General features: G+C 36.8%; 1 protein-coding gene across 1 annotated transcript; it reads right to left on the bottom strand.

Moving 5' to 3' along the window:
- Positions 1–49,649: 49,649 nt before the first annotated feature.
- On the bottom strand, positions 49,650–59,056 carry DSEL (dermatan sulfate epimerase like). The gene has a single exon (XM_085052464.1). It carries the CDS (start codon positions 58,090–58,092, stop codon positions 54,442–54,444), a length of 3,651 nt encoding a protein of 1,216 aa, XP_084908590.1. The 5' UTR covers positions 58,093–59,056; the 3' UTR covers positions 49,650–54,441.
- Between the last annotated feature and the right edge of the window lie 13,033 nt (positions 59,057–72,089).

Here is a 72,089-nt window from a genome sequence, read left to right as displayed (position 1 = left end):
GCCAAATACTACACATTTGCAATCTGTCTAACACTGAAGAGAACTTAATAGGACCATTCATTGAACCATTTGTTTTTCATTTTAATGTAACTTTTTTTTTTTTTTTTAACTGGAAAAATAATTTTTAGATAAAATTCACAGTTTGAAAATTAAAAAAAAATAAAATAAAAAATGGAAAATATTTGGAGTTTTTTTGATCCCAAAGAGAAAAACATGCTGAAATGCTTTCCTTTTCAAGGAAAATATGTGGAATTTCACTGCTGGTCTTCAAAATATGGTAACATGTCATTTTATTTGTCTGTAAAAGAAACAAAATATTAGAGTACAGCTTGAAAGCACTTTACTTAAAGTCTCTTCAGGGAAGCAATATAATTCATCACTAGATATGTGCAGGGAATGTAGACACAGGTCAAGATTAAGAAGGACATAGCCATAAAACCAGAATGAAAGATACTTGTCTAATTTATGTCAAAGGCCCAACACAACAACTTTGAATGCATGTGGGAGGACAAAAATAATACATACAGAGAGCTCAAGGCTCCTTATGATGTTTCTTAATATAAATTTGTGGAGGAGTTAGACAGATGTGTAGTGTATTGAAACTCTAAGGACTTGTCAGTGCCACACCTCCTAGAAGACCCTCAGTTAGAAATGTTCTAAACCATCTTTTTACGTGATTGTTCTAAAAAACAGTACACTCAAAACATTCAGTGAAAAGCTGATATTGAAGATGAAGTTTCTCTGCTCTGGCAGCTGTTAATGGAAGAATACTTTTTATTTTCCTTTTCTACCTTCTACAGACATTTTCCCCTGCCAAGGTGGATGTGCTGGTAATTATTTGTACTGGTTCCAACTCAGCTGACAGAGAGGCAGCACTTATCAGTTTGCACACTATAAATGCTTGTCAAACCTATGAAAAACAACTAAGGCACTAACACAGTTTTGACAAACTCCCAAAAATACCTCTGCCTTCTCCACAGTCATTTTGTACATCTTACAAATAGAAGGCCAAAACCTGAAACAGCTGAAGTGTTGGTCAAAACCTGAAACAACCGAATGATCTCCCTCTTTGTTTCTATCTAAATACTTTTAACTTGAAGTAACTATAGTTTGGACTTTTCTCTAAATATGAATGATTTTCTCTTATTATTGTTGAGCTTTTAAATAAATACAATAGATTACTAATAGCTTACTAAATATAATCTGCTTTAATGTACAAAAAACATTTTATCCTATATTTGATAATATTTCAGATATGAAAAAATTAAATAATTTCTATTTTTATATTGCAAACACCCATCTGGGAAAAAAAGGCAAAATGGATATGAAGTAGCAGGTCTCTTTTCCATTTGTTTCCATACAGCAAATTGCAATATTCTTAATTTCAAAGTATACTTAGTATGTGGAGGAGACAAATCTTTCTAAATTATAAAATTCCTGTGTGCATAACCAAGCAGCACTGAACTCTGCTCTGACAGCTTCCCAATACAGATTTGAGAAGGTGGTGATATCCCATACATAGGCAAGGGACTACAGTAAATTTAACCTTCTCTTGAAAAAAATTTTGCTCATCAGTAATGATTTGAGTCCTGTAGTACCATAGGCAATGACATTTTATAATCCTAACCATAATTCTTTGAAAATCCTTCCTAAAAGCAAAAAGGTGTTGATTATACCTTTTTCTTCCCCCAGTGTTGATTATATTCTTTTGAAGTTATTAGGCTGCAGATTTCTGCAACACCTACAACACACCATATTTCAAGTACAAAATAATACTTGCCTCTACTATAGTTCAAGTACAAAATAATATCAGTGTGTCAAAACATGCAATAATATACTGAAGGATTTTACTTTTAAAGAGGACATACAGTGAACAAGCCTGTACACTTTTCTTGTACAGAGTCAGTTTTTGTTTTTGCAAGCAGGCTTTCAAGTTATCTTCTCAAAACTATTCTTTTTATTTCCCTCCATCTTAGCTTCACAGGAGTGTTCTTTCTTTGTCTCACACATATTTACATCTCTACTTTCCTATCACTTCCCCGCCTATATCTGACTGCACATTCATTGATGGTGATTTTGACAAATAATAGTGACAGGCCATTCAACATCATCTGCAAGAAGCACAAGACATAGGACACATTTTCCCCCAGTAAAATAATTAACAATATAATGGTTTTATCTTTAAAATCCCCAATTGCCAGACTATTGAAAAAAGTTAGGGAAGATTAAGTATCAGTTTTAATTAATTTTCACTTTATTAAAATGCTCAGACTTAAAAATATGCAGAACTCTGTTGGCCTCTGTAAGGGAATACATGAAGGCTTGGTCCTCCTCCTGAAGATCTTAGTCTTAATGAAAACTTAATATTTAAAGACAATTAATGATTAAGCTGTCTGCCAAAAGGCTCTCTAAGAATCACTTAATATTTAAATCCACCTAAATACCCAGAATAGAAGGACTGGTTGAAAGCTGCCACATGCAGCCACTCTATTCCTGTCCTTTAGCTTCAACCAATTGAATATATACATGCCAGCCCAGCTCTCCCCACGCCACCCCCCTTCACAGCTTGTTGCCTATTTCTTTAGGAATTAATATTGCATTAAAATAAAGGTTAGCACCATAGGGTGTTAATGGCATTGTATTTCTATTCACAACACTAAGTGTAATTTGAATCATCAATAGAAGAAACAGAAGGAACAGAAGGAATGACCTTTCCTGAAATGTGCTGCAGGAAGAGAAATGTCAATAAAAAGCAAACAGTGTTTTGCATATCCCCTTACAAACAGCCAATTCCTGTCTATGCAGTTAAGAGAGTAGGCTTTTTCTGAGCCATCAGCTTGGCACAAGGGATCACTTGACAACGTGGGAGTGAAATAAGAGCTCGCACATCCCATGCAGTGTCCTGCTGCTCAGCTTCAGCAATCAAATATACATGAAGCTCTTTGCTCCAAAATGGCAACAAGTTTAGGACCAGCAGATTAGAGAAATCAATGACTTTATCTTGTGTTATCCTGTACCCTCTAAAATTCCAAGAACATCAAGCAAACAAATACATGACCATAATACAAATGCTGTAAAAGGACCATAACACCAAAAATATTCAAGACCTGAAGAAACAAACACTATTAAATGTGAATATTTTTGTAAAACTATATTGCTTCTGAATAAGGCATCAGAGTTGCTTGTTCTTCTTAAACTGTTATAAATCTTGGGGAAAGCTCTTCTGAATTATTTTCAAATTCCCCAAAATTCCTGTAGTTTTCTGTAGTAAACTTAATCCCTGTCACTTCATGTGACAGAAACAAAAAACAAAACAACCAACAAAAAAAACCAAACAAAGCCAACTATTTAGAAAGCCAACAAAAGGCACCGCCAAATAAACATGAATCTTCAAGCATAAATGTAATAGGCGAAGTCAATAATTTAAGAACATAAACATTCTGCAAGAGAGAATGCTTTTTGAAAGCAGTTGCTTCTGAAATCAGTTTTCAAAGTTGCACTACAGATCGATCTCTCTCCCATGCAGTTCATACACCTGCAGGAAAGAACTCCAACAAGATCCACCCTAAGCATTTTAAATCTGTGTTCTTCATCCTCTAAGTGTCCTCTTTACCCCCTACCAAAAATTACCACAATCTGGAAAGAAGTGGAGCAAATGAAGTGACCACACATGTTGGAGAGATAAAAACCCGTCATGAGACAGTTATTTGACAAGATGTGGGTTAAATATCGTCCTCACTTTCCAGTCTTTTTAACCAACCTGTCAGTAACCCTCAGGATTCTCCTCTGCACTTTGCTTCAGCCATGTTAATCCATGACATGCTCAGTATGGACTGGCCCCACCTTCTGAATGCCTACCAGAACTGGGGCTCATGGGTCATCAGTTAAAGCATTTAACATAGCATGAGTTTACATCAGGACAACAAAAGTCTCTGTAACATCTGGGGGACAGCAATTAGGGAACCTGGAAAAACAAATCACTCCTATTTCTACAAACATAATCAGTTTAACCCTTATTCTGGATATCTTGCTCCCCTTCCACTCTTGCTTTGTTCAGGAAGCACATTTCACGTGAACCAAACCACTTGATAAAAACCCGTTGTTTGTGCCCCAAAACAAGGACAGCTTTCTGGAGGAATTGAGGATAAAGATACATTGTAATTTTTACTTTCCCCCCACAAAAGTGATTATCAGTAGTGCTTACAGGAGAAAATAACTACCTGGCTGGAATCCACTTAGTAAGAGCAATTCTGAATTACCCTCTGGGGAACAACTTGATCAGTTTTATTCATACTTTCCAGATAGTTTTAATTCACTTTAAAAGTTCATCTGGAAAAAAAAAAAACAAAAACCAAAAATAATACCCAGAGGTAAAAAAAAAAATTAAAAGGGGGGTGGGGTGGAGGAAAAAGATGTAAAAGCAGACTATTAATGGAACTCTCATTGAAGCCTTAATTAAGAGAAGGCACTTGATCACTCTGTAATCACTGCCTCAAATTAAATGTCTCAAGTGCAATAACTAAAATATAATGGGACAATTCAAAGCAATAGAATGGAGCAACCTACCATTTTTCTGGCTTATTCTTGGTTCCTCTAGATCTCCTTTCATAAGTATGATTAAAAATGCATATATATATTGCTTGGAGGTAACCTCTTCCCATGAGTTCAATCACGAGAACAACAGAAGTGACAATTCTAAGGTACTTCTTGGATTAAGAATCTCCTACGGGTTCAACATTTGTATAGGCAGAGTAACAAGATCTCTGAAGCTTTGAATAATTAGCCTTTTTGCAAGGAAAACGAGACCCCTTTCCTTCACATCAGGGTAACCTTGAAGAAAGTTTGTTGAAGTTAAGTTTCCACTAATTAAAAAGAAGGAGAAATAAGGGAGATGAAAGGGGGGGAAAGGGACATTTTATAGTGCAACATTGTAAAGGCACAATAGGAAAAAAAGGAGAAGTTTTTAAGCAGTACACAGATGAAATGAAACAGCAATATAGTATATCAAAAAACAGATTAAAAAATAAAATGTTCTTAATTTAAATTTTTATTGCCAATCAAGTTAAGATACCCTTGTATGCAGGGGACATAAAAACTACATGTTTAAGCAAGTTTTTAATTCCTTCTCCCGGGTTCATATTCTTGTAGCAAATTTAGTACTAGGGTTTGGGACTTTTTTTTTATTTTTGACAAGCACAGAAGCAATACCTGGGTGGATTATAAAGGAAACAGAAACAATGTAGAAAGATATTTCATTAGCAGTATACCTTGCTGTAAATTAAAAGCCTACAGGCAAGCACATATGTCACATCAGGTATGGGACAGAGAGACTTATTAAATGCCCAAAGCATGTTTTTGACAAGAACTGAGGCAAAATTCAGAAAATTAAATGCAGGAAGTTCCAATATATTCAAAATATCACTCAATTTCTAAAAGACTTATTATATATATGGCATGAAAAATAAATAATAAGGAATAGATTTATGTACTAGCAAAAAAACCCAAAAAAACCAAAAACAATAGAAGTGAAAAAAAAAAGAAAAAAAATTATAAGGAAAAGCAGATCTTTCTTCCAGTGTGGTAGTGGGACTCTGGTTTGCTGTACTGTAGGTTTTATTTAACCTGAATTTGCTACATCCTGCTGCTTTTAGAAAGAGAAAATTATTTGTTTCCAACTGGGTATCTTTCAGCAGGCTGATTCTTTACTTTTTACAAGCATAAAACCCAACCAAACAGAAAGTGCTACCTTTAGAATCATAAATGTCAGCATGAAAAAGAGAACACAATCAATTAAAAAATACAATAAAAGAGATAAATACAAATTCTCAAGGATCTTACCAGATTTCTTCTGGCCAAAGTGAGGGATTATATTCCCTGTGCATTTAAGGAAAGTTAAAGGACTTGATGGATTTGTAGGCCTTTCTGATTATACCGATCCGGTTGAAACTTAAGTCTCTGTTGAGTCCTCATTTAAAGTTCCTGGGATCATAGTGCCCAAGAAAGTGCTGCCTGTAATAGCTGAAACCTGGAAGAAAGCTGCAGCTCTCTGAGTGCCTGCACAGTCCATGTCCCAGGTGAGAAGAAGGTCACCTAGTTCTTTCTGGAAAGAATTTTCCCCATTGTTAGCAAGGTTACCCAAGAAATCGTCTCCTGGAACCCACAACAGAGCTGAAAACCCTGCAGAGGCTGAGCTCTGCTCTGCAGCTCCTGGGTTAATATCTGAATACCTTTCACTGAACTTATGCCATGCTGAACTCAAATACAGTGTGACAAATGGGCAAAGAAATTCATACTGTAATTACACCAGTTAAGCAATTTTTATAATTGCTTATAGCTCTATGATTGTTTATTTATTCCTCTGCCAGCTTAGAAGTATTAACAGTTTAAATGAGATGTAAGTGAAAGTTGAATCAATTACTGACAAAACTTGCTAAAAATGACACAGAAGTCAGACATGTTAACAACTATGCATTAATTATCTTTATAAGTTTGGGTAGCAATTAATATATTACACATTATTTAAATTGGAGAGCAATATGTGGCATCACTGGACCTGAAGAGCATCTCTAAACAAGGGGCAGCCATGGGCCTGAATATTAATTTATGGGACTGTGCCTTATTTAGCACATTTTTAATTTCACATGTGGTTTACACTGAATTCCAAAAATTGCAATTAAAAAACACCAAAAATTTTAATTTCATGGGCTGATATTTTTGCTGTGGTGGCTCCACATGAGCTTATAAAAATAGAAGAGTCTTAAGTGGGATATAGGGCAGTAATGTAACAGAAAGTTCAGTTCATCAGCTTGTATTTAATATTAGGGTAGAAATCCATCAACTCAACTGTGAGGGCAAAATATTTCATATCTCTAAGGTATATAAGAGTCAAGTGCAACCCCTGGCAAAGATACAGCAATAAGAACTGTACAGAGGTTATTCAGAATTACAACAGGGCAATATGCCACCTTTTCTGGTCCGTCTTCTAATACACATGGGGACAAGATTTCAACTTGGATTTTTATTTATGTATTTTTATATTATCAGGTATAAGTGGAAATAAGGGATCACTTTGCAGTCTGCCAGTGGAGGAAAAAGCATGTAATTTTCTTTCAAAAATGCTAATCATTGTCAAAGCCTTGCTGACTTCCCAAAAGAATTACATGCATTTACCTTTGGTTTCAGCTGGCACTCAGCACCTTAAAGAACTGTGTCCTTTACCAAAACAATTGGCAGATTTAATTTTTTCCTTTACACCACATACATGGAAGAGCTAAAGGCACAATGTGATATATGGGTTTCATTTTGGAGAAAGTTTTCTTTGTGGAATTCTTGAAATGAAAAGCTCTAGCTCTTTTCTAACACTTTATTATTCCTTTATGATAGTGGCACAGATGCTGTTTCTTGAAAATACATTTTCTCACAGGCAAGACATCAGTAGATTGGCAGGGGTGCCTCGTTCTTGTGTTGGCCGGGTTCAAGAAGCAAAGCATTTAATGTGGATTCTACTTAGTTTTTTGGAACAGCTTCTTCTAAAAAATAACACAAAGGTTGATGAAAGTAAGTCAGCTTACTTGTGAGTGCCATAAAAAATTTCTTTGAAACAAACCACAACAGATCAATTCTCAGAGGGCTGTTTGCACTGGCAGAGCACAAAATCTCAGCTTCACAAAATTATTTTCTAAGATAAAAAAAAAAAAGACACAAACTCTTCACATTTCAATCACATAATAAAGTTAGAAAGGCCCAATATACAACATATTTTTAATACAGGTAATTTTTTTCTTAAAGTGATATGTATCATATACAATAGCATAATTGTTTCTTTCAAGAAAAGTGCTGTCACTCAAAACAATGTGCTCAATTTCTTAACATTAACCACAGATTAAATTAATAAAAACTATTCTAATTTCACCTAAGTTCAAGTGTTAACTAGTTAAGCAGGTAATGAAATGGAATGGAGATTTATCGAGACGCTTTTGGGAGAGGATTATTTTATATTGGTCTCAAACAAAAATTTCCCTCACATTTCCTTTCCTTTTTGTGGGCTTAGATGGGTTTGTAAAGGAAAGGAGCTTTGATGCAGTCTGACCTCTCACTGAGATTCTGGAGAGCACAGGATAGAGGTTGCAACCTATGCAAACATGCATTGGTATGACTCAAGCTTTTTTTCTTATTGCAGCAGGTAAGGCCAGTGCAGAATATGAGACCAGCTAGATAGCTGGGAAAATCCACCATCCTTGCTGGTTGTTAACAAAGGTGATACCTGAAAAGGAAATGTGGAGTTGCTCCTGCGCCGTTAACCAGGAAGTGATGGAGGAGATGCAAACTCTTAAATTGTTATGGAACAAAGAACATTTGTCCACAACCAAAATGTAAATAGCATGTTTGATTCCATAATCCAAAGCTAAAAAATTCTGTTTTCACATTTTTATCTCTCTCCTATCATAGAAGAAATTAATAATTTTAACTTTCAAGTAATCTTTATAATGACTAAATTAATATTTTTTAGACTTTATGGATTTGCTCTCTGAGAAACTATATAGCAAGCAAAATATTTTGTGTGTCCCAAAATATTACTTCTTTACAAAAAAGAGACAAAAAAATGTTATATTCCATTTCAACCTTAAAATTATTTCAGGTTGCTATTGGACTCTAAAGGCTCTTTGTTCCTCTTCTCTTTTAGAGACTCTTTGTACTTCTTGTAGAAAGCTAAACATAAACTCACCAGCAAAACTCAAATGCTGTTTCATGTATTAGAGATGACTGAAACTGACTGATTTTTTAAAAAATTCTTGACTTAAAGTTCCAAAGTAAACTTTAAAAGAATGTTGTATCCCTCCAGCTCAGTGCAGTTTGAATCTCAGTCACCATTTTCCTTTGATAGTCTTTGTAAGTTGCAGGCACAGCCTCAAGCAAAGACAACTGAAAAAAAGGAAGGATATAAGGATGTATTTTTCATGCCAATAAGCAAAGGAGAAATTTAAACTCAAGTGCCTGTCGTGCAAGAAATATAATAATAATGACAAACACAGTAATTACAAATATAAAAATTAAAATACAAGGTAATTTAATAAATTATATATTACTCTAGTTTCATAAGTTAAATAATATAATTTTTATATTCTGTACTGCATAGAGAAATAAATGCTATTTAATTTTCTTATAAGTATAATGCAAATTTTAACCAATGCTGTGTCATGATCCCACTTAGTGAAGCACTTCAGGGATTTTTTCCCTCTTACAGAAAACTGCAGAGGTTTTCTACTCAAAATCTGACCCATTCCAGCCTTGTTTAATTTGTAAATACTGAACAGTGAGAGTTAGTTGCCTGTCTCAGAGAAGGATTAGCAAATATCTGAAAACAAAAATCCTGTGTTAAGATATTGTTCTGATTGAACCCCTTGAAGTGATAAAAATATGGAAATGCTAAAGATCTGAAGTCTCAAGGGCAACTTTTACTCAAATGTGTTATATGTACATAGCAATATGTTTTCTACTTAAAACCATAACAGGAAGGAAAAGCTTTAAGATCTTTTCTTCTCTTGTGGGCAAGAAGACCTAAAATGATTAAGACTTATATTTCAGATTGTGCACACAAATGACAGAACATAACATTTTAAAAGCCTGATTCACATTTCACTGATGCTTTGTAAGACTTATCCAGCCAACTGAAAAAATACTGATGGTACTGACAGCTCTTCAGAAATTCTCAAAGACATCTGTTCACTGATGGGATCTGTAGTCTTACAAAAGAGAAATCTGAAGTGATGCCAACTGGAAAATATTCCCTTGAGCCTTAGAAATGCTTAATGTTTGGCTTGAACTTCAAGTTAGTTTCCTTCCTTCCTTCCTTCCTTCCTTCCTTCCTTCCTTCCTTCCTTCCTTCCTTCCTTCCTTCCTTCCTTCCTTCCTTCCTTCCTTCCTTCCTTCCTTCCTTCCTCCCTCCCTCCCTCCCTCCCTCCCTCCCTCCCTCCCTCCTTTTTTTTCTTTTTTTTTTTTTAGATTTTCTCTTACATTCCTCCATTTTTATTACCAATTTCATTTTGGTCCATTTGTTGTGTTCCATTAAAAATTATAATAACCACTCAGCTTTGCATTTCTGGCACTAGAGAACCCACAGCTGCAAACCTCTGCAAAACACTCAAAGACATGGAAAACTGGGGCTTGATAAGGCTGGTTTTATGTTTAACAGAGTTCAAAGAAATAGTCTCTGATGTGTAACGGGTACCATATATAGTAAATTTGGATGTAATTAGAAGCTGCAGACCAATGAAGAAAGCAAAAAATTTATAAATGTATGTTAAAAAACATATAAAAATATATAAAGTAAATCCCAGAGTAGGAAAAAGAAGAAATCCACATAAATATCATATTCCTCCTGGCAAAGGACTTGCATGCTGACAATTAGCTGCTAATGTTGGCATTCATCACTGGCACCAGAGTGAAGCCACTGAGAGGAGCAGGGGAAGGGTGAATATAACTGCAAGAAATAGGGTAGGTTCACATAACTTATTTTAAACCATATGATTATACTTTCTTTTCCTAGGAGAAACAGATTTGGACTAATAATGTTTAGACTCTTAAGATATTAGTTGTATTAGCAATTAATTCTTGTGTTTATTTATACATAAGGTGTGATTTCTCTGACTAGGAACAAGATTTGAATGTTACATGAAAAAATTGTTGTGTAAAATTTAGGGGTAACTATCTGTAATATTTTTTAATGTCAGCTTGACAGAAAATAGATAAAAATTAAAAAACAGACACCAAAACCTAATTTAAAGGATTAATCCCTCATTTTGAATGGGTTAAATGATGTTTACCATCTGAAGTAAAATGAGGAAATAATGACTAGGCTGAATTGTGATTGCCAGCTCATCTCTCCAGTTTTTTGGGGTTTTTTTTTTTTGGTTTTGCAGAATGTTTGGATAATAAGGATGTGAACATCAGAAATATTTAGGAATTAATGTATTTTCAGTAATTACTATGATAGCATTTATCCAGCAAAAGAGAAATATATTCCTCTGTCTTCTCTATGTAGTGATAAGAATGCCTTATCTCCACATTTTGTCTCACAGCTCTGTCAGCTCTAACATTATCCATCTCTGAGAATGCAGGTCTGTGATCAGAGATCCCCTTCCCTGTGCAGACTTGTATAGAAATCATAGGAGGACTCAACCTTCCACTACTTTTAAAGGATCAAATCTGCCCTTGAGGCAATCCTGAGGTATTCTGGGAAGGTATGCATCCTGATTTTAGCTGAGATTAAGTTAATTTTCTCCCCGGTACCTGCTAAAGTGCTGCGTTAGTTATTTAGCATATATAGAGAGAGAATAATGCAGATGACACGCTGATGTTTTGGTGGTTGCTCAGTGGTGCTTACTCTAAATAAATAAAGCTTTTTTCGCTGTCTCATGCTCTGCCACTGAGCAGGTGCACAAGAAGCTGAAGGAAAGAACAGCTAGGCCAGCTGGCCTGCACTGGCCAAAAGGATATTCCACACCACAGAATGTCATGCTCAGTCTATACACTGGGGAGAGTTGACCAGGAGCTGCTGATGCTGTTTCAGGGAGCAACTAGGTATTGGTCAGTGGGTGGTGAGCACTTGTGTTTAACTTGTTTTTCTTGGGGTTTACTGCTCTCTCCTTCTCTTCTCTCCTTTTCATTACAGCTATTATTAGTAGTGGTAATGTATTTTCTTTTTTTTTTTTGGTTTAATTATTAAACTGGTTTTATCTCAACTTATGATGTTTTACATTTTCTTTACAATTCTCCACCCTCCACTGGAAGACCAGGGGGATCTGATAAGTGGGTGGCTTAGGAATCCTTATTTGCCAGCTGGGTTTAAACAGTATGCAATAGCAGATTTTGCTTTGTTTTTGTTGTTTGGTTTGCTGAGCAAACACATTGGTTTGCTGTCCTTTCCTCAAATCCAAAATAATTGCATCAAAAATGTATTCATAATCCTGAGTGCAGCCTTTTTCACTCAGCAAAATCATCCCTAAAGCCAAACCAGTGGGCAAGTAAGGACATAAATGTCTTTATAGAGATTGGACAGATCAAAGACTTACACAGGAGAAGTCCCAGGTTTTATTTTCCAATTTTGTCTTTCAAAGTAAACGTTGTGTGCGCTGAGGACTTTCTTTCCATGAAGTACACATGCCTGACACTGCATAGGAAATAGTGAATGAATTTTTGGTTTTGCTTTTCTTGGCTTGTTCAGATTTGCTTTACCTTTTTTGCTTGACCAGTCAAAAGAAGTGATTATCCCACTGTATTCAGGACTGGTACAGTCTCTTCTTTAGCAGTGCTTGCTGTTCTGAGGCACACCATTTTGGAAGGATGTGAAGGTCCTTGAATGCATCCAGTGGAGAGCAACAAAGCAGGTGAAAGGGCTGGAAGTCAGGAACTGTGAGGAGTGGCTAGGGACTTTAGGCTTGTCTAATTTGGAGAAAAGGGGGCTCAAGGAAGACTTCATTTCGCTCTGCAGCTTCTTGAGGAGAGGAACTGGGGAGGGAGATTCTCAGATCTTCCTGGGATACAGTGGTAGGATACATGGGAATGGTTCTTTACTACTTTTGGAGGGTGGTCAAACACTGGAACAAACTTCCTAGAACAGTGGTTGATGCCCCAAGTCCCAGACTTACATTTCCATCCCAATAATTGTATTACTGTTCTCAGCCTCTGGTAGCTTGTGATCATAAAGTTAGTATTTTATAACGAGCAGATTTTTCAATTTTTTTTACTGACTTCTGAAACAGAACATGCAAGGATCAATAGAAAGTTAAGCCTTATAGTTGCTTCCTGATAGGTTAGCATCATGGGGCTAAGAAGATGGCATATATCATTAGTGACAGATTCAGTTACAGATTTGTATCACTGGCAGAGTGATGTAACCCTCATTACAAAAGAACATTGTTTAATTGATCCATTTGCTCCCAGCAGTCCTGTGGCTTTTTTTCCCTTACAACATAAAGGCCAAATTGCAGTTCAGCTTCAATCAAGTGAAAACATTTTATTGCAGAAGGAATAAGAAATACTCTCTGCACAATTTAATTACCATGGTTTGAATATGAGAAAATCATTAGACAATTAATGTTACAAAAGCTGCCAGAGGACATTTTAAATAATAGTTAAATTAGTGCAGAGAAACCATGAAAAGCCTTTTTTTTAATGTACTGGCCCCCAACCTTTTCTTAGTTCTCAAATAATTCTTTAATTTTGCTGAAGTTAATATGAATACACTTCATAGAATTTAAACAAAATGCCTGTAGCTTCTAAATGGCTTTAAATAGGCAATCATTTTAGGAAGGGGAGCTAATAACTTTTCCTTCACCACAGGGAATCCTGTGGGAGAAAAACAAAACATTTTTATTTACAAAAGGCTAATGTAAAGAAACAAAAAATACTCAAAGTGCATCCTCTGTAACTGACCAGAAGCCAAACTGAGAACAAGTTATTCCAAAGGTCTAATTTGGTATTGGCAAGAATAAAGTGGTTGCTGCTGTGGCTTATTTCTCACCACTTATGTTTCAAGTAACAGAATCTTTTGGCTTAAAGACTGAATCTCTTTAAGCACTTAATTTTTTTGCATCAAGCTCTACCCTACTGCCTCTCCCCAGAACAAAAAAAACCCTGGAGCCTTCCCTTGCTAGAAAGTAATTAATTTCCTCTCCTCTGCAAATCATGCCAAATCTAGCACTGAACAGAATGTATAAGAATTTATTGAAGAGCTTGGTTACGGTTCTGTACCTTCCATTTTTAAGAAACCAAACTTCTTGACCTCTGCAATGTCTGTTTCTTTAGTAACTGCTCTTAATTTTATTTGGCACACCAGAAGACCATTGTGATACAAACACAATATTTTTTATTTGCCTTCCTTTCTTTTCCTTTTTTTCCTTTTCCTTTTCCCATTTTTTTTTTGTTAGACACCTGATTGAATCGAGACGTGAAAGTACAGAATTGTGTTTTACTAGTGTGGTATTGAATGGCACTAAATGTAAATTACAGAGATGACATTTCTCTGTTTCAGCAACCTGCCAAGAATACATACTCATGTTTTCAAAGTGCATCCTGTTCTTAGTGTTCATTTAAGATTACTGCTTGTCTGCCTTTGCAAATGCCTGAATAAGTGTACAGTTAAACCAAAACATGGCAGAAAAGTATGGCAATGTTTTCCTGCTTAAGTGAAAAAAATAATGGTAATGAAATCTGCATAAAATGTAGTATTCATAGACATTTAGATGCGGGTTTTAAAAGATGAGCTTCATTTAGAAGAGGCTCTGGCAACTTTTGAAAGCTATAGATCTTCTGATGCTGAAAGATACTGTTTTTCTGAAAGACCTTAGGATTTTAAAACAGTATGTTTTAAAACAATACTTCTTGCATTACTGCATTTTTATATGTTTATATAATTTTGGTATATTTATATAATACCTGATGAAAAACATCCAACAATTTAGAATCAAGACAGTAAATTAATAAAAAAAGCCTCAATAACAATAAGCAATTTGAAGTACAAGACAAATTCAAAACCATATAGAAACTTGTCAGACTTAATTCACAGATAAAAAAATTAAATAATAATAAGTCATGAAACATGAAGACCATTACCTTAGATTTTTTCCTGTTGACTTCATAATGAAGATCAAGAAATCAACATGAGATTACAATTCTGTGTTTTTTCCTTGCCTTTACTGAGACTTTGACTTTTTAAACACAGATGCATCCAGATTCAGCAGTATTAATTTTTAAAAGGAAACATACAGAAACAAACAAAATATTTAACTCTTATTTATGAGAAAAAGAATCCCCATGATCCCCAGATAATGCTTGCACAGTTTTTAATTTCTGTCCAGATCTTTAGGAAAGGCTGTGTGTGCACATATGTACATTTCCAGATCTGATGTGGATGAAATTTTAAAATATTGACCAGTGCTACTCTAATAACAGTTAATATAAAAGTTTAATTATTTTTTTTAGTAATATGCATCATGTGTGTCACAGAAAGAGATCAGAAGTCATAGGAATATTTAGCATTAGTATTATAAGTAACTTGCAATAAAAGCTAACCCTGCAAGCAATGTTTTTCTGATTCAAGACACCACAATGGAGATTAGTCCAGAAATGAACCTTCACCTTGCATAGGAGCCACAAAGACTGGCAAGTATTTTCAGACTGAAATTTTACTTGGACTTAGTAATGTGTTGGTTTGGTTTTTTTTTAGTTAGTTCAAAATATGTTGATGCCATTTACTGCCTGTTCTACTTAAGAGCTTTAGGATGGTGGAGGATAAATCTTCTTTTCCCTTGTTCTTTAAAGGCTTTGCTGAGGAAAAGCTATCTAGGACTTACACAGAAAACTAATTAATATTTCAACATTGGGTTCTTCAAAGGAAAGAACTGCATAAAAAGTGCATTATTCATTGCTGATTTTGGCGGCATGATGTCACTTGAGGTTCCCAAAGTAGGAAACACAGAGAGATAAAGAGAATACAGTTAAAGACAAAATAGTACTCCACTAATAATTATGTTTGCATGTTTTGTCCCTTTAAAGAATACTGATTTACTTTTCCTATTTTATGTAAAATCTGGTTCAACTCAACACATTAGTTTCAAATCACTCTCTAAATGGGTGCCTGCTTGTGTTTGGGATTAATATGCTTTCCCACCAATGATGGCTTTTTTCTGCATGTGTGATTTTTTTCTTTACCTATTCTTGGTTTCAGTACTTTCTCTTCTATAAAACCACACCTTTCACTTTTATGGTAGAGAAGGCAATATAAAAAAAGTGATCTGCCCAAAGTGCAGGCATTTTGATTTATTTTATCTAGATTAATATAGTTCCTTGTTGTGTTCAATACCAAGCAATACATAGCTTAGATCAATTAATGTTTATTAAGTATTAATATAAAAATATGAAAACAGATGCCAGACTGGTCTGAGAATAGCAAATCACGTGTAGTATATTTAAGCAGATTTGTTTCATTAGGTCCTCTGATCTTCTTTTGGAAGTAGAACAAACGTAATTTTTTCACTAACAGTCTAGTTTTAGAAATGTGGTAGATTTGATTACTCAATATCTCTACAAAATGCCTTTAGACATAGCTACTGCATATGCCTAATTAACCCTCACATTCACAGAAGTTATTGATATTTTCAACTCCTCACTTTTTTATATGTTTGGATTTTTTTTTTCAAACATCTTAACTAGTCTAAGTGAAACAAAAAGGGCAAGTAAATTCTGGTATCACTGAAGAACAGTGCATAACAAACCTTATTCTTCAGGCCGCAGTTAACAAGTTTTTGTGTTGTTTTTCCATTTTTCTAAATACTTGAGGTTTGCTTATGTCTTAACTGCTTCTCCCTCAGCCTTAGAGAATTACCCTTTAAGAGTAAGCATGGGGTTTTTTGCTGATTAAAGTTAGAATTTTCTGTAAAGAAATGTCATCCTCTTAGGAGTTCCACACTGGTTTCTTTATATTTCATCTTATGGGAAGTCACTTGTTACAAAATCTAGCATGGAAGGTGGAATTCTAATGACTGCAGATAGGTGCCCTTAGACACAAGCTGATTGTTATTGTAATGATTTTCAACAAAATAAAAATATTTGGGAATCTTTGAATTTGGGTCATAAATGCAAACTCATTGGGTAATGTAGTTGAAAGATGAGGTCTTCCTACTGACACAAATATTACATATGGAATAAACAAAATTCATTGAACATTTTCCTAGTGCATTTTTGAGATTGTACAACACTCTAGTCCTAAGTTGTCATTACCCTAATATTTGAGAATTTAATATTTTGCAATAGCATTGTCAAACTTCCTAGATAGGAGAGCTATATACTCCTCCATATTACCAGAAGAGTACTGAAAAGAAAGAGACCTTTCTCAACATACAACTGTAAATTCATTGCAGACCATATTATTGCCTCACAGATGCCAATGTAATTCCCCATTTTAAGCATTCATCTATTTTGGGTGAGTATTTAGGCAGCCTGAACACTATTTTATCCAAATTAAATTTAGTTTTGCTTTAGATGTACTCCTTTAGAGAGTGGGAAGATCACTTCTCATTATATTCTCAGACACACTGAAGACATAAGTCCTTTTTATGGACTTTTTGTTTCAGAACTTACCTTAATTTATACAGCTTTAGTCTTATATAGCTTTAATCAGGGCTTTTGGGCTCCAACTCTGTTTTGTTTTGTATAGACATAATAACAGTGCAATGTTATGCAGAGAACAGAAAATAAATCTGTAATACTGATATATATATCAGTATAAAACAGTGAAGTACTAAAACTGACCACAGACAAAGAGATACAATTGGGGTTTAAATCAATACAATTTTGTTCAAATACAGCCTTCAGATCTTTCTTCAACAGTGCTTCGGAGGGTTTAACACAAATGTAATTATGGATAAAGGCTCTTTAATTCACTATTAATTATATGAATAATATTCCTTGTACTTGTCATTCTCAGCTTATTGCCCATAAAAAGCTTTAAGTGAGTCAATATAAAAATCACAGTCAGCTTGCTGATACTGCCCATTGTAAGCAATTAATTTATTTCAGGGAACAAGCTATTTCCGCTTCCAGGTTCTTCTATTTTACTAGTAATCAGAGGTGGTTCTAAAGAATCATCTCCACACCACCAGCAGTAAATGAAAGGGGGAAACAGATGTGTTCATTTCCTCTGGAGCCTTGTTATCTACTATCCATAGCCTCCATCTACAAGAATATTGCTGCAACTAGAGGTTTCAGAAATCCATAGAAAAAAATCAAACTCTAGCTTTGGGATAATGCTGTTGATTTCAGTCATGTGCATGAGGCATGAGGCTGGCAAGGGGCTTCCACAAAAATTGAAGTTTTGGTAAACTTTTAAGACAGACTGCATATATAGGGGTACTTCAGTACTGCTGTGAGCTTGCTAGAGACGTGGTGTCTTAGTCTTAATTTCCAAGGCTGCACATTCTGAGTACCTCAGCTGAAGTGCACATTCCCCCTAGTGACTCGTTCCATGAGTAGAAAATATTCTCAGTTCTCAGAAAAACCACAAAACCACCGAGAAAACCCCATTTAATCTGGGCCAGATAGAAGAGTGGTGTACAAACTTACAAACTCACAGGAATGTTAGGAATTTGAAGGGAGTCACTTGTCAGTGCAAAGTTATAATTCCAAATCTTGCTGATAGTAGATCTTCATTCTCCTCAGAGGATATGTTTATGATTCAAAGTGGACCTTGTACTACTAGTAAACATTAAAAGAAGCTGTGAGCAGCTTCTCTAACCTCTGAAGTGTGCTCAGGGAGCAACTAAATCCTGCCCCATGAGTAATGGGACAACTTTCAGGCTTTCTAGCACTGATTTGGGCTTTCATAGCAAGTAATATCTGTTTCAGGAAGTTTATCAGTTTCAGGAGGTTTTGTGTGCATCAGATGACAACTGCACACAGAGTATAAAGCCGTGTCCCAGGAATTCTTCACTGCTTGTCTGCCTTTGGAGCCACTTGTGAAGTGGCACTCATGTCTCTGAATAAATACATCTGAATGTGACCATCCATGACCTAGTAAATCTTCTGACTTAGATGTGGAGGACCAGCTTACGTCTTGATGTTCAGTAATTAATTATTTCTTAAGAAGTCTCTGTTAGGCATTTAGCCTGTTTCTGGCATAAGAACCTATTCAGAGAAATTAATACAATCCTTTAATTTACTTAATTACATTATTTTTTCTTAAAATATAAATTTTAAAAATTCTACTGATATTGTTTTGTCTCTGTAAATGAAATTATCTAGAAAGGTAGAAAGAAATGACTGTTGTGAGTTTCAGCTCCTTCCTGGAAATATAAACTGTGAAGAACAGGGAGAAAACAATACTTTACACCTGACAGCTCCGATTATGGTGCCCTACAGAGCTTAACTGCCTACTTCAAATCTTCCCACACATTTTATTAAGGAACAGTGGGGTGATAAATACTCTGAGATGTTGTCTTGTTTTTATAAATACTCTATGCACATAGTTCAGTTTATGGAAAAAATAAAGCCACAATAATTTAAGCCCTTTTCTATCTTACAACAGCAAAAGGGCTTTTGAAACTGCTAATTTTTTTTATCCTCTGAAATACAGTAAAATATCAAACTGTATTGACTTGGGATGGGGGTTATCATTTTGATATTTGGTTTGGCCTGATATATCCGATTTTTTCTAAAATGTTATTATTAATATTTATTTTTAAAACTTCTGAAAAAATAAAGAATTTAAAGCAGAAAGGGCACCAAACATTTGGACAGCATAATAATAAACTAAGTGCTGTTACACTAAGAGCTCAGCCTTACAATAATATTTCAATACACTTGTGAGCTCTGATGAACTACATTGCAACAGCAGAGTAACAGTAGATTCCTTCTCATATTTGAGTCTGCAGCCATTCACCAAAAAATGCTGTAATTCACCCAGGTGATGGGAGCACCACACAATGTCACAGTGTGATATCAAACTTACCCATAAATCAATAGAGAAGACCATCATTATAAATACTCCTGATAAACTAAGAAATATCATTTCCAGTAAAAATGACCAGAAAATACTCCAATGTTTTTAAAACTTTATAAAGAATTTCTACAATAAACGACAACAGTGTTAAAGGGATTCTTGTCTATAAGATCTAAGCAGAGTAAAGGCAGTTTAGTAACATCTATCAAGGGTATTTTAAAGAAGGTATATACTGATAGCAAAAGGATAGAAGACATGAATGATTCTGTATATTATCTTTGAAGGCAAATTGTTCCTTACAAATTAATGAAGTTTCCAAATGAGGGCTGCTGAAGAAATCACTATGAAACCAGCTGTATTTACTCTCCTTTGCTGCTTACCTGAACTTTAAATCCCTACTTCCAGAGGACTGACATCTCTATTAATTTTTCAACTTACTGCTTGGTAATTTTTCACTCAGTTTCCATTTTTTCTTCATCAATAATAAAAATTAAAATAGGTGGTATTCATTAATAAAAAACATAAATAAACAATTCAATTTTTAAATACTGCCCTTCAGAACTTAGGTTATTTTCCTTCTTGCCATTCCCGGGGAAGAAGAACCGCTATGTAAAAGATATATCACTGGTCTGACTATGAAAGGGAGCACTAATCACCAACTTACTGCATGACCCTGAGCAAGGCAATTTACTGCAATGCCTATTTCCTTTCCTTTGACTACACATCTAATAATTTCATATAGGAAACAAATTTGTGAGAGGAATTTTTTTTACTGGAAATATGTTCAGTGCTGAGAATAACAAGCACCAGTTTTCACTTAAGCAGCTGCATATTATAAATAAATGTGCGTGTATGTGTGTGTGCACATATTCACATGCCCTTTTTTTTGTATATCCACCTAATACTCTCTAATATCTCTTTCTGTTTCTCTATATATCTTAGATGATATATATATAAAATATACTCTTATAGTGTCAAAATATTATAATGTATAGTTAATTTAGCGCAAGTAACTGTGTATTAAGCCTTGCCCCTAGCTGATCACAGACAGCACAGGAAAGACCATATCTGTGCTTTCAGATATTTTATTTTCCACTGCCTTGGTATAGAAAATATAATACAACATTGACAAAATCAACAATATGCAAAATAAAATTCTGCAAAAGCTTATGAAAGATGCTTTCTAGAAATTATACACAGAATCATGGAAAGGCTTGAGTTGGAAAGGACCTTTAAAGATCATTTAGTTTCAACCCCCTGCCATGGTCAGAGATACCTTCCACTAGACCACATTGCTCAGAGCTATATCCAGCTTTGAACATTTCCAGGGTTGGGGCATCCACAACTTCTCTGGGCAAACTGTCCCAGTGCCTCATCACCCTGATAGTAATGAATTTCTTCCTACTACCAAATCTAAGCTTACCTCTTTCAGTATGAATCCTTTCCCCCTTGTCCTGCCACTACATGGCCTTGCAAACAGTCCCTCTCCATATTTCTTGCAGGATTCATCAGTCCCATGTCTTCTTTACATACATAAAGAAGTGTGCAGGACTCTTCATCAGTCATGGTCAAATCAAAATAAATGTTCCAACTCCAAAGGTCATGACAAAATTTGCCCTTTGTGCTAGTAGATAACTACTTAGAATGATTGTCTTCTGTCAAGCAGGTGCTAATATTTGTTCAAAGAATTAGAGAATGCTGCTAAGGAAACGTCATGGTTCTCCGCATGATCACCAACACTGTCATTATTAGTTGGCAAATCTTTAATATGAAATATAGACAATAAATTATTTGGTTTGTGTTTTCAGCTCTTCTTTTACCCCCTATGAATTTTCCATTGTCAGCTGTATTTTCTATCTCCCAGGTAGAAAAATTAATATTTATTATTCTAATTACCTGGAAAAAGTCACCAAGTCCTCCAAAACTGATGTTCTTTACAACAAACTTCAGTTTTTATTGCAGAATTCCTATTCTCTTAGATTTTCATTTTGCAGATGCTCTCTAAACTTATTTCTTCTAAGCTGACTTCTAATACAAGTAATTTGTGCATTTTTTCTCTCAATATCTATATATCTAAGCAATATGGTCTAAGGAGATCACAGCAGAATAATAAAATTAACAAAATACTCTTTGAAACTTAATACAGTTCAATTAAATCCATTAGAAAGAGATTTTCAGACATTTTTTCAATGTGATATTCTTTCCTACTGACATACAAGTCACTGAAAAAATATGGTTTTCAAATTATGGATTGTCAAAGAAGTGATAACTTAGCTTTCCATATTTATGTTCTCCTAGTGAATGCCATATAAATTATGATTCATTTTCTAGTCAAAAGAAAGCTTTTTTGACCAGCTGTACTTTTGGGATCTGAAAGGCAGATTACTTTCTTTCAAAAAAACAGAGTAGAGTCAGAAATTTCCTGTGAATTTGTGAATGAATAGTTGTAAATTTGCCAAATTCTCCCAGCAGATTTTACAGCTTCTTTTTTATTTCTTTTTTCTAATATGTAATATGTAAGACATAAAATTGAAGAATGCATAATATATGTGCATGTACACAAATTTAAAAAGAATTGAAAAGGTCTTTAATTTTGAGGACTGTTTGATTGCTTTTATTATTTTTTGGCAGTTATTTTATTGTTTTTACCTTCTGCCTCCTTAGGAATGGGACTGGGAGTTTCTTTCTTATTCATGTGTCAAAATGTCTTTTAGATCTTATGTATTGTTTTTCTAAAATAAAGACAGAAATCTACATTGATGTGGAAATGCTATTTTTTTCTTAAATCAACTAATATGAATTTATGCTAAGATTCTGTGTGGTTTTCTATAGAAACTGCTTTTCTAGAAATAGCAGACAGAATCAGAAGTGTACAGAGCAATATATCTAGATTTGCAACAAAATAAAACCAAATATTTAAAGGGCAAAGGCAGGGTCAAGATAAGGGCAATCAAATCTCTTACATTATTTCAAAAACTCACATTACCCACTGTTCAATGAGTCAAATGATTGTGGGCCTGTTTGTGACTTACATTAATGAAAAATGGACTGCAGTGTTTCTTATCTCAGACGCATTGCATTGATGTAAATGGTAATGCAGAGCCATGATCTGATCAGCAGTGATTGCGCCACGGGTTCACATGGAACTAAGGCTCTAAAAATTATAGATGTTCTGTAAATACCATCAGGCTGGGATTTCTTTGGGAAATGATCTCTGCTTTCCATATGGTATACTTGTGAAAGAATATAAAACTAAAATGTTCAACAGGAAAGAAAAAGTTTTTTCCTTTCCTCCTTTTAGCATTCCCTAATTTATGAAGCTTACAACATGAGCCATGTGTCTCTGCCACAGTCAAATATGAAGTCACTCCTTTGACTTCTCATGAATTGCTATCATTAACTAAGAACTGAGGGAAGAAAAGAACCCATATTCTTCCAAGTTACCAGTAAAATAATATTTCTGGAAATTCAAAAATTGAATCATAAAGTCCTTTTTAAATATATCTACGCAGTAGGAGGCTAGAAAACAAGATGACAAGATATTGACAAAGCGTCCTACATAAGTACTCCAAATTGCACCCCTCAAAGAACTCTAAACTGCAGTAGGAAACCAGATTGATAGTGTTATCTCCACATTTCAGTTTTTCCAATTAATTTCCAAAATTAACTCAACAATCCATCATCACTGATCCAGGCCTTATCGAAGAAGAATAAAAATGATACCCTTTTAATCAGGCACTATGAGGAATCACCTGGGTATCACATGCACTTGGTACTGAGCAGCCCAGTCCCTTTATCTGCCTTGTTCTCTGCATATGAGACTGTTGGCCATTGGAAAATCTGGCCTTCCATCATCTGACCTTTGCCAGAATCTCTTTGGCCAAAAGCATACACCCAACAACCCAGCTGCTGTGTGGAATGTATGTCTCTTGAGAACCTGAATGTCACACATAGTAAACATCTGCCACTCTGAGTAGATACAGAAGGAATAACTTTTTCAACATTTGCAAACTTTTAAGTCAAGGAGCTTTCAAATTCTTTGTACACAAAGCCATTAGTTCAGGAATTGGATAGATAGGACATTGCATGGGAAAAAAATTCTCAGAGTAGAAATTCTTAATCTTTTCTCTATCGACAAAGACTAAGATAAATGTTAGATCTCCCTTTCATGTCTCTTCATGCTTACTTTCTCCATCAAGATGGAGACTATCCCTGGAATCTAGAGCTTGAACATTCAGGAGTGTCGAGGGTCACATAACCACCAGCAGCGGCTTCTCTACACTGTATCAGGCATTTTTTTTCTTCCCTGAAAGTTCTACCTGTGATAACAGATGCAGCAACATGCAGCATTTTCTCTGCTTTTCTCAGCAATGGCATGACTGACGTATTTTATAATCCTACTGTACAGAGTAGCAGATGGTGCCTACCCTTTCTCATCCTGTACAAGACTTGGTATTTCTTCTCTGTCAGTCATTAAGCCAGGTTTTTAATTTTTTTTCCTGTCTGTACAAGCCATGAAATTCATACAGCAGTAGTTATTTCTCTTGCCAATCTCATGTCTCTTGAGGTCCAGACTTAACAAAAGTTCTGAACTCTTGGTGAAGCTTTTATGTCAAATGTAGCAAGCCCGAAATGATCACTGAATAACACTATTCTTTAGAAAGGCTGACTCTCAAAGTGTGTGAAATTTAAAGGAGGAGGCATGCCATAGCAATTCAAGCAAAGATTAATCACTCTCCTTGCCACTAAGAGCAAAGGTATCAATTAGTAGAAGGCCTGCTAACACTGCAGAGAAACCTCAGAAAATGTGTGCACAGTCATCCACCTTTTCTGCTCCACCTCGACATGAGATGACAGTCACATAGCACATGAAAGCAAGAAAATCCTCAAACTAGTGCACCATAACTCAATAAAATATGGTTATTTGGGTTCAAAATGAAGTTCAAACAGTTATGCTCAGTGCAACGTTTCTTCCCAGCTCTGTGCACATGAAAAATGTGATCAAACATCTGTATCTTCCTGTGTGATTCTGTCCTCTGTTTTTCAGGGGTATACAGCCTCACTGACTCATTCACTCATGACAAATGTAATGAAATTTGCCAGGGACCTTTATCAAGAAACTACACTTACCATATGAGAACTGAGGCAGAAATGGATATCTCAAAAAGTGAAAGTAGGCAGGAGTAGAAAAGTCTAATCATTCATGCCTTAACATGCCCATCCACTCTGAATGAGACAAAGCTGAGGAACCTGTGCAGAATCTCTAATTTTCTGGGATATTCCAGTGCTGATTTACTGAGCTACAGATCTAACTTACAGCATTTAGCTTTAGCAGCAGTAGTTTCTACTCTTCCCTTTTGCTGTATTTCTTATGGTCGTTTTTAGAAAACAGGTGCTGTAAAATCTCTAAATTTAGAAGTAAAAGCATTATCCTCAAATACACATCAATTTCTTGATGAAGACTAAGTCCTGCTTGTCATTTTGATCCCTATTATTCTTATATTCTTACATGCCAGTAACAGCCTTACACCATGCACACAGTATTAAAAATAATATTCCATGACAACAATGAACACCACATTAGTCATCAGTGAAAAAGTCATTCAAAGTCATGCATATCTTGTAATTTTATACTATCTCACTGTTGAGGAGTGGACAATGAAGAACTGCATGATGGACTGCTGCAACAAAGAACTGGATTTATTTAGTTTCTGTTAGTTATAATATTGAGAAATAGTGCAAATATTAAATTTACATTAAATAAAATTGATTCATTAAAATACTAAAATTAGAACTATGAAAGAGGGATTGTTATGAAGTGAAAAAAAGGCTAGCACCATTAAATATGTTCCTTCATTGTTCCTTTTTTTTTCTTTTTGTAAACTACTAGCATAATGTAGAACTTAAAAAATACACAAGTAATGGATGTTACATCAGTGCTGCTTCAAGAGGATGTCTTCAATTTTCCTGGATTTTAAGTTGGCTATAAGAAATTAAAGTTATGAAACAGTGAACTTGTGCTTCAGGGCTGAGGGTTGATCGGCAATTGCAAATGAAGCAACTGTTAGGGGAGGGTACATCTCTAATCTTTGAAGGATATAACTGGAAGGCATTCAAAGATCTGTGCACTGAAGATAGCTGTTAGTGCAGAAGGAAATGAGACTGGAAGAAGTGTTTCCATCCAAATCTTTTCTGATTAATAAATGTGGTTTTGATAGGGTGATTTTCTGTGGAAACAGTTTGCCTTTCTTGAAACAGTTTTCTCAGCAGAAACCTAGGATCTAACTTGAAGAAAAGCTGGGTTTGAAAAGTTCTCCACTTCTCTGCTGGAAAAAAATTAAGAGTTCTTGCAACGAAAAGGAGAAAAGTAATTTAGAGCAGCATTAAAAAATCAGCCTTTTCACAAACACCCACTAACATCCAAACATATAATGTTGTTTAAAATATGTTGTCTATCCAAATCATACTACGTGCAAAAATGACAAAGTAAACAAGCAAGAGGAATTCAAAAGCACATTGTTTTTGCAGGGGAGGTTTGAAAGAAAAAAATGCAATAAAGGAATTTTCTTTCACACTGGGTAAACAGAAAGGTAGGACTAAGTAAAGAACACACTCGCTGAGTGAAGTGCTCCATCCTGCCTTCAAAACATATTAGTATCCAGTCGATAATAAGAACTGCATAACCTGCATCAGTTTTGTGATGGCACTTAGCTGATGTCAGTGTAGGTTCATATTTCAGAGGAAGTTCAGTTGCCAATAAGCTGTTTGCCTTGAACAAAAAACTGGTGGGGGGTGAGGTGTGCAAGGTTGTAAGCCAGTTTTTTTGGTTTAGCTTTATTTTTTTTTGGTTCTTCTGGCCGTGTGCAGTGTGTGCTCTATTTTATAACTAAGCAATGAAGCACAAGCTGTATGGCAGCTATTCTTGAGGGAGTTTGCCTGAAAGAAGTTGCCCAAATATCACACTTCAGTGCACCTGCACTGTATGCTGCCTCAGAACAGGGAAGCAGGGAGAGAATATTGTGCATGAGACTAGAAGAAGAAAAGCTGAGATCTGAGCAGTAAATGTCACCAAAATTCATTTGACGTGTTCGGATTTACTAGCATGAAAACAACATCAGTGCTCTGCTGTCAGCAAAAATGATGCTCTGCAAGTATTTGCTGGTCACATGGCAAGAGTTTCTCTTGCTACATTTTTGTGCAGGAGATTTGCTCTTTCTCACTTTCAATTTGACATTTTACAGGGATTAGGACCATAAGTCGGAAAAAAAAGGTATATAATGCATTGTTTTCTCCCTGTGCCTGACTGCTGCTAATCTTAAGTCAACAAATGTCAGATTTCAATTTTACTGAATTACTGCATCACAAAATGTAAAAATCAATCTTTCTAAGTTTTATTTTTGTAATTCTTTCATGTACAATGAATGGAGAAAAAATCTTTTTGCTATACCTGCCTGACACCTGCTTACAATCGTAATTTTGAACATCTGAAGCAATCAGAATTGTCAAGATATAGTGGTTACATAAAGGTTTGGTTTTCATGGCAATTTTCTTATTTTTTTTTAAGGAAGATGCCCTATTGTGACTCCAAGCATTTTCTCTTTATAGAAAAGGCTCCTCTGGAAACTGACCATATATCACTGAAAGGAATAAAAGTCCTAGAAAATATTTTAATATACTGGAACTTTCTCATGGACACTAATGTGAACACGAATAAAAACCAACTACTTCAAAGACGTATGAATTATTGAAAAATTATTCTAATAGTAAAAGTATAAGAAAACCTCAATCCTTTGCAAATTAAGATTTTGTATTAGAATTTACTGTTAAGTACTTTTTACCTTCCACACTTGGTAGGTGTAATCCTGTATAAAGAGGAAAGATTTACTGAATCAAAATAAACATTATTTAAGTACATCATTATTCAACACAATCTGACCAAAAACGTTAAGAAGATTTCACACTTAACACCACTATTTAATTGTGCTTATAATGTTGCTTTCCTAATTAATGTGGATTAAGTTGTTACCAATTCTTTGTAAAATGTTTGTTTTGAGAATTTTTCCTGCAAACCTTCCCAGGTTTTCTGGAGCTAAAGCTCTGTGCAATGTCTGATGGACTTCAAGATCTCTGAACCATGCTGATTTTATATTTTCTTTTATTTTTCTTAAACCCAGCAGTGTAATTACAATGTTAGTATAGGAGAAACAGTTGAAATGTCAAAATCAATCCCCAGAATGTATTTTGAAAGTCTTTAAAAAAACATGTGTCTTTTCAACTGAGTTTGCAAGGAGATAAATCAGTGTTGAATACCTCTCAAAGCAAAGTAAAACAAAACAGTAATTAGTACTGGAAGAGCAGAGTGAACTTTAGGCACAGACAAAGTGGGTGGCTGCTTCAGACAAGAGATGAGAAAACAGCAATAGCCATGGTACAAACATCTGTATTGGCAGCAAACTTAGAAATAAACAGGTCTGCTGCTGCCACTGCGGAGGCTGAGGTAAGGGTTAGGCTGTGATCCAGAGCACCAACTCCCAGCCTCTCTCAAGCCAGCAGACCCAGCTGAGACAGCATCCTTATCCCTTTCTATCTTTTCCAGGGCAGCAGGAGCAACAAAGACATCATTCTCCAAGTTTGCCCTTGCTCTCTAGGCAGCTGTACCATTTCTCTCTCTTTCCTATTTCAAGAAAAATCCAGGTCCAAACTAGCTTCCACTTCTCACTTTCATGTCTGGAAAACTACATTCTCACGTACGCTGTGGAGAAGCATCGAGTGAAGGGTTTAAGGTGTTTATACTTGAGCCACTTCAGACAGATTCTGAAATTGTGCTTTCTCTGGGTAAGCACATAGGAACCTTTCATATTAACACCTAGTAGAATCTGTCACCAAACATACATCAGCACAATATTTATTGATTAGCTAGGTATGAAATAAAGCTAAGGAGGTTAGCCAGAATTTGTATGCTATAAAATTTCAGTGGATTTTTCGGTTCACACTTGGTTGGCCAATGTGACTTGCATTTTAAGCTAGAACCTTGTACAACAATTCCAGGGCTTGGTCTAAGTGTTTGGAAGACCATGTAATAGAGTTTCACACAGCAGATCAATACCTGCTTCTTTTTTGAAACAAACTCCACTAGCTCTCACTGGATAATGAGACTTGGAACTCTTTTCCACCTCCTGATTGAAAGCCCATGGAATTCTGAATAAATAGTCTTGTTGAATACTAAGATCTCTAGACTGGACCTCAAATGATGAAACATGACGAAGTTGATCTAAAGAGCAATAATCAGAGTTTCTCTGAAGAAGGATTCATATGACCAAGTTCTACTTTTTCCAGGTCAGGATGATGAACTCCACAAAACCAGCGCATCTGTGTTTGAAAACATTTGCCTGCAGCTACTGCATTTCTTACTTGTAGTAAAAGGTTTTCCATGAAAAAGAAATATGGAGGGAACACTCTAAATTTGACAGAAGCATGAGGTTATGAAATAATTTTGTCTTGTATTGTATAACATTAAAATAATTCTAAGAAATTCTCTACTGAAAAATAAAACATTTCATTCGGAAATGTTCTGATAGTTCCATTTTGACTGTATCAGAATATCTTTTCCTAAAGTCTTAAAAGTTAGGAAACTGACATGCTTCTAAAAATATTTGCCTTCCAAAACAGACAGGGAATAGTGAGCTTTTATACCTCACACAATGTATGACACAGCAGTTCTGCTAACAGTCCTATTTTTTATTACTATTATTCTTTTACCTAAATCATTACTGTGAAGATGAATTACCAGCTAAAGTGATATACCTTATGCCATCACAAACTCCTCTCTTGATTTACATTTATCTGCAAGTTCTTCCTTACACTAGATATGAACCAGCTTCCAATGGCAAGCATTCTGAATCAATAGACAGAGGACATAATCTCCTTCTCTCTTGTTTGTAGCATTTGCTTACATAGAATCACAGAAGCATTAAGGTTGGAAAAGACCTCCAAGATCATCAAAATGTGAGCTCCAAGACTCTGAATTTCCTTGATGAACAAAAGCCATATTATTGCCAAAGCATTTTTAATGCTATTTATCTGGAGGATAACTTGCTGATGCTGAAATAAAACTAACCTTTTTTAACAGCTACTCCTCAATAATGAATGAAAGCGTATTAAACACCAGAGCAGCAATGTAAGAATTCTGGACTTGAACCCACAGGTGGTGATTACTGGTCTTTTGACCTGCATATATTTTTTATAAAATAACAACAATATTTTATTGTTTAGATTTTTCCTGCAAGGATAGGTGTGTGTGTGAAGGGACTCACACAGTTGTTTTGTTTTGTTTTTAAATGAGTGAGGAAAGAATACTGAAATTCTATGGTATGAGGGAGGAACAATCTGTAGAGGCTAATATGGAAGTGATACAAATATATCCAGTTAAATCATCAAAGGAAATTTATTTTAGTAACATGGCTGTTATCATGTAATTTCAAACAACTAGACAGCAAAACACATTTACCTATCATAAGGATTTAGTCTTCTGTATGAGATGCTGACCTAGAAAGCACAGAAGAAATGACAACACTGTTCAATATACAATCACTTTTTTCTCCAATAAGTGTCTTGATTTCAGTCTTCATTTGCTCAATAGTATTAAAAGTTAATTGCTGTAAGAACACCCTTTTTAAGGTTCTGTGTCTGCATGCATATATGTGTCAACCTTAGACTTGCATTATTTAATGAACATGTAAAACCCCAGTAGACATGAATGTGAAGTGTAGCAATACAGGATCTCAGGAAGGGAAGAGCCTGGGATCACTGCCAGCCATCCGTCTAAAGTGCAGCACACAGTACACATTGAGAGCAAAGGCAGTCAAGTGCCCATCTGCTTGCTTTAGAAGTATTTTTCTTGCAGAATGGAAGAAAACACTTTAGTTAAGCTCAGTAATGAACTGATTAAAGTGGTTGTGAAGCCAATAGAAATGAACAGCCTGTTGATTAACAGTCAATTCACAAGCAAGAGCAAACCCACATGGTCACAACAAAGATAACTTCTGTGTTTAAGGATTTGGTCCTGAACAAATGAGGGCTCCTGAACTACTGTAGCAAGCGCACAGCAGAACAAAATCACCAAAGACAAAATAAAGCAAGGCAAAAAGAAGCATTTCTTCTCATCCCTTAAATGATAGACTAAGTCCTCCACTGCTGTTCTAAGAGAGGGTTGGCAGACAGCATTAGTACAAGGCCAACATAACTTCCATTGAGATAAGTAATTGGTGCTAAAGATTTTGCCTTATGGTTTAACACAACAAAAGAAGAACAAAAAATCTGCTCTCAAGCTTTCCTCTTAAAGCCACAGGAGATAATGAGTGACTATGATGACATCGGGCACTATTCAGAGCAAGAGATGGTGTCAGAGCTGGCCCCATGAAATGTAATGGATTTCTATCACTTAGCCCTTAGGGAGGAGACAAAAGCCTTAAAAGACTACACATCTCAAAATCAGATATTTTTGTTCCACCTCAGTGGCCTGGCATACATGTGGCTGTGTTGGCCAGCCCTTCATGTTCCATGAGGGAGGGTGGCCTCAGCCCTCCTTTCAAAGAGCTCAGTCAGGTGTGCTCAGTGTTCCACCTCAATGTCTGACACCAGCCCCCCTGGATCACACTTTACTGGATGCTTAAATTGCTAAAAATTAAGTAAGTCACATTTCATTAAGCTGTGTGCTGTGAAACCTCTGATACACTTTGATCTGTGTTAGCACTGAATCTGTTGCACAGATCAGATAAAAGGAGTTTGCTGCAACAGATTGACAAAAAAAGCATTATAAAAATGCAAACCATTTTAAGGCATGGTGAATTAAAAAAATCAATACTAACAGCTTTCTATTAAACACATAATGGTGAATATATCAATGTGGGGTTTACTTATTTCCACCTATTGATCAGGAATTCTACTGCATCTGTTTATAGCTCTCTTTTTTTTGTGAACTACATGCAAAATAAGAAATTATATAGATGAAAAATTTCCCACAAAATTAATGCTAATCTGGCTGTTGGAAAATCGGGACCAACTGCCTTCTGACTTACTGGGCTGACCACTGCTCAGCTGGCAATTTTATGTAGCTGTTCTTATTTTACTGCAAAGTTAACACCATATTTCTTTATTCTTTCAAGTGAACAGAATTGTCAGCTCACAAAATTAAAGATAAATCACTTACACTGTCTCCCTAAACTACCCACAGCCTCCCTACTGGTAGGAAACTGTTTAGCAATCAGTGCTTAGGACTGCGTAACAGATAGAAAAATGACTAAAGACAGGGATATGGGATTATAACTTACTCTTATTTCTTTCCTTTTAGAAGAGAAAGGGGACGCTTTAAGCATTCAATTTCCCTGACCCCCATGTGTCTGTAGGGATTTGAGCAGAATTTAGTCTCCTGTATGTTGTGAACAGAATCACTCTCAGCCTGAAAGTGTGAATTAGGGACTGCAGCCACACGCTGAATAAAAACCAAAGAAACCACCTCAAATTTTTTGAAAACTGTCTGCTTTTCAGAGAGTCTAAGTAGATATCTTTTAATGAGGTAACATCTCAGGCTGAGGATTTCAGAGGAGTGCCTGTGAAGTTCTAAGATTTGAGTTTTAAAATTAGTTACCCATCTCAACACTTCCATCAACTATTCCATGTCTAAATGGACAATAAGCAAGCATTGGCTTCTGGCAGCTCCCTACTCATTTTGCTGACTCAAGTGGATCCTGTTTGAAAGTGCTAATCTTTCCCCAGGCACTGTCCAGAAAGCCTAAAATGTCTTTGCCTTTTTTATGACCTTTAAATTTTGTAGGAACTTGCTTCCCCTGAAAAATGTTTCTTTACTCTTCATATGCTGTTGTACTGCTAAGTGTAAGGAGCTATCAGTATGTCTGTCTTCAGCTTCTCATTTTGACACAAACATTCTGCCAGACCTTGGGAGGCCACAACATCTTTTAATCCCATCATTCATACTTCTAAATATTTTAAGTAGGATGAGAGATTGTTTATTTGTTTATTTAGTTTAATGTGCTCATACAAAACTGAGTACAGTAGTGTCAGTACACAGTAGTACCCTGAGCTGAGATGGGAGCTCTGTGAAGCAAAAATTAATATTTTTCTATCCATTCTGATAGGAATGTATTTACGGAAACCAAAGATTTGACTCTCAGTAACTGGAAGCTTAAAATTGCTTAAAAATGGGGTTTCTATCCTGCACATGGCACATTCACACACTGCTCATAGAAATATGCAAGCAGATACTAGAGCATGAAAAGTTTAATCAGATAAAAGGAACCAAAAAAGGATTAATTTAATTCCTACGGGCAGCAAGTTAACTGGGAATTTTTAATGCGATTTTGTATTTTATGTAAGCCTTTCTTAATAAAGGTTAAGAAGCATATTGCATCCCTGTATAGACTACTGCTGCCAGCCATCATAGACTCATTTTTAATTTAAATGAACAACAGAAAAACAAATTGGAAAAAAAAAGCAAAATTACAATAGCCAGCACTGACCATCAGAAATTTATATAAATTTTTGAGCATTATAACAGTATGGATTTGCAGGTGTTCTTTAAGGTTTTTTTAGGAACCCACCCTCATCTCATGCTGATTTTTGTTTACTTGCTTTGACAACTTTGACAAAAGTATCACATCGAATATAGCATCAGAAATTACTCTGTAACTTACAGTGTCCAAGTAATATGTCTTCACATCCATACATTCTATCATTGTCTATCCATCATTAAACTAGAAATTGGAGTGGTTTTTGACTCATGAATTGTTCTTTTTTCAATTATTACCATAAGCAATGAGGAAAATTGAACCTGCCCCAAAAGGTAAAGTAAAACACACATAATGCACATTTTTAATAAAAAGAGATTTAGCCAGTATTTGATATAAGGAAAATGGGAAAGTATAGACTTATTTATAACTCTCAGCTTCTCTGTAACTGATCATTCATAAACAGATGCTTTGATATATTACAATGATTTTTACATGCTCTGACTCTAAGCTTTTGATAATTTTCCTACTAAGCTTTTGCATTAATTTCCCATTTCAACATTTTATTTCTGTCTTGGGCCATAAAAACATAATTGTTACCACTGAAGTTGTAGCTCTTCTATTCCCAAAAGGCCAATTCATTTTACAGAGCACGTACACTCTGCAGCTTATTGGCCTTCATTTTCCACCATCAAATGCTAACACTACTTGAAGGAAACTTTAATTTAGGAAAATATCAATGAATAATGAAGATGGCTTCTCTAATATGGATTTGCTGCCCAGCATAACAAAATGGAGCTTTTATTGGAATCCATTTCCCAGAGTTGAGCTATTTGACCTACAAGCTATTAAAAAAGTAGATTATGTTTTCCATGGCACTATAGGTATTGGAGAGTTAATTTCCACACCAAACAATAAGAGGAGACGAAGTAGACAGTAGCTAATATGAATTGCTCCCAAGCCAGCAAGTAGCCCAATTTCCTATGCATCCTCAATACTTCTACATCCCGATCTATTACAAAAAGTAGCAAAGTAAGACAACAGTTTATAAATAATAGTCCCTTGAAAGTGTACATAGGTTCAAAATAATTTGGTGGAAACATATAATGTAAGATGTACTCAATTTGACTTCGGAGGGAAAAATGGTTAAGTCCTATTATTTTGATCTTCTTATCAATAGATTAAAACTGGTATCCATTTTACTTTTACAGCTGGTGTAAGTCTGCGTAATATTTTGGCTCCAAAGGTCCTAGAAGCATTGGGAACCCAGGAGATATGTGTGTTTGTGGAAGTGATGTGTGAGATTTACACGTACAGCGAAAGAAAAGGAGCTTTTCTCAAAACATTTCATAATCTTGTAGCACAAAACACGGGTAAAGGATTTCATCTTCATGACGCACAATGATCACCATATGTCTTAAAACTAGTCATCATGAATCATATCAAAAAGAAGGAAGTATATACATAAAAAAGGAGAGAATTACTGTAGAGGGGGAAAAAAAGGCATAGAAAAAGAAAAAATGGCAATTGATATCTGAAGTTTATCATAGTGTACAAAGATTTTCAAGTGATTTTAAAGGTTCTGAAAAACAGCACCAAGGGAAACCTGTAAAATTGATCATCTGAATATTAAGGTGGACTTGATTGACTAATAATCAAGTTTAAAAATTACTCAGGATAAATTTGGATAAACTAAAACTTAGTTAATGTTCTGTGAATGTCAGTGATAGATGATGTATTTTGCTATTTTTTTAAAGAGGAAGTAATCAATACCTTACCAAATGCAACTTTCAGGGCTCATGCTTCAGTTAGATAGAAACTAAATGCGGGAAATATCAAAAACATGAAATAACAAATGTCTCAAAAAATTAAAAGAAAAAGAAAACCACAACCAAAACACTGCAACAAACATGAAACCCTTAAGTGTTCTGCCCAGCTAGTGCAGCTTCTGTAGCAGCTACAGCCAGTAACAGTTTCAGCAGAAGATGCAGCATTATATATTAGTTATTTACAGAATTGTTTTCCCTCAAGTAACATTTCCTCCTATTCCTCCAATGCTAGAGATTAGTTCATGACCATGGGGGATTTTCCTTAAACTCTGGACTCTCCCCTTTTCTTTAATACTGTATGTGCTTATGTTTATATAGATAGATAGGAAAGGAGATAGAGAAATATGGCTAAATAATTTAAAAAGTCAGATGTCAGTTTGTTCCACATGTAGATCCATTCCACATCACTCAGTTCATGATTTCCCAGTATATTTCCATAACAGCATTCACCATAATTTTCAGAACTAACCCATTTTTTTTCATCCATTGATATCAACAAGCACTGCTCTACATAAACCACTACATTTTCCTCCATGAAACTGATATTTGTATCTAAATATCAGACGCACTTACTTGTCCAACATACGTTTACTATCCAAAATAGAAAGCCTTTACAAAAATCTTGCCTTGTGTTGGAAGGTCAAGTGAAATCCTTTAGATCTATTAAAACAGTGGCTTAAATTGAACAATTCCCATTTTCCCTGATGTACATTTTGCTGCCTTTAAAGCTCTTTTCACACTTTTGGTCTCTTTCTTCCTTTTTCCTTCTTCTATGTTTTTCACTGGGGAATAACAGCATACTGTAAACTTTTATATCAGTTCTTTTCTGCATGCCATCTACTATTAAACCATTAGATATCCTTTGAGACTATAAATACTTTTCTGAATTTTCTTGCTAACTTTGCTACACTCAATTTACAAATCCTTACTTTAACAGCTGTCCTTTCCTTTTAAGAGTTCATAGCCTTCCTGATGGGTTTATTTGGGGAGCATTTTGTTTCTTATAAAAATAATATTATGAGCAAATAAAAAATGTAAATCCTTCATAAAGCTAGATTAATGCACACAGCGAAGCCCTGGAAGACTAAACACACTGCAAACACTGTTCCCATTACCAAAGCAGTCAGGAATGAAAACATGAACAATTATAATCCCAACTCAATTAAACACAGCAGATAAGCAAACACTTATTTTCCCCCTTAAGAACATATACAAAAGCTTTCCCAGCAGTGTTTTTTGCTTCCTATCCAAGTCATCCTGATGCTACACTTAAAAATCAGACAGATATCCAAACTCCTCCAATAGCTGAATTCATGTTCCTAGGAAGAAAGCAGATCAAAATCATTTAACACTAGGTCTTTGGGTCCAGTCAAGAGGCATGACCCTCCAACACTGGAAATTGATGCCTTTCACACAAATATGTCACAGGGTAGTGACTCTTTTGTGCTTGTTAACGGGAGAAGAGGTACATTTAAAGCAAAAAGCATTTCCAGGTGAGAAACACTGGTTTAGTTATTCAGTTATTGAAATTAACTGCTGGGGTGATTCTCTGTATATAATGTGTGCTGTTTACACAGACTTTCCTTAAAGACCTTCAGCTCAGAAATCAAGAATGCTACCTAGATAATCTGTGTTTTCTTTAATTACTTAGGACCATATTTTCCAGAAGGGTTTTTAACATCAAATCCAAAATTTATCGTTTCAATATTAGCAATTAAGGAAATTATGAGACACTTGCATATACACATACAGTTGAAAACATTTTGCAAGAGCACTTTTTGCTGCTGCTAAATTTTGTTAAACCTTGTTTCTAACCAACGTGAAGGTGTGATGAACTATTTCTTGTTCACATCAGCACTCTGAAATCACCAGATAAAGGGGGCATGCTTGAACACTATAAGTAATCTTGAATACTGTGAGTAATCAGTAGCTTCTTTTAAGCAAGGAAATGCCAACTTCAGTGCTACTTTGACAGTGGATAAATTTTAAAAACATAGCAATTTGGCTCTGAGCAAGAGATTACATTTCTTTTTTTTTTTTTCTACGCAGTTTAGGATGGTAACCATTTCACAGCTTAAAATAATTCATGGAAGTTCTTAAGAATTTTAACTTTATTAAATGAATAAAATAGGGACAGTCACAAAATGAAGCATAAGACAATGGAAGACTGAAGAAAGCAATTCTCAACTGTAAGATTATTGTTAACATTTCACAAACATTAGCATAAAGGAAAAAACAATATTACACTTTTTTTCCTAATGTTGTATTTCAGCCCACTAACCAAATTACTGTAATTGAACATTAGTAGGCCACCTCAAATTGTTATTGTATCATCTAGCATTGCCAATGAAAATTAGATAGTGACCTTAGCCTACATTTTAAAGAGCTTATAATTAAAGTATAACGAGAATAACCTGGGGGGAAAAAAAAAGAATTTTAAAAACAAGATACTGGGAAGTACAGAGATCACAATCTGTAATACACATCCAGAATAACCCACGACACTTTTTACACTTATTTCAGTGTGGATAACACTGGATCTCACAATGCACCAAACACTGTCTCCCTGCTGTTCTTTGGTTTTCTCCCTGGGACAATAAACTGCTACAAAGAATGGCAGGGGAGGCAAGAGGGCACTGGATGGTGGAGGGAGCTCTAAAAAAATAAAAAATCAGTCTGAGAAGATGTCCCACTGATCATGAAGGAAAGGTCATACAGGATGCTGCCTTTGCCTTCGCGGGAAGTCTCACTCTTTCTTCAGCTCTCAGCATCTACCCCTCCTTCTTTAAGACCTTCAGCTATGACAGAACTATCTCACTCCATCCTTTTCTTCCAAGTTCATTACTTCAAAATAAATTCCACTGCTTCAATCACCTCTGGAGACATGAGTTGTTCCTTCAATATCCCAAACAGACAAAACCATACATTCCTACTCTCTCTAAAACACAGGGGAAATTCCTTGGGAAATGGCTGTTTTATTGCTGTTTTGCGCTCTGAAAATAGACTTTCTAATATATTTGGAAAGAGATAGTTATGGTAATGAATTTTATCCTGGACTTTCATGCCGGAAGGTCCATTTTGAGAATGATATCCCTTTCTGATATATGCATACATCCTCCATTCATTGCAATTTCACAGTAGAAATCTGGCATCTTTAGCTCCCAACCTGAGTGGGCGAACAAGCATTCCAGTGTCAGACATAAAGCAGAGACACATTTATAGAGTTTTCCAATGAGACTGCTACCAAAGTAATACCCTTTCTACCTCTTCTATTTCTTCTAATCCATATTTGCGTCTGGCTTTTTCAGTATTTTCCCTCTGCCCTTAAGGAAGACTCCCCCAATCCTGTTGGCAACAACCAAGTTCTGTCTTCTATAATTAGCAATTTCTTTTTTTGCTGCTTCGTCCCTTATGTTGAAGATGTTAGGGTCCTCTTTATCACTATGTGCAATCTGAAAAATGATGTGTGGAGACTTGAAATAGTCTATCATTCCCTGTTGAGCAGGACTTCGGCAGTATCTTCACCCATGCAGTTAAGCAGCAGATGTGGTTTGTCACTGTGGTCAAAACCATTGGAACTGCAACAGTAAATGCAATGTGTTTGCCCTGTTAACAATTCAGATGGGGTGAGAATGCTCATGTGAGGATCAGTCAGAGCATGAACCTGAGCCGCTACACCACTCTGATAGCCATGTCACAGATGGATTATACGGCTTTTTGGAATCCAGTATGTTCTTTGAAGGCTGAAGGATGCCAGATTCACATAGACTGCTGTAATCATGTGGATGATTTGTAAACCTGACAACTGTGCATCCTTCTTGTGAGCTAGAGAGTTTAGTTTGTTTGGGATACAGCAGTTTGATGTGATCAAAAAACAGAGGGTCTAATTTTATGATGCCTTGTCAGCTGTATATCACAGAGCCAAGAACTTCAAGCCAATGCAAATAACTCAGATTACTCAAGGATCTGTCTTTCATGGCATCATACAGGCCAGAGAATTCTGCATCCCCCTCCTGACTGTAATTCTCATGACACACTAAGAATACATATGACTAGTCTGTACACAGCCAGAGAACATGGACTAGATGTCTAATCTAATTATTTAACAGAATTAAGTGTATCCATTGAACCACTTTTTTGGAGATGGGACTGAAACATCTAAGCCAAACAGCTGAGAAAAGCTGTACATAATTAACTTTAAAAAGTTAATCTTTTCAGGCGTCCACCAGTCTACCTAGTGTTAAAGCAATTTTTAGGGAGCATATCCTCTCCTTAGTATAATTTCTTCCTTCCTACTGACAGACATACACTTATGTGTTCAGAAACTAGACTGATTTCTTTTCTTCTTGATGTAGGAACATTACACCAGATGATTACACAGGAAACAACACTAAGAGCTTTAGAACATCATTCTGAGCAGAAAATGTTCCTTCTCAAAGTGTATTCAGAGAAAGACACGTTTGCATAGACAAGGAATCTTAACATCAACTATATTTTACCTACATACTTGTGAGAAACCTTTCTATAAAGAGAGAAACAGAGATAGGGAGTGCAAACCTCTAGAGCACACAGCATTTCTTATATTCCTGAAGCAAGGTGAAAGCTCTTGAATATTTAAAGAGTTAATTAGATCTTCTTGTACCCTTTTTTTTGTCTGTGTGCTTTGTGCAATGCCATGCAAAATGCAGAGATGATTCTACTTTCAGATTTAACAAGCAACATCTTGTGCAGTTGAAAAAGCTGTGTAAAAAATTCAGAAGTACACAGCTGACTTTGAGGCCAAGTTGCATTAATGGTCAGAACAGAGAAGTTGCTGCTGCTCTGTTAATACTTGTATCAGTCTACTAGCTATTCATGCCCTATTTCATCTTGAAAGTTCACCTACTCTTCTTTGTGACAAAGTTTAAAACTAGTAGAAAGTTTTGAGTCTAAGAAAAAAATAAATTTGATGTTGACAAAATTTCATTGGACTGTTTATTTGGACTCTCTTCTTTGTAAACAGAGGCTTTGCTTTGGAGAGCAGTGTCTGAAGATTTTTGCTATGACTTGTAAACACTCAGTTAATATGGCTGTAATTTATTTATAACATTGCTGTGCTTCAAATGCCAACTTCAAAATCTCTCTCTGAGAATCAGAGTACAAAACAGAACTGATTACAGTTGCAGAAAAAGGTAAGCATATTTAAAATATGATTAGACACCAACTTGGAGTCATAAGTTAGCATCTAAATTTGTGTCTGAACCTATCTTCAACGCTATGATCAGCTCTTGCTCCCCTAACAAAGATAGTAACAAAAAATCAGATAAGGGAATCAAAGATTATAACAGGAGTGGAATGCTTTCAAGCATAGAATAACTAAGTAAACAAGGACTTTTCAGTATAGAAAAGAGATGACAGGAGCCAGGGTGAAGACAAATGCTAAAAGATGGCACTTAAAATAAGGAATAACAGCCTTGTTGAACTCCTTGCCAGAGGACATAATAGATTCTAAATTTTACATGGACTCCAGGGAAGCCTGAAAAACCTAATGGAAAAGAAATCTATTTAGATTTGCTAAATGTATCTAGCTCAGTCCTGAGGCAGGGAAAGCGATCAGAGGAAGAATCCTATTTTTACACAGTTTGTACTCTTACCTAAGTGCTCATATACAGCAACTACTGGAAACAGCACACTGAGTTGAATGGTCCTTTGCTCCACCCAAGTACAGCCTTTTTTGCCTTCTTATAATCTTAAACTCTCTCTTCCTTCCTTTGTATTCAGTGGAAAACTTATTTTGTCTGCACCAAGTTACATTAGGTGCTTAAACAGACTCATATCTTTACAGTACTTGAAATCTTATTTCTTCCTTACTCATGTTATGATTGGGTAATTTTATTCTGAAGGACAAGACACCAGTAGAAAATCAGGCATTTCTTTTTAACTGCTATTTTTTCTCTAGTTTTTCTTTTTTCCCCCTCCTCCAAGCTATTAATTTGGAGGAGGAATTCCAGTGGAAACGTGGTAGCTGTGAGGCTCCAAAATGTCACGCCCTAATTCATCTATTTTAAGGTATATGCTTGGGGAAAAACAGGCTAAGATACAAGTCCCTCAGACCTGTAATCTCTGCTGTGTTTATCAAATGGGATAGAATTTATAACTGTAGGGATCTCAAGAGTAATTTTCTCATACCTGTCCCACTTGCTGATGGCCTAATGTTAGCTACAGAAGGCTGGAGGCAAGAGAGCTAAAAGCTGGCTCATGCACATTAAAACAGACATACATAAGCTTTAAGAGCCAGAGAGAAACTCTACTGACTTTAAAAACCACCTATTCATTAAGTCTCTGGGGACTGAGTCTAAAATACTCAATATCAAATTCGGGTAGAACAGAACACCTGTATTTCTGTTGCATTGTAATTTCTCTAACATGTGCCACAGAAAAATTGCCAAGGGTAAGGAAATCCCACTTTGGATGATGTAATTCAGAATCCTCTTTATCAGGTGACACCCTCATGAAGAAAGCCTATGGTAGGAAACCAACAAAGCATTGCAGCTGATGTGGGTACAGATTCAAGAAAATATAAGAAGTGTGCCTCTTGGAGAACACCTCAGCCCTCACTAAGGAGTCAACTTTTTCCACGTAGGCAAGAGCCACGCAGTTTTATGCAAGTATATGCCTTGCAGTTCCACCCAAAGGTTAGGCTAATTAATTCCTCCTCTTATCTAGCTTGAAGGATCACTGCAAATTCAATTCAGGATTTTTGGTTCACATTACTTTTGTCTATTTGGCTTACTTGGATGGTTTTTATGTGCTGTTTTTTAAATAAGACCTAATCTCGTTGATCTTAACTAGATGTCCTGTTCAGCTGGCCTGTACTGAAACACAAGCAGCACTGTGTGCTCACGCAGCAGAAAAGGCAGCCATGGACTGCTGTGCACTTTAAATGAAAGAAGGAAATTAACCAATCAGTAAAAACAACAAACTGCAACTACTTGTCAAACTACCTTATCTTTACTTTCTAACACATGGAGTGATGAACAACTTTGATGATGTCTGATTTAGACATCTATTTCAATTTCACTTGAGTGGGTTTCAAATTCAAGGATATTATTTTTAAATGAAACTGAGTTGAAACTGTTGGTGTTTCTTGATTTCACCATTTAGAAGAAGAACGGGTATCATCCTTTGTTATACTGCTCAATAAAACAAAATACCGCCACTGTTGGTGAGTGGATAGAAACCAGCCCCAGGGATATGCTGCCAGGAGTTCAGCACATAGGTAAGGACACAGCCTAAGATACTTGATGTCTCACAAAACCATAGCAGGCATCCTAAGCAAAAATCCTTTATCATTATCATTTCGGTCAGATCTTCAAAGACAGCTGTAATTCTAAAGCTTAGCAACCCCTTGGCCTATCTTTCAATCTTTTAAACCTCTGTGATCTATTTTCCTATCAGTAGGTTTTTCACCATTCAGGTACCCAAAGCACAGAAATAGGTACACAGCTAGTTCTTGCACAGTTTTTACACAAAGATTCAATAGACTTCTGTATTTATTATCAGAGCAGGGACTGCCATACTGCCTCATAAGAGAGCAAAGAATGTAGTTCAAATGCCAGTCAGTATTTTCCCTTTGTGTTTCTGATTGCAGGCTGATTACACAACACTAATGGGAGCTTTTATTTATTTATCTAAATGAACAGAAGCCAACATGCAGAAAAACAAGAGGTTAAATCTTTAAAGAGATGTCTTTTCCCAGTTGTGATGGGGCTGTGGACAGTGCTCCTTTCTCAGCTAGAGAAGGAAAAGAGCAGGGGGGATTTGGAGGGAACATAATGCATTGCGCAGGCTGAGTTTTACAGCAGCTGTCCTCTGGCTCACCTCCCAAATGTTATGCCACCCTCTCATCAAGATGACGTCTCTGTCCCACACTGACATTTCTTTTGCAGAAGGAAGGCTGTCTAACCTCAGCTGTTGCAGTCCTGCTCAGCTTCATTATCCTTACTGGAACTATGCTAGTCTACAGGGGTTTTTAAGGATACAAAAATATAGCTGTTCAGTGTTTATTCATGGAAAATAAATAACCCCCCAATGAATAGAAGATAAATGACAAAATTGAAAACAAAGAATACAAGTGATAAGACATAGTAGGCTTTCGTTACATAAAATTATTTTGCTACAATCTAATTTCATAATACTGAGGCAGGAGACCTAGAGAGTTTGCAAATGGCATGCCAGTTTTAAAACATTTCATTTGAAATGCTTTGAAATACCAAAGCTCTCATATCCCTTCTCTTACATATTATTTTTAGTAGTTCATGGAGGTACATATTTTATTAATCTATTCCTAATGGAAATCTGTGATTAAAAAAAATAAATTAAAACCAAAACTAACCCTCAAGGTATTACGTTCTGAGATCCAATTTGTCATTAAATAGAAAACATATGACACTGGTAATTTTCACTGCTGTAAAATGTGCTTAATTATAAAATTAAATGAGGCTTCTTTACAGAACCAGTTGTGCTATTCTCCTTTGCAGAAATCTGAAATGATAGCCAGCTTACACAGCAGCTAATGTTGAGAAATAGTATCATTACAAGAATTACGATAGGCACTTGTTAAAGTGCCAAACTTTTGCCTCCTTGCCGATGTTGAGAATATCCAGAGCTCTATAAATTATTCATATCTCACCTCACCCCTTTTCCCTCCTGTTGCTCATCTCAAGCTGTCACTGCCTTTTCATCTGCACTACATGCTTTCCTCCTCTTGCCCCCACTGTCAGCCTGATTGCTGAACGTGGCCTTGTTGATGCCATGATTTGCGCACACATTGGCAGATTTCACTGGTTTGGAACAAATGCATTAAGGACCTGCAACAGCATCTTTCACCAACATGGGCAATTAAAGGAGTGGAGCCTCTACGCTCTAAAGACACCTGAATGAGGCCACACAACAGCATTTGTTTTGATCAGTATCTTAATCAGTGCCCAGCCTTTGTGCTGACTCCAGCCACAGCCATCAATCTGAACCAGCACCAGAAGCTGTCCAAAAGTCTGGGCTGTCAGTTGTCTACTCCTGAGTTGTGCTGTGTCATACACTTAGAGTCTGATGAGCTAAAATATTGTGTTTCTTACATTCCAGGAAATCACCTTTTCTTTTACATGACCTTTTATCCCACATCTGGGCATTTTCAATCTCTTAAGAGCATCATTCAAGGACATGGAAGTTGTGTGGTTATCTCAGATATCACAACATTAAAAGTACTTTCAAGGGTTACTTTTTAAATGCCTTATAATTTCTGAGTCTGTAGGGTGCTCAAAAGTAAGAGACTTACAAGATTTTATCCATGAGTTAGAAAGAAGCAATAGGCTTCTAGTTTTTATTTGTGGCTTCACAGCCAAGGTGACACTTCTGAGGGCCATCACATTGCAGGGACATTCTGGCATATATCTTCTCCTCCAGCTATGTCCTTTTGCTCTGCTGTTCTGGCAGCAGTGAAAGACATAGCACAGAAAAATTCTGCTAAGACTTCCAATGAAGAAAAAGATCATTCTTTCCATGGCTTGCAGTATGCCCTATGAGCACAATAAAAACATGCTATTTACAGTATATTTTTGGCAATGCTAAAATGCAACAAATGAAAAACTCTAGGCTATAGACTATCCTGTATTGACTACTTCTTCTGTCAGTGCATAATATGAGCTAGCATATCATCATGTTTTCCTAGTGCCTGCAGATGCTGACCTCAGTTACAAATATAGACCCCAGAAAAATGTGATTCTACATACATTCAGGCAAGACATATTACCACATATTGATTAAAACTACTATTTTTAATTCTTGACACAGCTTTTGTGTTGGTATCAGGACATCAAAGAACATCATATCACTTCATCCTAAAAAGATGATCACATAACAGCAGGATGAGAAGTCATGTTGTGCATGTGTGATGAAAAGTCATAGTCACGGTCCATGAGTCAGAGTTCTCATTTTGATGTGAAAATCAACTATTTTTGATATACTAATCTCCTGGGTAAAGATCTGAGTCCACTTTTACAACCATTTTGTACTAAGAACTGAATGGTCAATGAGATAGATTTGTGGTACCACTTTTGAGAATTTCTTTTTGGAGAGGTACACTTGGAACTCAAAGTCAAAAGAGATATAATCAGTACAGATCATTTGCTAAAAACATTAAAAATAGTTAAACACTTTTTTATTTAAATTCAACACTAACCAATTAATCAAAATTAAACTTTACTGAAAGAAGAAAATAATAGGTGGATTAGAAATCTGTGTCTGCAGATTCTGGAGGGTTACAGATATGCAAATTTACAGGAGAGCTTACTTAGATGAGTGCATTTTATATCAAAAGCAAAATATCCAACCTTCAGTTGTAAATAAGATCTGCAAGACTAAAATATGATAAAATATGGTTAATTTTTCTTGATGTGCTTGCCAGTGTTTTAAGTGCTATGAAAAGATTTTGCCTTTGAGCAAGAGACCTATTAAGTAACTTTTGCTGCAGTTGAAATCACAAAGGGTGAAAGAGATATTGCAGATTTGGTCTACTACAGAGTTCCAGTTAAGAGCTATTCACAATATAATAATTAAAACTGTGAATATGTATTTGTTATGATGAAAGTAGTATTTTTAACTTTAATTTTAAAAGGGTGTACTTCCAACATAAATTATACAATTGTATCCATAAAGCTGCAGCAGAGAAAATAAAGTTAAATTCTTACGCTTCTTTTTGTTGGTACAACGTGACATTTTGAAGTGTTTGTGGAGTTTGCAACCACAGATATATTCTGACTGTTTTCTCTGAATTCTAAATTTCAGAAATTCTGATGTTTTCCTTCACAAAATGCCAGAAAGTATGATTTCTATTTTTAAAGAACCAGAGGGAAAACGTAATGAAACAGTTCATCAAATTCCCTCTTGATAAACAAATATATCTTTTTAAAATAGATAAATAGAAGCCTTATAGGGAAGCTACACAGCATGAGAAAAGATGAAGATATGATGGTCAGTCTCAGAAAACTTACAGCTAAAATGTCCCACTAAGAAAAAAGAAGTGCTTTGATTTGCAAGGAAAGTAAGCCACAACCTAAACACTTCCCAGTAAGCTTCATATATCAGAGCCTGTTTTAAGTTCTAAATTAATAAGAAATTCAGTGTATTTGCTGAGGGCCTTCATCACCTTCAAATGTCTCTGCACTTCACTGCATACATTTTCTATGAAGACCTACTTCAACACCATATAGATATTGCTTGCTTTCCAGCATTTTGACTCTTTCCCAAAACTAGCAGGATTTTAGGAACTGGTGATATGCATGCACAATATGTATCTTAAACTAGACAATACCTGATTTTAGAGAAAAGGCTGAGCAGCCCCTCACTACAAGAAAGACATCGAGGTGCAGAGAAGAGCAGTGAAGCCAGTGAAGAGTCTGGAGCATAAGTCTGATGAGGAGTGGCTGAGGGAGCTGGGGGTGTTTAGCCTGGTGAAGAGAAGGCTGAGGGGTTATTATCATTCTCTACAACCATCTCAGAGGAGGTTGTAACGAGGTGGGCTGCAGCTGCTTCTCCCAAATAACACACGATAGAAAAGGAGGAAATGGCCTCAAGTTGTGTCAGATAAGGTTATAAAGAAAAACATCTTGACCAAAGGGATTGTTAAGTGTTGGAGTGGCTTGGCAAGGGAACTAGTTGAGTCACCGTTGGAAACATGAAATAAAAGTCACTAAGTACAAGAGAAACTGCAAGGTGTCTAAATATGGCTAAGACCACCTTTTCATGATATTACATCTGATTTCAGTTAACAGTTGTTTGTTTCTAGCTAATTCTGTTTCAGAAAAACAATGTGTATCTGTTTTGAAGGATACATATAGAGCACAAAGAGGAATAATTTAACAACACAATTAATAGCAGATTTGCTAAATTGACCCTACAGATTTTTTTCTAAACTTTATTAACATCTGAACTTTTATTTTCTAATTATAAGTTTATTTAACTGTCAAGGAAATGTAGTTTTTTTCCTTTCATTTCCCTTGCACCTTTAAATCAGAAAGAAAATTTCACCTGTATTAATCTAAGAGGCACTAAAGCAATGATATATACATTTAGCTGTTTAAAACTCTACCTTTAACTTACAAATTTCTCAGGGGAAATTCTTCAAAGGGTGCTATGAGTCTGTTGCTATGCAGAGCCAACTGAGCTAAATGCAGATGAAGCAGATTGCTGGCAAACACTCCTTAACAAAACGTGAACCACGAAACCCAGAAATCTTTGTTTATTGTCTGGCCTGGCTCTTTGCTAATCATTCTATTCACTTCATGTGTTAAGGGTACTAAGAAGTGGCTATTAGCAGAAAAGGATGGAATACAAACAGGTAAATCCTCACATGCTGAAATCAACAGGATCATTCATTACATAAGATTTGCAAATGTACCCTAGAGTGATTGAGAGATACAGACATACATTCAAGTGACAACAATTCCAAAAATCCCTAGCATATCAACAAAGCCAAGGCATCTTCATGTAGGCTTACTCTTTTATTTAAGCAAATACAAGGAAATTCATCTTAGCCTGGCCTGCAAATAAAGAGGGTCATGAAGGTTAGTAATTAGGCTGAGGAATAGATAAGAGCTACATCCATACTTTTAAAGATCTGATTATGTGACTGGTTTAATCATGACTAATAGATAGTATTCTGTCTGTAACACACAGTTTCTCATGTCACCTCTATTTTGCTCAGAAACAATGCAGTCCATTTTTTAACATGAAATAATCCTTTTTTACAGAAGTAAAATTTTCTTTCAAATGTGTCACCAAAGGATGCTGGCAGTTGAGAATTTATCAATATTGAATCTACACCCAGCAGGTAAAGCTGCCTCCTATCACTAAAAGCATCCTTTGGTATCAACAATTTTGTTACACAGCTACATTGGTTAATAGCTATTCCATTGCAAATGAACACATCTTAGAAATACAAAAGAATAGCACTGTTTTAGAGAAAAAAATCAATATATATATACAACAAAACTTCCCTTTAACTTCACTTTCCTTCAGTACTCATATGGTAATTTGAAACAGACAATATTCAGCTGATCAGTTAAAGTGAATAATAAAGTCTATTATTCCAGCAATCATAATGCATGATTTGACAGCTCATTAAGATCTAAATACTCTGAAACACAATTTAAAGTCTGTTCTCTTCAGCAACATAACATTTTGTTTCTCCTGTTTCTCAGTTCATTTCTGTGTACCTATTGTATTTCTCCCTACCTCTGAGATTGTGTTTCTTGAAATCAAGTGGCAGCTGTAGGATGCAGTTTATAAAGAGAACAGACTTGAAGATCCTGAAACACAACAAAAGGTTCAAGAAAATGGAAGAAAATTAACATTTCAAACTAAGATTCAGAAAACACAGGGAAAAAAAAGTCTATTTCTAGGCAAGCTGTAGGATGAAAATAGAAAAAGGTTTAAAAAAAATGTAAGCAACTACTGTCTTAGAAAATCAATTAAGAGTGAAAATATTAATGGCTTTCACAGATACAAGTGTGCATTCATTATCTCTGACAGCCCGCCTTTTATCATGCTCCTGGTATTAGTTTTCTCTCAGCTTTGTACCTAGCATTTATTCACTTTGAACAACCTATCAGAAAATTACTGGAGACAAATATTGTCAAAGAATTTGCAACAGACAGCAACATTATTTTTACAAAGCATGTTGTTATTCCGATCATAACAGGCATTTTCCATGTAACTTTCTCAAAAGCCAAAGTTGGGTTGAAGATTCAGGTTAAAAAAAAATTACTTGTGAGAGTAGTGGCATGACCTAGGACGAGCTACAAAGCATAAGCACATTACTGCCCACAAACTGCAAAATCATTCAGCAGCCACCAACAGAGAAGGCACAGGGGCAACATCTTCCAGAAAGAAAACCTATTATATCTGCTTCAAAGTTAAATATCATGTCAAAAAGACTTAAAAACATGCAAATGTTTGCTTTATAACATGCTGAAGTTCAGAGGAAAGAGACAATCAGGTCTTATTCTTGCTCCTATGATTAAGGTCTATTCCAAATATAATCTGCCACATTAAATGAACAAAAAAAACAGTTAAACCTGCAAAAATTAGCAGAAGAACACTAGATGCAGCTCCGCTGCACCTCCTGTGAGTTACAGATCTTTGCAGCAATAACGAGACTGAACGACCTGTGCCTCTGGATCTCATAGATGCTACCTCTGCCAGCCCACATTCAGCAAACGATATCCAGAGGGTTTCATTTATTCCAGTTGATTTATGTGTCTTTAAAAAAAAATAAATAAACACACAAGAGGTTTATGGCTCATGGTCACTGCAACTTTCTTACCTAATTAAATTTTAGAATGCTTTCTATGCCAAGTATTGGTCTCTGAAAAAATTCTAGTTCAGGAACTAGAAGAGGCACTACTCTAAATACAGAGTTTGCAAACAGTTGCAGTGTTTATAGACTAAGAGACTTCAAAATTATGGATTGCACCAGCTGCCCAGTTCCCAAAACTGAGTGTGAAATCACCTCTTCTGTTCAAGAATATAGCTATTTTGTGATCTTTCACTTAATACCAAATGTACTTACTGTGCATTCGAGGGCAGGCAGAATCAGGTCTTGCTATCAATACTTTCTGAAAGATAACAATGGTTTCCATATCCAAAACAAAAAAGAACAGCAGGATTTTAAAATTTTAAATACATACACTTGACCACATCACAAAGTTTTGTGATATTCGAAATGGTGAAATAATGTGGTTAAAAAAAGAAGATAACACAAATGCATTGTTTTACTAACAGTAGTTTTATTTTTTGCAGGATGTTTCAGAAAATTTTGTTTGGACAGTGTACGCACTGGAATTGCTCAGACACAGGTATCTATTTAAATGGAAGACCATACACATTTAAATCCAAATTCATCCTACTTCATCTAAGGCCTGTTGGTAGGCATCTAAATTAAGTTTCACCACTCCTGGCTTTTGAGTATTTAAAAAGATAGCAGCTATGTCTGATTTACCATTGAGGGCAACTCTCATTTTCCATTGATTCTAGGGTGACAAGACTCCTTATTTAGGTGTGAAAGTTAAATTACCTAATGTGACATGGATTAATTCAGGTCGTTGTCTTAAAACTCCACAATACTTTTCTCGGTAAAGGGAGTAAACAAAGTGTTGAATTTATACCACCATAAATGAAGAAGTTTTCAGAAATTATTCAGTGTGAATGAGATCAGACTGTCTTTCTTCTCCTCCATCACATAACTCTTAGCACATTGCCTGCTCGAAAGATGTATAGTTTAATTTAAAACAGTAGCATTTCAGCAACATGAAACAGCACTTTCCCATTATTATTTTCTGAGACAGCACGAGATTATCCATTCTCATCCTTTATGAGAATAGTGTTGATCACACACCAGCAAATTTCCCCTTACTAAAGAAAATCAAAGTCCTGACATTTGAAAATTGTGCTTTGTAGATTATTTTGAATATCTGTTTGTATCTATACCTCCTTGTATGGGCTTATAAATTTACCAGACAGCCTACTTCATTAGAGTTACAGAACAATTTCTATTTTTTCCATTATTAAAATACATTTCCTTTTGTCACCAAATAGCAACAACAGTAATCTTTAATGATCATTTGAGGTATTTACTTCCTGTAATTTCTTCTGTTTTGGAATATTCAGGCTAACCAGTTGGTAATAATTTTATGACAGCAGACAGCAATATTTTGTTCCTGTTGAAATCAATGGCACAACATTCACTGAGGTCACCAAGCCATCGTTCCACTTACGGTCCAATTCTGAACAGCTCATCATTTACAGGTTTGATCCACAACTCATAGTCCATAACATTCCACACTGAAATATGGTATTCAAGACTGTAAGTCTCCAGACAGACTGTTCACTTGGAAAACAGCCCTTTCATCACGAGATTTAAGCAAATCAGGTTTTAGTCTGAACCAAATCTAAAAAGGAGTACAGAGGAAGGAATGAAAGCTTATGTTGCCCTGACCACAGAAAAGTTAAGACCCAGCACTTATCCTCTTGAAGAAAATTTATATGTAAATAAAACCAAATAATTTTGATAAATTACTAAGTCACCTAAAAAAGTATCACAGTTTCTAATTACAAAATATTCTAACATATGGAACCCAACATATGGGCCACTTGCAAAAGGGGTAATTTTTGCAACTTACAGAAATATTGATAACATGTTTTCATCCTTAATCTTGCACTGTGCACTTCAAATGTTTTCAGAATATGCAATATTATGTTCCAGTTAATCTATTTTTATATTCATCGAATAAACAGTGTCTCTAATACTAACAATTGACTGTAGGATGGACAGGACTTTGCTAGAAATCATACCATTATATTTCAACAGCAATTAAACCATTTTTACAGTTTAAAAAAGTTCTGAGGTTTTACAAATCAGCTAACAATAACTTTATAAAATTTCAAAAGCAATTTTTGTATAAACTGCATTCTAGCACTAACAGAATAGTATTACACTGTCAAATGAGTTGTGCCATATATTTTACTTAATTGAGGATCCTGTACAGAAATTAAACTCTGGATCTGGAAAGTTCACTGTTCAAACATAAATCCAATGAGGACTTTACGCCAGCTGTGTGCAAAAAGGGTGAAAGGAACCAATCTGACCATGATACTGAGGATCATCTCCACAGATGCTGCTTTTGGAAAAAACCTACTTGGAGCAATACAGACATATAGATGTGCTCAGAGACTACAGATTTATCTTGTTTGATAGAACTCTGAATGCCAAGACCTATGCGCATCACCCCAGGGCCAATGTCACTTACTTACAAAGTAAATAACTGAAATGTTTTCCTTGGGGTTTATTTTTCTTATGCTCCCAAATAGGATTTACAGATAAGCATTTAAATACAGCCTGCCTTTTAAGAAATACATCAGAATCTCAGCTGTGTCATAACTGGACAGTTCAAACTACAATATAGTATGAATAATTATCAATATTTAACAGAGGGAGAAAAAGGAAGAAGATAAAGTACTGCAACTATTTTTTACGAGAGTATTTATGAAAGTGTAAATGGAAGTGTCAGAACACTTTTCAATACAATGTACCTAAACAGACATGCTTTTCAAAAAGGTCAAACAATTCTCCAAGTTTATTGACAGTCTTAAACATTAGTATATGAAGAAAGGGGGGGCAGGGTTTAATGTCTGTGTCTATGTAGTGACCATTCTTCCTCTGAATTCTAGCAACAGAAGAGAATTTTAAGGATAACTCTGTAAACTCACAAAATCTTACCTTCAGCTGCCCTAAAATATCTCACAGAGAAATGCCTTTTTATTTATTTGATTCTAGAGTGTAAATTCTGGAAATAGAAAGTAAATGCTGAAATTTATCCTGTCAAGTATAAACTGTACAGACATCAATGCTGTCTTTTAACATACAATTAAAAAATGGCTTCAGAGAGAAGTCAATTTGAGAGAATGATACATGGAACCAAAATTTTCATTAAATGTCTATGTATATTAAATAGTTTAATATTTCCTTTAACATGGCACTCCACCCAGACAAGTGTGAAACATAGGTCTGAAGGGAAAAATACAGCTACTGCGAGTAAATGACAGGTACCTTACTCTGAGAGAGACCACAAATTATCAATAGGTTTATCATGGTAGAGGACTGTTTTGGCATACTAATGACTGTCTGAGAAAGCAGAAATTTTATCTAAGTTGTAATGAGATATCTCAAGGATGGGAAATGTACATATGGGAGGGACAAAACAGCTGGGTCAGACAGGGACATAATGGTAAGACTGGAAGAAAAGAGAAGTCCTTTATAATAAAATTCAGCAAAGGTATCTGTAATCTGTACGAAGACACTCACTGCACTTTTGACATTGCCCGATGCTTACCACCCAAATAAATAACAATTACACACATATTTCAATATAATAAGCTCTGATTCCAGCTCCCACAAACCAACTGAAGCGTATTTCAACACAATTCCACTTGTAATAAAAAACACATGGTAAAGGAAATAGATGTCTCTTTGTGACCTGATATACACATCTTCAGACATTTACAATATGCATGCATTTCCAGAGAATGCTGAGCAAGTTAAATTGGGAAATGGGAATTTTTTTTCTTAATGGGCATGTGAAAACAAAGAGTGTGACTCAAGATGAAAATAAGCTGTGACAAAGATACAACTATCCTACCAGGCCTATCTGTTTCCAAACAAATATCACATTACAGCATCATGTCAAAGAAACACCAATCATGATAAAAATCAGACAACTTTAGAAATAGTTTGCTGCAGGGAAACATCACCCAAATGTGAGGTGGCTGAGGGTCAGGTGATTTTCAGATCTCTCCCTTTCTGACAAAAGACCTGAGGTTAGCAATGGTTGTCCTTCAGAAATTCATTATACAGACAAACAAAACATCCCACAGCAATACAGGGCTAGAGATTTATTTGAGGTCTTCTAAATCTCAGATTGCATTTTATGCACACATTAACAATAAGCCATTGCCAATGGCATCACATATTTGCACTGGTCCCAGGGAAATTATGCACAAAAATCAGCACAGAAATGTGTTACAACAAAGGATGGAAGAGTCTCACTCAAAAGGAGAAAATCCTTGCAGAACCTCTAAGAGAAGACGTACGGAATAAAACAGTTCAAGTCAATATTTTAACAACCTTCAAAATTAGGTTATGATGAGGCAGGTCAAAACTACACAAATTTAACTGCTTATTTGAGGGATCATGCTAGTTTCTTAGATTTTGTCCCATTTCTTTTTCTCCAGATAATTAACTTCAGGCTCACAACAGATATCACATTGTCAGGAATGGAGAATTAAGACTTTTCTTTTGTCAAACCTCAAATCCCAAATTAAGTACCACATCTGTGACATGAAGGAACCATATCCTAGAATAAGATTTAATATCAGAGTCCATTCCAGTCCTGGGCCTGTCTGCTCAAACGGTAAGTAAGAAACTAGATTTACTCAAATCTTCTGTTTCCTCCCACTAAGAGGATGCTGAACAACCCTAAATCTCAACTTATGCTTATTTTGTACCACTACAGTGACCAGTGAGATATCAAGAGAATGCATCAGTAAATCTGTCCAAGGGGGCCAATAATCACCATTGGGAACAGGACCAGTTTGACAAGTATAATTTCATATAAACCATCATACAATCATCAGGTGGTAAATACTTTCTAGAACTAACCATTTGGGCTGGAGTCAAACTGGTGAGCTGGAGATGAAAAGCTCTCTGTTCTATTACTAATCCCCTGAGCTATAGAGGCCCCAGCTGGTACTTCTGCAAAGGTTCAAACAGCTTTTTTTGAAAGGCCGCAAAAGTAGTTACAATATACTTTTAAAGAAAAACAAATCAAAACAAACAAAATAAACCCCTTCCACAGTTTCAAGAACAGTTACATTTTTCTTAAAATAATCTCTCTGAAAGTAGCAGACTGTACACATTTTACAAGAATAAACAAACTTCTCTAATATTTATACACAAATTGGGAATCAGAGATCATTAGTGCAAATTTCTGCTGACCAGCAGCATTTATTCTATAAACTTTGGGTATCCTAAGTGGTCCATCAGTGAACAACAGATATCTTCAATCTGTTTAATCTCTTCATGGGGCATGTTTTGTTTCCAGGCATGAATGCTACTTGGTGAAATTTCCCCTTCATAAGGAAGATAGAAAAGACTGGTGGAGGTGGCAAATAATATTTGGTTTAAGCTAGCAGGAGGAAGAGGAATACCAAGAAAGGCAAAAATTGTTTCAGCCGTCTTCTGAGGAAAGCTGACAATATCTTCAAACTTGACCAGATGATAATTTGTCGGCAGCAAGTCCCTGTTTATTCTCATTGCTGCTGCCGTGTTTGCTAGCCATAAATAAGACAACACAGAAATAGCATTTGAATTAGGATTTGAAATTTCTTTTCTTAGTGATTCAAACTCAGAGGCATAGCCTTCATTTAAACTACATTTTTCTTTACCATTCTCCCCTTTAAACATCGCAGCCAAGTGCTGTGGAATATTTTTCAAGGAGTAAAGGCTTGGCTTATTTTTGTACAACATTGAATAGATCCATGCCCGTGGGTCTCTCACTACGTATAATGCTCTCATTGATGGTCCTAAGGTTTTCTGAAAGAAGGGAAGCTTTAATGTCCAGCTCCCACTGCTTAAACTAAGCACAGGTCGTGCATTAGGATAATAGATGAGATGTCTTCTCAGCTCCCTAATATATTCAGCATCTTTTTCTTGACTCCCTCTTGCCCTGCTTCTTTGCTCTGACAGGGATTCTCTCTTTTTAGACCTTTTCTTTTTGTCTTTACTTAATGCAGAATGCTGAGAAATTTTACTTCTGCTAGCTTCATATAAATGAATGTTTTGTAAATGCAACTTTGTGTCTTGAACTAGAGACTGAAGCCACCCTTGAATAAGACGGAAATTACCATTCTGGACATCAGAAATCTTCCATTCACATGGGTCTACAAAGGAATCAATTTCAAATTCAGTTTCAGGAATTTCAAGATAGGGTGTAGGTATCCTGATGTATAAAAAGTCACTGGTATTGAAAAACAGCTGTTTTAAAATTTCTGCACCAGAAGTGGGAAGTGAAGTAATGATAACATCTGGCAAAACAACAGGGTTTCCTTCTAATTGTTTGGCTTTATTGCCTTTATCACGTTCTAGCCTTGTCATGTCACTGCTCCACTTTGCACAGATGGGCTGAGTACACATGCTCCACACATCCACCAATTCAATAAGCCACAGCGTGACAACCAGGATTAGGATCCAACGCAACATTTTACCGAAGGATATGTAAAACCGCCACTGAAAAGCCAGTATGACCAAACTGACACCCAAAATTAACCCTGCAATTATGTTCACTTTGAATCCAAATGGGAAAATTACCCTATTATTTTTCATCTCTTTTTTCACAGATTCAGTACCGAGACCAAACTTGGTCACTTTATTTTCATGAACTACTTTAGCAAAACCACCAAATCCCAAGTAATCAAACCTTGCCTTTAAATTCTGATACTCAGTCACAACAGAGATGGTATTTTCAGTGTTGTTGACACTGAGTGAAATCTGAAATCCAGATTTTGCATTATCTATAAGTCTACAGTTAGAAACATTGACATATGGGCCATAGAAAAGGTAAACAATCCTTGTAAGTGTGTTTTTCATTGGAAAGGTAACATTTACAAACTGAGTCCATCGCTTTTTGAATTCAGCAGCTTGCTCAGCCTCCTGTATCCTAGCAACAGGACTACTCCCACGATGATCAAACCAAAACATCTTGTAGTGGGCATCCCACACATCCATCATAGCTCCATTGTACTGGTTCTTAAACTTATAGGGTATGTATTTAAAATCAATGTCAAGATTATGAAAAAAGGCACTGACTGAAGTAACAGGAGAGTCTTCCTCCTTCTCAATGTGGTCAACTACTAACAATGTCTGAGAATTTAAGAGCAGCAAAACGCGATAGACACTTTTCAGTTTCATTGCTGATGTGTAAGCAGACACCGCCTCACCACTCACAAACATCATGTCACCAGCCTGGGAGGCTGTTATAATTTCTCCAGTTGAGTCTCCAACCTCATCACCAATCCACTTCAGCCACTGGGCACACTCACCAAGCTGTCCTTCCCAAGGCTGGTTGCACTGGCTTGTAGGAGATGGAGCAAAGACCAAGACATTGTTCAGGTGGCTGAGTTTAGGTCCATAAAGAGCCTCAGATACAAACACCTGTCCATTGGGAGCAAAAGTGAAGGAGTTCTGATCAGGATGTTCATGTCCTGGATTGAAACTTCTCCACCCATCAATCCATCTATAGGGCTGAAAGTGAACAATATCATAGACAGCACGTCCACCAAGTTTCCCGGACTTGAAGGATACAAAGGTGTTTGTCTGACTGTTTGGCAATCCAGCCCCGTAAGTAACAACTCCCCAGTTAGGAAACACATGCATTTTAGCAGTACCATAGCCAGGAGGTGGCCGAGGAGTGATTTCAGCAGCATACCATATAAATTCAGTATGTAATGTGCTCCACCTCTGTGCTGTGGATGGCACCATTGGCCCATCCTTGGGTCTGTGTTTTCTGATCTGCTGTGCCAGCCAGTTACCAGCTCCATTCTTCATGATGAACTTATCCAAGAAAACCAGTTGGCTCTCAGGACCATAAAACCAGTTGTAATTAGAATCTGCAACGCCCACAGTCCTCTGGAAGCCTGGCAACAGGGTGGCATAGTAAAACCAAAAGTGCATTTTCAGCCAGTTATTCTCCAAGTTGTTAATACCGAAGTGGCGCTGGGCCAGGAAAACATACTGGGTTACTGACTTGGCCGTGTAACTCCCATAAGCTACTCCCTCATCCAGAGACCCATCTACAATGTGATTGAGCAGAAACATTGTTTTCTCCATCACATCAACAACAGTGTGTTTCCAAATATTTGCCTGAGATCCTTTGTCCACTCCTGCAACTAAAGCCCCAATAAGCAGAGCAAGCATATTGGTTGCTTGGTGATTATGCAGAAGTTGCTTTCCCCAGGAACGAACCTTGGAGTACTCGTACATTTCCTCGCTTACAGACCATATCTTCTCCAAGTACTTTTGCCTTCTCTCATTTTCCAGTGAGTTATACAAGAAGTCAAAAGCAGTGGCAAATCCTGTTAGGGAGTGACCGAGTGGTACTTCATCTCCAGGTGCATTCTCAACCAACCAGTTTTTGTAGCCAGCCATTCTATCCATATATTCTAGGGCAAAATCAAATGCAGCTTTATCTTCTGGGCACAGCAAACAGTAAAACGCTAGAGGTGGCAGGTTGTTACCATAAATCTCATTCCACTTGGCTGCAAAATCAACGTGCTTGGGTGGAGGTAGGTAGTATAAAGGGTTGGACAGCATAACCATCACTGCACTTCTGATGGCTCTGAAGAGATGCAAATGGCTTGTACGAGCCTTCTGCCTCAGTGCCTGGACATCCCGAGCGTCAAAATACAAGCTGGGATGAAGAACTGTTCTTTTCAGCTTCTGCTCAGCACTAAGACCTTCAAGTTGCTGTTTTTCATATTGATCTACATTTTCTATGAAAGTCACCCAATCAGAGTAATTGCTTACAGATTCTTCAAAAGTGAAGACATCAAACAACATTAATGCTAGAAATAAAGTATGCCCCGTGAACATCAGAGCCATGATCCATTAGGCAGCTCCTCTTCCCCAGACATACATTTCTTCACAAAATACAGTGTCCAGATATCAAACTTTCATCCAGTTACTAAAAAAAATAATATCTTAAGGCATATTTTTAGGAGAAAAGACTTACTGTGTACTGTGCATTACAACAAAGGCTCAGATTACTTGCAATTTGAGATACAACATTGAAATGACAAGGCTCTTGAAAAGTTAAATTGCAGGTGCCTTGTCTGTTCACACGTTTCTCAAATACAACACTACAAGTATAAACACTTAAATCAGGAAAAAAACAGAATCTCTAAGATATGCATATAAAGCACAGGTCAACAATGCACAGTAACAGACTAAAGCACTACCTCTTGGTAATTTGAAAAGCATGATCTGGAAAAGGAATTGGAGTCATACATTTGCTTTTCTAAAAAGCTTTCAATCAGGTCAAATTCTACTTTTAGAGCTGATGAAAACTCCACAGATCACAAAATTATATAATTTATTCAAAACAATGTGTTATATTTGATAAAATAGGGAATATACAGCACTTGGAAAATAGACTCCAAAATTGAAGTTATTGTCTTCAGTCTTTGCCTTTTCTCGATTTCCTTACACACTCTTTCCATCTTTCTCTTTTGGGACTCATGGAAGGACAGGAAGGAAAACAGTAATAAAAAAATCAACATAAATCTTCCATTAGATCCTTTCGATGAAACTGCAGTGCTTTTAACCACTATTCCTCTCTGTTTGTGAAAGATGCATCTGAATTAAGAGTCACAGAGTATTGACATTTTTTCAAGTCTTTTTAAAAAATCTTTTTTTCAGCCAGTGATGCCCAAATTTGGCATCAGTGATTCAAAAAATCCTGCTACTTCCATTATGATGCAGAAGGAAAACATGTGAAAGAGGCAGAAAGCCAATACTTTCTTGTCAGAAGAGCAGTTTCAGGTTTCCTTCCACTCTGCATGTTGGTTCTTTCTGTGGAAACAGAAACAAAAGTTCTCTGAAGCTGTGTAGACGTCAGAACATATTTAAAGTACTTTGGCTAACAAAGTCTTGCTAAGTTTATACGAAAAATGAGTTAATTCACCTTTTCTTTTACATAAATAAGAAAAAAAAAAGAAAAAAAAGTTTTCAAAGTTCCACAAAATTTACCCTTTGCAAAAGAGCAATTGAGATTGGCTACTCCAGTTCGCTTTACTTCCCCTTTCCCAGCGTGAACAGGAGGTCTCAGGGAGTATTTTCCAGTTACGCTACCAGGAGTATCATGACAATAAACCCGACACGCGCCGCCGAAACGCCATTCCGCTCGAATTAAAGCAAAACTACGCGTGTATTGACCCCAGGCAGGGCAGCGCCGGCGGAACGGCGGCGAGAAGCAGCCCGGCAGGCAGACGGGAGCGGCCCGGGAGCCCCGCCGCGCCGCCCCGCACGAGCCCGGCAGAGGGCGCCCGCCGCCGCCCCTTCCCGCGCCCGGGGCCGCACAACTTGTGCAAGTTTCGGCGAGGAGCGCGGGGCCTCAGCGCCCGCCGCCCGCCGCCCCAGCCCGGCCCCGGCTTACCGCAGCGGCTCCGGTGGCTGCGTCTTCTGCCCCGGCCGGCGCGGCCCGGGGCGCGGGGCCGGCCCCGGCCGGGGGCTGCGGGTGGCGGCCGCGGCGCCGACCCCGCTCGGCTGGGCCGGGCTGCGCTCGGCTCCGGGCCCTTCCGCTCTGCCGCTACTTTTCCACCCGGGCTGGCCGCAACTTCGGGTCCCTGCCTTCCGCCGGCCGCTCCCAGGAGTTGATGGAGAGCGAGATGCGGCGGCGAGCGCCCAGCGACGGGCGCGGGCAGCCAGGCAAACTCGCAGGGATGTCGCTCCGGAGGGGCGGGGAGGGAAGGAAGGAGGGAGGGAAGGAGGCGGGGAGGCGGCGGGGGGGTTGGCAGAGCCGCCCCCGGCGGAACCGGGATGTGGCGATCCTCCGCGCCGAGCTCGGCGGCGGGCGGGCTGTCGGTCCCGCCGTGACTCCCGGCGGCTCTGCTCTGCGGCTGCTGGCACTGCCCCGCTGCTCCCGGCGTCCAGCCCAGCCACCGCCGGCCCTGCGCCTCGGCTGCCGGCGCGGCACGGCGCAGCGCAGCGGAGCGGAGCGGGGCTCGGCAGCAGCGCCCGGGGGCAGAGCCGGGGCCGGGGCCGGGGCGGGTGGCCGCGCCTGGCAGCGGCGGGGGGAGGCGAGAGACCGCGGTGCCCCGGTGCAGCGGTGCGGGGAGCGGAGGAGGTACGAGGGAGCTCGTGGAAGAAAAGCTGCCGCGGTGGGACACCTCCTCCGGCCCCCGCAGCCCCGGGCGGGCAGTGTCAGGGACGGGCGCGGTGACGGCCCGGGGACCGGCGAGCTGGGCAGGGCTGGGCAGGGCAGGACGGCAGGAGCCGCCGCTCCTGTGGGTGACAACTTTGTGCGAGCGGAATAAGTGCCTAACAGTGCCCGTGTCTCAGGGACCACGGGGATGAGCACCATCTGCTTGTTTGTGGCCGTCACACTTCTTTAGAACCACGGTCTTGCGCTGGCACTTTTATGCGATGCACTGATGCATTCTCATTCAGCTGTAGCTAAAGGTTTTGAAGTAAAACATAAAGCCGTCGTGAGGTGTGAATCCTCTGCCCCTCATCTCGGTCACGGTCAGTGTGCACTGAAGGAGCAGCAGCACAGACTGCCTGCCTGCCTGCTACTGTGGTGTGCCCACGAAAGGCAAGAGCGTGTAACACCGTTCTGGGTTTGAATCGCAGTTTGGGTTGCCGGTGACGACTTTCAGAGCCTTGTTTTGTGACCGGATGTGATACCAAGCTGTTCTTCTGTGGTCGGGTGCAGGAAACGAAAGGGTGTGAGTTTTTGGGTGTGTTACCACATGCTGTGTTTATAATCTGTATTTCAAAGGATGTGGGTTTTAATCGTCTCAATAAGCATAACTTTTTGCGCAGGCATAGCTTATATTCTACTTTTTATTTGCCCTCATACCTAGAGAAAACAGTTGCATATATAAGTATTGCTTAAGCTACTCAATGTGTAACTATCTTGAAATGAATATATGAATTTAAAAAGGCCATACATTATGGATACTGATTCTGATTCCTGGTGCTACAGAGTGCACCTTAGAAGGATTAAATTATTAAATTATGCACATTTACATCAGTGATGAACTGTGCCTGGAACCATCCTAATCTCTTAGATGTGCCCTATAGACTTGGCTTAAAAGGGAAAAATACTGATTATTGCCTGGATCATATCTTCCCATCAGAAGAAATTTGCATAATGAACAAAGATCAGCACATAATTCCCTGACCTTGAATCTTTTACAGTTGTGCCTTTTCATGCTACCAGGGAAGTTATTCCAGGAGGAGAGAAAGAGGAAATATAAAGCAACAATAGAGGCCACATTCCCCTTTGAGTCTGTAGAAACTGAGTGGAATATACTACAAATGAAAACCTCCCAAGTCTTTGCTTCTATTCTCATTGTACCCATTACATTTTTTTCCCAAGGCTGGCCCATTCTGGAACATATTAAAGTCTCAGAGAATGACTTCTCCCATAAATTGTCAGGCAATTCAGAATGAGCAGAGTATGTGTAGGACTTATGTTAGGTTAAAAGCAAGAGTAAAGCTCTCCGAAGAGCCTTTCTCACACTCTGGGGCCTGTGCTGAGATATTACATATACAGTGTTCAATTGCAATGTGATATTTGTGGGGAAACATGAACAAGAATTACTGACTGGCCCCATATATTCACAAATGGCACCATTTCGAAAAGGTCTTATTTATAAGGCAATGAAGGTAAGGCATTTCACCTTTTCTGTGGCAGCTTTTTCACACTAACAAAGATGCACTGGCAAAATAGTTCAGACTCATTTTTTTGCTAAGCAAATTGCAAAGCAGGAGTGTCTTCAACCATGTATGATTTCAAACAGTTTAGGCTACTTAGTTTCTGTCATTTTCAAGTAACTTTGATTCAAGTACCACTCCTCAAGAAAACCCACAAAAAACAACAAAACCCAAGCTCAGACCAAAACAAAAAAACAATAGCAGTAAAACTAGTGTTCTTATTTTTTTTAATTAGTAGTTTTCAGTAGTCAGTACAGGCACTATACTATAGCAGTTACTATACTACAACTCAAGAACAAAACCAAAAACTCTTCTACAACTGGTATCAAAGATAAACACTTAAGTGAAGCAAAGTTCAAAGGAGCTGGTTTAAGGTAATTGCAAATAGTGACTCTGGGTTGTAACCAACTCTTTTGCATAGAATGAGTCTGAATTATATTGGCTTTCTGCCTTACCTGATTGCATAAGGCTGCTTAAAGAGTGGTCACTAAAATCAAGGTCACTTTCAGAACAACAGTTAATTGTGAAAGTAACCACTAAAAGTTACCATTTACATTTTCATTTGTAGAAACACTGACCATCTGGCAGCAAATTGCATTGTAGTGTTACATTTTCAAATATGCTTCATAACTATGAATAGCTGAAAAGCAACACTTATCAGCTATCAGCAGGAAAAAGATACTGTAAAATAGAAATAAGTTTCAACTCATGAGAAGGTGACCTCATGATCACATCAAATTCTTAGTGGAAGAAATCACGGGTCATTGTTGGTGATATGTGGTGGTGTACTGCTTCAGGGATAGCATTCTGCACTGATACCAACATCAGCCATCTGAATGATCTTGAAAATGCTAGTAGTGCTATTTTCCTTGAGTACAGGCCAAGTGCTAACAGATGGAAGCGAGGAGTAGAATAGTCATCTGGACTGCAACAAAATACTTGCCAGTGTCAAACAGAATAATAATTTAGAAGTTCGTGCATGAATGAGGTGCTGCTGTCAAATATGAGACATGAATCGACATTCACGAAAGAGACAGGTATTTGGGAAGGATCTGGACTGAGATAATTAGCTTTCAATGGTGGTGAACTCTTGAAACTTCTATGCAACTCCTCCGGTAGCAAAAGTCCATAAATTCCTAAGTTTAAAGTAGAGGTTTTATTTCAGAGGTATCACAAGTTTGGGTGAGAGTTCTTTACCACTCAGAAATCTTTCCATATTGGCAGGGCTTGGCGCTTATTTCATGACTCAACCTTACTATAGACAGACAGATAGACTTTTCTGAATCTAAATCTACTCAAAGCCCTAATTCATTGTGAATTCTTCAAACACCACTCTCATGCACTATTCCTTCCTTTACAACAGACAAATGAAAAACCATTGGAAAGTAATGTAGTGGTGATGTGGATCCATTTTAAAGCAATAAAGTGGTCAGAAGCACCTTTCATAGCGAAAACATGGGTGAAATGGACTTTTCCCATTTAAAGGATGCTAACCACAATCTCTCAACTCACAAATGACGTAATCTTTTGTCTGTTTCAGCAAACAGCATCTTTTTGTTTGAAACTAGGGGCATCCTGTGAAATCATGTCAGTTTTCATTAATGTAATCACACATAGAAACTTGCACACATAAATTAATTGTATTAGAGGGAAGGAGTTAAGCCCTCTGCCACCCAAGAATAGCTGACACATTTTACAGTAAACAGGTATTGGAACAAAGTGTTCTCCACATTTTCAGAGAAAGTAACATTCCTTGAAATTGTCTCCTGCTTTGACTATGACACTTCTTTTTTTGCAATATCCAAGTTTATTTCCTCTTTATAACCCCACCTAACAGGAACACACACAAACTCCGCATTGTTAGGTAGTCCACCAGTTTTAGAGGGAGAAATGTTTTGTTACTGATGAACATGTGACAAATAAAGGGGATGAAAGATAAAGTATATAAATAATTGATATCAAAGTTGCTGTGTTTTTCCATATTGCAAAGACTCGTGCCAGTGCAGTGCTCCATCACTGCGTGACTGGAGAGGCTGAAAAGTGCCCAGTGTCACTGTCAGCTGAGAGAGGTGGGATGGAGCCACTGCCAAAATCTGTGGTGCTGCCCTCTCATCCAGCCCAGCTGTGTACTCCTGCCAGCCCCTTTGTGTCTGAGCAGTAGGCAGTCTCTTTGCTACAGAATTGGTGCTGCAGGCTCAACAGGGCAGCACAGTTTTAGGCCAGCTTAAGTAGATGCTAAACTGCCCCTTAAAAATGTCAGCTGCATACAGGGGTAATTTTAAATCCATTTGTGAGTGCTTCAGATGCCACATATGAAGCAAATGTGACTATTTGTACTTTATTAGCATTTTATTCAAACAGTCTTCAGTGGAAGTGGTTTAAAAGCATCAGGGATGACGTTGTGTACAGTGGTGTGATCTCGGGAAGGTTCTCAGCAGTTGGTCAGAACAGCACAATGCCAAATTCTTAGGGTATCAAATTCATTGGAATAGCATCTGTGCACGTCTACATCGAAGCACATTTTTCACTATGGAACCTCATCAGCAGGCTGAGAAAGAAGATTAATGCTACAAATGTTGTATTTGCGGAAGCATTTAAATATTCATAACTTGCTGATTGTGTTTTTCAAACTGCTAGATGTTGACATATTAAACACAGTATGTTGGTAAATTAATCATAACAAAAAACTCATAGAGTGGAAGAGGAAAGAGTCTTCTTTTTCTTGACCCAGTGTCTTGACAATCTGTGAAATTCTTGACATGTAACTCTGCACCCCCAAAGAAAACCCAGAAAAACAAACTAACATGAAAATTCAACACCAAGTTCACCAGGCATTAGATTTTGAACTATAATGTGGTGCATTTACCAGACATATGCATGATGAAACATATGCTGCAGTTTGGACCAGAGAAGAACTTAATATCAGAATCTTGTGCGGTAGATAAGCTTTATATAATATTGCTGTAGATAGGGTTCTACCCTTGGGCTGCAGAATCAATGTGAAGAAACACGTGAAGAATCAATGCATGGAAGCTATGTATCCATTGATTTTGGTATCAAAGTAACAAATATTGGTAAAAAAATCCCTTTTTTTAAAATTAATTTCAGGAGAGACATCTCATCTGCAGTTTTGTGATCCTAATATAAGCCCCATAAGTTATATGCATGCCTTTCTATTGACTTCATAAGGTCTGTATTTGGGCCTGAATCCCAGTACCCCATCACTGGAGTCTTTTCACCAGCAGTTACTAATACAATATTCTTGCTTGCTAGGAACCATAAATTAGAATTAGCCTAAAGGTATTTTTAAATATATTGTCCAGTCCATGAGGAATATCTATGAAAAATGTTCTTACTGGACAAGCAGAACCTACAGAGGCAGTGATTAAATCATAGGACTGAAAACAAAAACTCTTATTATCTACACCATCGTCTACAAATTATATGATTAAGGACATAGTAAATTAAACATTATAGTGAAAAGGTACAACTACAAATCTTAGCTAAGCATAATTTTTGTAGTTCTATTCATTACACTAATGTACAGGCTTATATTTAGCAGCTTTAGAAGCATTAGAAAACAGGAAAGCAACAGATTACAACCCATATGGGTATGATCAGGTTGGCAGCAGTGATTAATAGTATCTCCTGGGTTTGCTTTTTATAACTTAAACAATATTTAAGACAGATATTAAAATGATTTACCTCACAAAGAATTCAAACACTGTAGTTACTTGAACAAAGCATACTAAATTATAAGGAATGTCGGGCAGAGTAATATGTATTAGTTCAGTCATTATCACAGGGAAACAGGCAAGGTCTCAGATTAAAATGGAATATCTCAGTTTGCAGCACAGCACCCTGAATTCAAATTATACTTAACCCATTCTGCCTAAATATCCTAGGTGATTTTATGTAAATAAAGGCCACATTCATCCACCTCAGTGGGATATCTTACTTTGCACAGTCCTATTAGATTTTAAAAAATGACTATAAAGTACTACTTAATGGAAAAGTGTGGTTCTACAAGAATTTTAACATTGATGAGGTGATCTGCCATTCTTGTCATATGTGATTGACTATTCCCATTTCCCCCTTTTCCAAGGATTAGATAGCCGTGATGAATCAGGTAAGGGGACTGATTTTGCAAAAATCTTACCTGACAAAATAAATATTAGTTTTCAGCTAGAAAATCTCCCTCAATTTAGTTTGCCTGGCATAGGCCATAATATATCTGAAGGTAGGGAGTACTTTGGAGACTCCTTTAAGGTAAACAACATTTCTAAAGCTGGTTGAATCCTTCCACTCTTAATTCTGATGTTTTGCTCTGTAGGAGGAGAGATCTAGAATGCCAACTATTTTTAATTATCCAAAGGAACCTCAAAAATTTGAGCATCAGACATGTAAAAATTTTGAAAATATAGGCTATCCAACCTTTCAAGTAAAACCTCATTGTTGCAAATACTTTCCTATGTTATTGTAAAAAATACATTCTCAAGTACTTAGAGTTACCAGTCGATTTTAACATTTGTTTTGCTAAATGTTAAGTATGTTGTCACTGGGTTTCTTTGAGTCATGTAAGGAAGTTGTTGCAGAAATTAACATCATAACAATATACTAGTATATATACCAGTATATATACCGGTGACTTAGGCTGGATTATAGACAGTGAGTGACTCTCACAACCTAGAACACAGGGTTTGTATTAAATTCCTTTGGATTTCCCCCAGATCATTCAAAGGCTAAATTTTGGGAAGTTTCCACTTTTATTACCATTTCCCCTGCTAATGTGTTTTGGCCTGTAGGTTTCTTTTAAAGTATCATTTCCATCTGTTATTCTGAGTACCTCTGGGGGTTTTTTTGGTTTTTTTTCTGTGGTTTTTTTTTTTTTTTTTGTTAACTTGTAAATGCTGCCAGAGAGACTGATTATGTCTAGGTATCACTGTGCAGCTCTGCACACAGGTACCCAAGCCAGTTGTAACAAGCTTAGCTAACTGGAATAGATAACATGCTCTATTAATGAAGCTGTTCCTCCTGGGATCTAAGCTGATACATCAAAAATTAGCCTGCATATTACTTCAGGGCAGTGGATGGTTCTTAGCTGACCCATGTTAAAGAGAAGACGCTTATTTAAATTTTGGAGGATAAAGTTAGGATGCAAGTTAATCAGTTTATAGATCCCTACACGGAGAGGTCACACTGGAGGGTTTATATATTAATAGCAAGAGGAATGAAGTGATCAAATAGCTGAAACCTGAAGCTTGAACTTAAATGATATGTAAGTTGTAAGTTGTAAATTATTAACAGTGTTTGTAATTAAGACTGGAAGAGTTTTTCAAAGTATGTGATGGATTAGCTGTAATTTGGAGTCTTTAATTAAGACCAGATGTACCTCTCAAAAGATATTGTCAAATTTGATGATAAAAGGACTATCAGGAGAAATTCAAAGGTCTTAAACTTTATGAATTTTTCATCACATCAGACTTTCTTTTACGACATTCATTCATCTAGAAAAGTGGAAAAATACAGTGGACATTTATAAAGGTCATATAAATAGGTTTCTTATAATGGTGGTTGAATTGCTTTCTGTTCTGCCAACATAACTGGTTTGGGAACCAGCTCGAGACGTCTCAGGAACATAAGGCAAAAGTTAATTTTCCTGCTTCTAAGTGTAGGGAAGCAAGTCTGGCAGTAAAAGAAGACATAGGGAGAAGAAGTAGGGCTGAAATGTGATGGCAGAATTTCATGTCACTCTTACTGTTTCTTCTGCCGTGCTTCTGCATAGCAGTAACTCCTAGCCCATACACCCTGATCTTTCTGGCAACATTAGCCAACTGAAGTGTCTTTCCAGACATACAACATAGCTACAGGAAGAAGGTAATTAAAGACCTTCTTATTTAAGATAATTAAGCTATGGATATTTTCCTGTCCATTCCAGTTTTACTGTCTAGGCAACTGCCTCTACTTCCAATGCCTTAAGCTGACCCTGACAATACTAGTGATTCATCAATCTGTCTTGGGCTCAGTCAGAATCCCACCTTAGTAACCATTACAAGGGTGTCCACAACAATCTGAAATGCAACTTTAACAATTCATTTATTACATAAAAACTTTGTTTTGTTTATGGGGCTTTATGAAGTTACAAACATCTATACAGAGGTGGTGTATGTCTACCATCAAATTTTTTTTTTCACATGCTCATACATACAATAGATATCCTTGGCACATGTGAACAGTATTATTTTTACTCACAGGAATGAAGTATTTACAGAAAGATAAATGCACTCAAGAGTGCTTTCTAAATAGCACTACTGGAAAGCAGTAAATGTAAGCGCAAAAAATATTCATCCATTTAATATGAGATACTTGCCACACAAATTCTTCAGAGAACAATTCAGCAGTTAGCATATTTCTAGCATTTTTTCATTTCCAGAAGACATGGCAATTGATAGATCTCTTTTCTATCTAATTGTCAACAAACATGGAGCCTTCAGTTTCAAATATTTTTTCCCCTTGCTTTTCTGGTGCACAAAGTAATGACTCTGTCTTCAGATCATTTGTAATATATTTACAATCACAAGAGCAGCAAGCAAACAAATACACAAAGCCGATCAAAAACCAGGATAAGTTCAATTGCACATGCTGAACTATGACTGTCCCACAAACACAGGACTACCTCTGACAGCCAGGAAGGCAGGAAAGTATTCCTAATAAGCTCTGTAGCCTTCCTTCTTCCTCACAAATCCGCATTGTTTTGCAATATGCTCAGAAAGCTATCCAAGTTCCAGCTATTAGAGCCCAGAGCTCATTAGGCTTGTGACAGATATGCACTGCTGCTGCCTAGAGTTGCTAAGAAATTACTGAGAATTGTTCAGAATTTTCCTGACACTTCTCTGTAGAAATAAATGATTTATTGATAGCACTGATTGGTGGGATCAAAACATTTGAGGCAACGCATGAAATCTTTTGAAACTGTGACAATGGCTGAGCAAATTTCTAGACATCTTAGCACTCATATTGCTCATCCCCTTGGAAGTTCACTTGCCAGGAGCAAGGTGCCCAACCTTCTCTTAACCTCTGATTCCTTAGCAATGTAATGAATAAGAAAATAAGAAATTTCAGACTGCTACTAAATTAGTGTGAGTGCTTTGAATATTGTAGATAATAGCACAAACCTTTTCAAGCAGTTTTCTATCTTTGTTCTGCCACAGAATAAACCCTTTTTTTTTTTTTTTTTTGTGCTTCAACACATTAGGTTGCCTGGGAACATCAAAGAGGACAAATTAAATAAAAATATACGTTATTTCCGTAATCAGAACACATATTACTAAAAATATCAAAAATCAGAAGACTTGCCTTCATAATATAAAGCATAGAACCAAGTCAGAAAAATTTTAAATCATCAGAAGTTGCATGCTTAATTATGTCAAACATTAAACAATTTTAATATTTGAAAAAATATTCAGCTTTTGTTTTAAACTGGAAAATTTTGCTCAAACATTAATGTATTAAAATTACTTTCAGTGTCTAAAGGCATGCTCTGAAAAAGAAAAGCAAATGGGAAGGGGTGCTGAGAGGTATGTCTCCTGAGTCATCTACCTTAGAATATGTTAAACAGTAAACAATAAACACCTCTTTCTCTCGGAGCTGTGGGAGAAGCCTAGGTAACAAATTGACGTACAGGTTACTGGTTTAGATACGTGGGTTTAGAAGGAGATGAATCCAATATATGGTTCCCAGTCCAGCACTATCTGAAATCGAGAAGAATCTATTGTTTACTTCTCAGACATTAAATTAACCCCTTGGTATTAAAAGTGAAGGAAATCAATCTCTGTTTCAATGTTGTGACATTACAATTTGAGAGGTACAACATCCTTTTAGAAAATGCATGTAAAAGATACAAGCTAGTCCATGGCAGTGGGATTTCCATAGCATCAGAGATGTGGTGAAATAATGCAGTACATCAGTCATACACTGTGCAATATTTTAAAGGTTTTCTTGACATGTTGCAGCAAATTTATTTTAACAATGGAATATTATAAGAAATATCCTGCAATCACAGTAGTTTGTTGTCATACTAACAATAACATGAGACTCCAGTTAAAGGAAATAAAGTTTTGATGATGTAATGTATGACCATCACCATCATTTTTTTCAAGCACAGCTTTATTTGGGACTCTGAGGTTTGCTAAATACCTTTCAGTGACAGCTCTATAAAGCCATATGTGAAAGAGGCAGGAAAAAGAGAAGGTAAAAATATTGGAAATAATTAATTAATTAATAAATATACTGAATTGTAGGAAAGACTACGGTAAAAATCAGTTATAACATACACAAAACTGTATGCAGTTAAATTTATCAATTGATTGTTTTAAATATGGGACACTTGTTCTCAAGAGTGTAGGTGGCAAATCTCCATTAGCTGTGGATTTTGTTTGCTCCTCAAATTTGCTCCTCAAATTGAGGAGCAAGGGTAAATCCTAGTTCACTCAGTATATGTGAAAGAAAAACCAACCAACCAACCAGAAAACAAAAACAAAACAAAACAAAACAATCCCAACAACAACAACAACAAAAACCAAAACAAAACCAAAACAAACAAACAAAAAAAAAAAAATCCACCAAACCAAACCCCCAGCCTTCTTTCTGGGCAGGTTTCTCTGCTTTTGATGAATACCACTGAGTGAAAGAAAAGTGAGGTCACATATTCTTCTGAAAGAGGAAGTAGCTGAACCTCAAATACTTAACAAAATATTGTTGTTAATTACATTGATTTGTCCAATCAGCTCACTGAAGAGCATTTCTGTATTTATTATTCTGAAATTCCAACCAAAAGGCAAAAGCAGAGAGTTTGCTGTAATGTTTTAAAAGTGAATTGCAATGGCTTCCCTGAAGTGGAGCTTGTTTATGCTTATTATCCTTACTTATGTGGAGGCTTTGGTATCACTGGAGCTTTGTCTTAGTAAGCATTTATTAACTACACTGCAATTTTATAGTGGACTTTGAAGAATTCTAATCTAGCACAGAAATTAATCAAGTTCAAACTGTTATTGAAATAATAAATGAATTTCCAGAGGATTTGTATGGTTTGGGGATAAGGGCACAAAGCCAAGTTCCTTTCTTCCTGAAGATGGATACTGTTGAGAGATAGCTTTTCTCTAGCCTTCATATAAAATCCACAAGCAGATAGTGAAGAAATATGCAGTAATTTAATAATTTTTTGAGCACAATTTCTTTCTGGAAAGGTATGTCTAAATATGTATATCAATTTTTTCCCACTACATTTTACTTTCGAACCAAATGTGCTCTGTTCCAAAATGACTTTTGAAGTGTCCCGGATAAGATGTGGTCATATATCAAAATGAAGAGACTATAAAAAGCACTTTCAAGAAAGCAAAATTAACAACAAAACAGTGGTCAGTATATATATTTAAATTACTTCACCAAAACATAAACTGCTACACACAGATTTTCATACTCTATTCCTGCCGTGTGGTTTCTCTGTCAAATTCATTCCCCTATTGTTTCCTTAGAAAATTCCCAGTCTTGTTTATACATTTGGTAGTAGATGTCTGACATGTTTTCCATAATGCTGGACTCTTTAGAGAGGGAACCTCAGAGCTGTCAGTCTAAAGGTTAGGATCCGCATTCAGACAACAATAAGCACAGGAGCAAAATGATGGCATTAACAAGCATAAGGAAAAAGGTGTGAGATGCTGACAAAATGTTCCATTTTACAATTAATGTATTTTCAGGTTTCCTCTTGCATGGAATGGGTTTGTTCTTTACTTCCCCCTCTACCCCCAGCACTAGAGAGAAAAAACATGCTGTGGCATGGTGTGGAGATAAAGTAATTTTTATTCCAATTTCATAGCTCTTACCTAACCCTCTTGTCTTTTTCCTCAAGGGTCCTATTTTCCAACATCATAACATCTGCTTTTTGTTTCTTGACCTTTCACTCTCCCACTTTCCCTCTTTCCCTCCAGGCTATTCACTTATTTCCATTTCACTTCCTCCTCCTCAGCAGGACATCGGCAGGGGGAAGTGCAGGTTAAGCAGATGACAGAAGCTCACTGTTTGTAGTCTTGATTTTTATTTGGCATTCCAGACAAACTTCTGCTTTCCCTCCTCCTACTACAGAAGCTAAGTGCTATGCAGTC

The sequence above is a fragment of the Lichenostomus cassidix genome, chromosome 2 (assembly GCF_008360975.1).
Source record: "Lichenostomus cassidix isolate B80296 chromosome 2, HeHo_3.0, whole genome shotgun sequence".
NCBI classification, from domain to species: domain Eukaryota; kingdom Metazoa; phylum Chordata; class Aves; order Passeriformes; family Meliphagidae; genus Lichenostomus; species Lichenostomus cassidix.
Note: the sequence above shows the minus strand (reverse complement) of the source record. Positions and strands in the feature narration are given on the sequence as shown.

Excerpts from the sequence above, each read along its gene's own strand:
- DSEL (XM_085052464.1), bottom strand. The coding sequence starts at position 58,092 with ATGGCTCTGATGTTCACGGGGCATACTTTATTTCTAGCATTAATGTTG.